The sequence below is a fragment of the Plectrocnemia conspersa genome, unplaced genomic scaffold, assembly GCF_051122295.1.
Source record: "Plectrocnemia conspersa isolate PC_06_02 unplaced genomic scaffold, ASM5112229v1 ptg000006l, whole genome shotgun sequence".
Taxonomy (NCBI): domain Eukaryota; kingdom Metazoa; phylum Arthropoda; class Insecta; order Trichoptera; family Polycentropodidae; genus Plectrocnemia; species Plectrocnemia conspersa.
Genome location: NW_028277170.1, coordinates 7,302,933 through 7,360,200, shown reverse-complemented (window position 1 = coordinate 7,360,200; position 57,268 = coordinate 7,302,933). Strand labels below are relative to the sequence as shown.

Here is a 57,268-nt window from a genome sequence, read left to right as displayed (position 1 = left end):
TATATCTATATATATATATATATATATAGTACATTAAGAGTATTACGTTAGAATTCATCACGGTACTAATTTATTTATGTAAGATCATCATGCGACATCTTCATCTTTTCTTATTTAACGTACATTTGCGACAGCCCTCTTTATATATGAATAATTTAGCCCTCTTATTTGCCATGTACCGTGATGAATATATATATATATATATTTGATTTTAAATTTTTTCGAGATTTATATTTATGATATATTGGCTCTGAGGATGAAGAGTGACAGACTCTTCGAAACGTCAGACGCTCACATTCAAGTAAGATAGCGGTGGCATCTGTAGCCAATATTGATATATTTATATATATGTATATATATATATATATATATATATATATATATATATATATATATATATATATATATATATATATATATATATTTATATATATATATATATATTTATGAGTTTATTGTCCTTCATATTTAGGCCTATTTCAAACAACCACATCTGAACCACCTACGTGAAACGTGTCATGTACATGTTATATAATCTCACGTCCTTTATAATGCCCAGATATATGATACGACGTCTTGAGACAAAGACGAAAATTCCAAGTGTTGAAAAGTTCATACGTAAACATCCCCGCGGTAGTTTAATCATTTTTCGATACCATATTCAATCTCTTTTGCTCAATGATATACTGGGACTAAAGACTTTATTATATTTACATATATATCTAGCTAAGTACTTATTTTTTTCTTTTTTTTACTGTTTTACACCAATAAATAAAACCTAATTTTTAGAACGTTCGTCACACTCAAAATTAGGAACATTTTTATTATATTTATTTATCAGTAATAGACATATTTCATCACAAGTATATGCATAATATGTTCTTTAATTTAAATTAAATCGCATAATACTTATAAAATATGTAATAAAGGTATGCATGGTTTTTCAAAAATACACACCATAAACTATATACTGCAACTGGTTGGCGATAAAACATATTTTCAAATTTTATTAATTTGCATATTGTCATTACTAGCTTAACGAATTAATTCTAATGAATTTCTAATTAAACTGCTCAATTTGGTATTTGTATTATATTTTAATTTTTCAATAAAGACATTACCTAGAAAATTTCTTATGTATGTATATGGCTTGTCTGACTGACGTTTCAGAACTAGTTATAATATATAAAATTTTGAAAATCATACAAAGTAGATTTTTTGGAATATTTTTTTTAGAACCCATTTACATTTGCAAATATGTATTATTTATTTATTTTGAAATAAAAGAACATGTTATAGTTTTTAGAGTAAACATATTAGATAGCAGAATCTTAAATATTAAATTAATGTTCGTAAAAAATAAATGTTGTGTTAACTAGATATATCTTAGATTTTTCTGTGCAGAATCCAAGAAATTGCATAGCCATCTGCAAATGCCATAACTAAGCAAGATCGACAGGCAATCCATGGTAAGAATTTTAAAAAATTATTGTGTTTTATTTTCAAATAAAACATTATTTTATTGAACAAGTGTTGTATTTTCACAGTTTTCAGATTCTCTATAAGAAGAAAATTAGCGCTTTCAACTCCTATTCAATAATATTTAATTTATGTGCAGCTTAGACATAGCGATTATTACTTCATAATTATTATATTAATAACTGTTGTAAAAGCACAGTAAAAAGCTCTTTAATTGTTTATTTTCAAAGTGTGCGTTACAAATTCTAAAACAAATTAGATAGATCATATAAAAAAACCTAGATTTCCAATATATTGTATATTTTGCTATGTAATTATTACGTTTATTTTAAATATATATATTCATGTTTATTTTTAAGATTACATTTTGTTATTATTATACATTATACGAGGGTGATCAAAAAGTACGGTGAATAATTTTAATACGAACAAATTAATAAGCTTAAATCCAATTTTAATTAATCTCATTCAAACTATTCTCCTTGGCTAGCGATACACTTCTAGTTAATATTTTATTCTAGTTTATTTTTAACCATGAAGTCCGGATCTACATCGAGACGATACTTCAATTCCGTGCAAAATAACACACGATTTTCGTCCGCCAAAAATCTAGGAACAGATTTCTAACTCACTCGTCTCATTTTCAAATTATCAGTTAAACTGATTAGCATGTTACTATAGCATAGTTCGTCTGTTTTTGAGGTCGAAAGACGTCCTGATTGTTGCTCGTCTTCAACCGATTTATTTCTGCTTTTAAATCGCTCATACCACTTGTAAACAGTATTTAGAGTCACCATACACTGATTTGAACATTTCATGAGCTTCTTTGGCACTATTTTTCAATTTAAAACAAAATTTAATGTTAAAATTTAAAATTTAACGCATTGGTCGAAGACACGGTAAACACGACCTAACTCTTCTGGAAGCCGACTGACAAGTCACAACTTGTTTAAACTTGACACTGACTATCTCAACGGGTCAGGCTATCGGATGTATTTTTTGATCACACCTCGTTTAATAAGTCAATAAAATATAGTTTATCACTAAATTATGAACTTTATTGCATTTATTTATAATTACAGCTTTGCTGGCGAATTAAATATTATCATTGTTATGTATGCTATAAATATGTTAATTTACAGTACATTTAAAAAATTGTTTAATATGCGCTTATTATGTAACCATATACTTAGCGTTTAAACTTTGTCATTGCTATTTATCCATCAATAAATATTGATTTTGTGTGCATTGTGTTATTTTATTTACTACGTAGCTGAGTATTAAAACAAAATACATTTTTTGCGAGCGTATTTTTATTTATAAATGTGTAAAACCAACCGTATACAACACCTAACTAAAAAATATTATAAAATGGGATACGATGGTAACGTTGCTTACCTGTTACTTTATTTTATACGTCTTTCTTTAATATTATTTTAATCATAAAAAAACGATAACATCAAAATTGTGATCAATTTATAAATAAATTTCATAAAAATGAAATTTATTTTTATTGCCGTTTAATCAATGAAAAATATGTATTTGATTGTACGATAAATATAAACGGGTTCCAATTTATATGACACAAAAAAAACGAGTTTTACTTTGTTACGAAATTTACTTCTCCCGTTTTCCTTAACTGATTTTGACGTATTTTATCAACTGTATTTTTATAAAAAATATTTTTATTTCACTCTAAAATCTAAAGAAGTATATTTATTGTTTTATTTATTTAATGAAAGTCTTAAAAGCAAAAATGCAATTGTGGCAAACCAAAACATGTTTGCCATTAAATAAAGATGCAACTGAAAATAAGCTTGCTAACTTATAATTTGATGGCTTTTACGGGCTAATAATAAAATATTTAATTTCATCATTATATTTATTATCTTTAAAATAGCATAAAGTTCACGTTGAAATGATTTCGTAAGATCCATTGCTAAGAACGTATTAAATTACAATGTAAACAACTTTGCGATGACGCGTTAGAAGCGCCTTAAATAAATTTCATTAGTCTTTACAAAACGCCAAAGCATTTATGAGTGTCAGTCATAAATACAGAGAGATTAAATAAAAACATCACAACGTCCAATCAGGACTTTATGCAAAAGCTATTATATTATATACTTTAGAGATCCCGCAACACAAAATAAAACAGTAAGAAAACAGACAGATAAATAACAAAACCTATTACATTCCAAATCTTTTTATTTACTATCGTAGCGAAAAGTGTGCGATCACAAAATCTTTCACAGGCTGACTAAACGTATATAAGTAAATACATAACGCTTATAACTACAATTAAATTCAAAAATTACTTTAGTCAACACACATTAAGAACTTCTGGATGTGCTCCCCAAGTGTAGCAACGACTACCATAAACTTATACATAGAAAACAAACTACACACGACGACCGAAATTTAGAGTTCAGCACTCCAGAGACTACTGCATCCATCAACCACATACAATAATATGACAACATCACGTATACTAACAATAATTATATAAACTTATAGCAACTTTATTATTATGTAAACATAACATGATAAAATTATCTGAATCAGGACAGTTTAAAGGTATGTACTACGTTAATCGCCATCATATGCCAACTTGTTTTTTAAAACGTAAGACATTTACATTCGTTAGAAACGGTAGAAAAAAGTTTCCTACAATATTTTTCTTTAATACGTATACATACATCCAACGTTTTCAAATAAAATATATTTCCCGGTAGCATTTGAAAAAGATTATAAAATTTAAAGTCCGCCTAAAAAATTACAGATTAAACTTATTTTTATTATCCGTTTCCCAGTGCGATGGGGTACGTTTCTCTGTCTTTTTTATATAATTAAACACTTCTAGAAATTGCTCAAAGGCATCATAGATAACCCTTCGGTGCTCGAGCAGCTCTAAATGTAAGCTCCAGAAGATGGTTAAAGTTTTTGGTCGCGTCCACTGTTCTTGCCTTTAAAATATAGAACTGGAGCACTTGCCAACTCTTCTTTGACAAAGCCCAACATGTGCATCGAAATATTGACATTTTCTTATGCACATGTGGGGTTTTGTTTCAATTCGTGTGGAACAATGCACACATGTTGAGGTGATTTGTGTCTGTTATTTTATCTAAAAAAATAATTAACAAATTTTAAATTACAACAAAATAATAATAAAAAAATTGTCGATAAATTTAATAAAAATATATATAAATATTTATGAAGCGTACGGGTCGCACGTCGCCGTTTCGATAGTAGTTCTTCGCTTACGCTGGTAGATCCTTTTTGAAGTCGTTGGTACTTATTCTTGAGTGCGTGTCCTGGAGAAGACGTTCGAACAGGAGGCAACACGAATGTAGAACGGAGTCCATGTTGCTCGGACTATCAGTGCCAATTTGGCCATTCATTGTCATAGTCGATCAGAAATTTGGGAGGCAATGATGAGCGGCTTGTATGTGAATCCAAAAATTCTCTGGGTAGTCGGTAGGGATTCTGAAATCTCGGGTTTTTTCGATTCCCGGGACTCGAAACCCAAATTTTTAAAGTCCCGGGAATTCCCGGGACTCGAGACTTTGATTATTTTTCGTATAATTATGGTAAAAAATTAACTTATTATTATTAACTTTAATTAACTTATTATTATTAACTTAAATTAATTTATTATTATTAACTTATATTATTTGTGTTATTGGTACGATAGGTGAAAATTTATTGAAACAATTTAAAAACACTTTATTCGATATTTATTAATATTTAATTTATTTAAATTTTTTTAATCGAAATATTTATATCAATATTAAGTTAAAACCTTTACTTTTGTAAGGAAAAATATGTTTTTAAAAACACCAAAACGTTTAATGATGAATCACATAGCCTGTTCCTGGTTTTTGTGGCAAATATTCCAGATGTAGAAAAAACTCTCTCGCTTTCTGTAGATGTTGGCTTAATTGTAAGCAATGCTTTGAATAAAAGCTCTAGATTCGGAGTTCGCTTGATAGTTGAGTCTAATATCTGAAACTCCTTTTTAAAGTTGAATTTTTAATTTCTAGTCGTTGAAATATTTTGGTGGTTCGTGTGACAGAGTTGTGTTGATTTAAAATATTTTTTTAAAAGGAAATTAACAATAATTTCGGAAGTTAATAAAGTGGCATCTCGACGACTTAGAGCTTCAACTGCCAGTTTTATAGGAGTGAGTACTTCACAAATATTTTCCAATACGTGAATGTTCGATTCATTCCAAATTTGGCCGATGCCAAGATCAATTAATGATTTTCTAATGCAATTTCGTAACTTTCAAAATCTCGAGATCATGAGTAATAAGGAATTCCACCTTGTCTTCATATCGAGACATAAATTAAGCTCGACATCAAATTCGCTCTTTACATATTTTTGTGAAATTGCACTTCGGAGTCTCGAGTCCCGGGTTATTAATTTTTTAATTCCCGGGACTCGAGACAGCAAAAAATCTTTGAATTCTCGGGAATAAATTCCCGGGTTGTCTCGACACAGAATCCCTAGTAGTCGGAGAGGTTGTCCTAACACTAACTCCACTGAAGTCGCTTCACGTCATCTCGTCGTGGCCATCAAGACTGTGAGTAATGACCGGATCTTGACGCACGTAAAAATGTATTTTTCTGATAAGTTTTCATCTTGTTATGTTTTTTTTCTCTGATAATTTTTTATTGCGTATTTACCAGGGCTGTGGAGTCGATTAAAAAAAACACGACTTCGATTCCGATATTTACCAATAACACGACTCCACTCCGACTCCGACTCCAACTCCGACTCCGACTCAAAAAAGTTTAATTTTATCAGGTATTTTTGATGTTTTTCTACGCGTTTTATATTCATACGCTATATACATTCATCATTACTCAATTAAAATTTCATAAATTTCATAATTTAAAAAAATGCATTTTATATAAAAAATGTTCGGGGTTGCTCATTTTTCACGACTCCGACTCCGACTCCAACTCCGGCCAAAACACCACGACTCCACGACTCCAACTCCGACTCCGACTCCACAGCCCTGGTATTTACAAATATTCTTTTGGATATTTAATATTTTTCTTGTGTTAACTGTCATTATGTCTCTTAACATAATATTTCTAAATAGATTATTAACAGGCAAAAATATCGGGTTTCCTTTATACCAGACAGTATAAAGAAAACCATCCTTCCATACATCAGTATATCAACGATTCACTTAGAGTAATTTTACCATGGTTTCATTGTCAATGTTTGCTTTTATTTGGCAAATCGTCCCTGTGTTTAACGACTATTCATGTCTACGAGGAAAATTATTTACAGTGCACAAAGGAAACACATAAAATTACGGCTAAACGGGTTCGTGCAACATTGTTCGGTGATATTGAGTTTTGCGGCAATGTGCATATGTGGCGATATGATTGACATAATTTGCATGGTATGGAAGGGCTGACTCCTTACCCGTTCCAGTTTGCTATTTATATGGTGTTGGGCAGCTCCCCTTTCATATCGCCACTGACGCGACGTCCAGTTTAGATGACTGGACAATACTTTTTTTATTAAATAAAATAATTTATAAACAACTCGTTATGATTTTGGTAAAATTAAGAAGGACTTGCTTATCGCGCCATTCTTTCTGTTACTTTTCTTGGCAACGATTTTAACCCTCGACGAAAACAAAGGAAAAGACTTTGTTGCACAAAAATAGAGATAAACCAGAAGACAGACAAACTTTTTTAATTTTAAAATCTTGACCAAAATCACTAGAAATTGTCATCTAGGTATAAAATGTATTTTAATAAGATTGAATTGCGTTTCATTTGCTTCTAAACATATCATCCCGTGATATCACCAAAAGTTATAGAAGTTTGCAAACGCGCTAGCTTTGCCAAAATATGTTTCACTTGATGATGAATAATGTATTTCAATAAATCGATATTAATTCAATATCATTACTACAGCTAGTTTTAATATTTCACGGACGAATCAATCTAGTGTTTGTCTAAAGTATAAAAAATAGTTCAAATGCTAATGAATTAGGTGCGTTGATCTATGAATACTTTTCCAGTAACTTACCAATAATTTTTTAAGCAATAGTCCGACATCTTCGAATGATACGCCTTTAAATCACCTGGTTATTGACTTGCTGAATCAATAACTGGCAGGCACCCGACAAAATATGAATGTCGAGAACTGACCATGCATGTGCTCGTATTATAATTTCACAGGTGAACAAATTTTATAAAAATAAATTTATTTTCCGTACAGATTCGTGTAGTATCATATAATTTTAATAAAAATATTTTTTTACCGATTGCTTTTCTATGCATAATATAGATCAGGGCTTGGCAATTTATGACCCGCGGGTCACCAAGTGGCCCGTTTGATGATTTGAAGTGACCCATTTCAGTTCTGCAAATATCATTTATTAACGTGTTACGATGTCACGACTAGACCACATATATGGTTGTTAAGACCAAAAATATCAACTGACCCGAATAGTCTTTTTAATAGTCACGTTTTAATTATTTTGACCCGCAGCCGAAAAAGGTTGCTGAGGCCTGATATAGATTTTATAATAATGCGAGTTTCTTTAAATTTAAAAGTTATCCAAACAAATTTTATAAAAATAAATTCATTATCACATAAAATATTTATAAGTGATTTTCAGCAAAAATGTGATTGATTTTAAATAAATACCGTCTTTGGTAAGTACTCATTTTTTTAAATAATTTTACAGGTGCTGAAATTAACGCTTCTGCCCTGTAATTATCAATGCGTGATTTTTCACCCTTTTTATTAATTGCGCTGGCCTTTGAGCTTTACTACAACTCTGAAAACAAGAGGAACTTAATTAAATTAAATATAAGCCGAAGAGGATTCAAAAGACCAGACTTGCATCATTTCAGATGTGGTTATACATAACATACGGTTCTAAAACTATTTTTAATGAATTTAAAATAATCAATTACATTACTTTTTAAAAACTAAATTGTTGTCAAAATAGTTAATACATAATATGTTTTAATATTTTCAAATTAGGTTTTAATTTAGATAACATATTTTTAAGTCGGAGTATAATGTTTTTGTATTGTAATAATAAATTAACTTTTACCGGAATTTATGTTCCATTGTCAATTACAGGTGGGTGAACATTTTTAATTGCTTTTAGTATTTCATTAAGCGATGTCTCAAAATATTGTAACGCTTATTCAGGTATTATATTAGTTTGATTATTTGACTAGAAAACATTTTATTGATCGATTTTAGCAACAAATAAAATTGCTTGATTTAGTTACGCTCTAACATAAATTAACATGATTAAAAGATATATTTTTTAAATACTGAAATATTTTTAATAGTTTTAATAAGGGAATTAAATTTATTAAATAGTTCAGTAAACCAATCATTTAAATTTTGTTTACAAAGATATATCAATAAAAGCAATTATATGTTGCCATTTCTTTAGACGCACTTAAAAGATTTTTTCAATGCTGTACTTATAGAAATAAATGAAAAGCGATTTAAAACCAAATTTACGTTGCAAATTTGGGGCTCGAGCTCTTACATAACTTTAGATAATTTTTCATAACTTTAATAATTAGAAATTGGTAAAAGATATTTACATGACATAAAAGGATATGTTATAATTTTTTTTTTATTAGAAAATTATAACTTAACATTAATAAAATTAATAAAATGTAACTCGCAAACACAAGCAAGAATTATATATAATATTAAGTTAATAATAGTAAAATATCCGCAAACTTCTCAAAACTTCGCAATTCAAGCGCACAATAAAACAAAGATTTGATAAAATGAATCTAAGAGAATGCAATTATCAAAGAGACGGAAAACAGCGTTTGCATTTGCGAGCTACTCTCAAGCAGTCTTCAACACAACTCTAACGAGATTAAATTCAACCGCAACGGCTCGAAAATATATACACCTGGATGTCTATGTAATCTATAGTTTTACATGTTTAGACCCGTATGGTTTTAGGAGACTAGAGGAGACAAAATCGATAGATCCTGATTTCATTCCAGCTGGTATGCTTGAAAAATCGATTACATGTCAAAAGAAAAGTTTCAAATTTTTTTCGAGAATATTTGATCAATTAAACGAATATTCATATAGTTGAAAATCAGGTGAATAGTTCGTATATTCGATTGAGAACCTTAGTTATAACTCCACCGCCACTCTTCGCATCCATCGCAATATTTATTTTCTTGCGCTCGCGCCACCCTACCTTGTGCTAGAGCAATGTTTCTCAATTGGTGGTCCTAAAAAACATTCTGGTGATCCAAATATTTGGCATCCATTTTAAAATGTTACAATAAAAATTTTAACAAAATCTTGTGCACCTGAAAGTGGCGGAACCCATCGCTTGTTAATACCGTCTTAGTATATATTTCGGAAAACTATTTTTTATCGTCATTCCGTTTAAAATTTATAAGCCCTATAAAACATAAATAAAAACATTTAACATTTTTCAACAACTATAATAATCAAGAAAAGAGTATTGAAAACATTGCTAAGGAATATGTCGAAATGTACCTAAAGTTTAATTTCGCTAAAGTCCCTAGAATTTAACTATCTCCACGGCCTCTATGTGTGGTATGGTAAGAAATGACGCTATGAAACTTTCCAAACATCTTCGTAATTCTAATTTAAATCAGTGACAAGTCACTGCGAATATCTAAAGCGAAATATTGATAGTTTTTGAAGACACCATTCAGAGAAGAGTTATTAAAATGGCCATCGTTATTGAAAAGCAAATTAAAGAGGGGAAAAATAAATTGCGTTTTTTGCCGATTCAACTAGACAAATCAACTGACATCAGAAACCATGCTATTCTAGTTTGATTCGTAAGGTACAGTGAAGCTGAAGAATAGAGAATAACTTATTTGTTGCTTGAGTTACCTGGAGGAAATACTAGTTCAGGTATATTTAGCGCTCGGAAGAAATGCGTCGGAGTGCATAGTTATGGTGCTGCAAGCATGACTAGATATTGCTCAAGGGTGGTTACAAAAATAAAGGCTGTTGCTCATTCTGAAATGTAGTCCACTCACTGTATAATCCACAGAAAGCACCCAGCTGAAAAGAAGCTTTTTTCTGAAGTAAACGCAGTAATGAAGGATGCCGTTAAAATCATAAACCAAATTCGCAGTCGAATCATAAACTCCATGCTGTTGACCAGAATATGATCTCGCAAGAAGGGAAGGGTTTTTTCGTGATTTGATAAACTGAGAGAAGAAAAAAAAGTTTCTGAGAGAGCAAAACTGTTGAATGATGGACGTCATTTGGTAGGGGGGGGGGAGGTCAACACTTGACTCTCATTGAATTTGGTTAGAAAAATGCATGAGTTTTAATAATTAAAAAACGATTAATGACTGGCTTACTTTTGCCCCCCCCTCTTCCTGAAAAAATGATGTCTTGATTTTAAACCAGAAATTTTCGGGTTATCCCGAAAATATTTTTAAAAATGTGTAATTTCAGTGAAATCATATCGGAATACATTTTCACCAGTAGATACATATTTTAACCAGTAAAAATATTATGATTTAAACTTTTTCATAACTAGTAATATATACATTTACATACTTGTATTTATCTGAGAAGTTATATTTTCACGTCCAAATACATTTTCACCAGTAGATATATATTTCTACTAGCAATAATATATTTTAATTAATAGGCACTAGTAAAATTAAATGCTGTTCTAAATTGTCTCTGAAATTTGACAGTTAAAAAACGTAAATTTGTTGTTAAAATCTAAACATAACCTACAAGAATTAACCAAACCCAACTTGACCTATTGAAAGTTCTTAAGCTAATTACAATTTTAGAACTTTTATGACGTCAAGTCTAAAATACAAAATTACCCAAGTCAACTTCAGGGGGAAATAAGCGAAAGAAGAAGTATAGACAGACGTCGCATCTCGCTTATTGCTTCATAGTTTGTCTGCATTTCGATATTATACTATGTTTTTAAAATACGATAGCTCTCCTTACCGTACAAGTAAGAACTTCTGATATGCGAGTATTGGTTAAAGTGTATTTAAGTCAAATTTTGGTCAATTGGAGGGCACAAAAACAAGTATCACTTCTCAGAAGTTAAAAATTCATGTCAAAAGCAATAAAATCGTGTCGGCGTTTTAAACTTTATTTCGACTGTATATTAATTTGTAGGGATTGCAATATTACCTGAAGTTTTAATACCGGTATTGACATTATTAAATTTATTTTAAATAATTATTAATAGAAAAAACGAAGATATAATCTTAGTACCACTTGCATGTATAATGATGTTCAGCTTATTTATGAATTTTAATAAATTATTTAGCTAATTATTTAGCTAATTATTTATTAAACAAATATAATAAAAACATACATATAAAAATTATATTAACATAAACAGAATATTGAAAAAGACTTTCATATTATAATTTATTCTTAATGCACGAAGGTGTTTCTTTATCCCATTGAGAAAACCCGCTACAATTTTATTTTTACAGATTGTCCTTGGAATATTATTATACAAATTCACACCTGCGTACTATATTATCCTGGCAGGTACGTACTTGTTTTCTTATATCTAACTATCCTTAAATTATATCTATTACTAAATTTATTTACATCTTCATTTATTTTTAAATACTTATTAAAACTATTAAATGTATTTTAATTTAAAACTGCTCTTAGCCCTATTTTGCATTTTTTTCAACGTCGTCTTACTTAAGTATTTTTTTTAATCTGTTTATTTAAAGAGCGAGATATTTTTCCTTAAAAACAGATTTATGTGATTTTTTTATATAATGTTATTTTGAATAATTTATATTTATGTAGGAATATCGCATATAGCTAAAAAAAAATTTTTAAGTACCTCTTTTTGAAAAAAAATGTATTTTTTAGAACTTAATCGATATTCAATGCAAAAGCAAAGTTTTTAAAATCTAAACCGAAACTAATTGAAAACGACAAAATCGATAAATATAATAAGCAGCCAGTTTAATAATTATAAAATGGTATTATTTTTATATTATAATATTTATTCCACGGTTTTACCACTTTATTTAATTTAATAAATATGACGGTATATGTATCAACAAATAATGAATAAAATTAAGTAACCAACGATATACATTTTTTTAAAAGAAAGTGAATGTGACAAGGCTGATAATGTTTCTAATTATCCTAATTGTTGGAGTTAATTTAATAAAGAAAAAAATAGGAAAAGACGATGGTTCTGAATAAAACACAATCAAATACATAAAAAATACTTTATTTTATAATAATCGTGTAATCATAGCCTTACATCATCAAACAAAAAATAATATATTTTGCCTTATTTTGACAATAGAAAAAATCATAAAATAAAATAATAAAAAAATATCTAAAAAGATGATATTAGTATAGCATGACACAATGATTAAAAAAGATTTTTGGGTTTAAATATTCATAAAACTAAATCAAGGTAAACCGAAAATGTGCCAGTTTACACAAATATATTTAAAGCACTATATCGTGCACTCTCTTAAGATGTTGACGAAGGATATGTTTATATCCATAACTCATTTTGCATTCAGTGCATTTAAAAGGCTTTTCTCTTGTGTGTACCTTCGCATGCACCGTCAGGTTTGAGTTACGACGGAACACTAAAAATTAGTTAACTGAGTTAGGTTATGTTCAAATTTATGAATTTATAAAAGAAACTTATACTTTTTTCACACACGGTGCATTTGAACGACTTCTCTCCGATGTGTAATATCTCATGAGCGGTCACATCGCAGCGCCTTGTGAAAGTCTTCGAGCAAAAGCTACAATGGAGCTGAGATTCGACATTGTGCTTTCTCGAATGATTAACAAGATAATCATTTCGGACGAACCTGATTTAAAATAAATTTGTAGATTATACAATATAAATTATTAGGTATTAAGAGTAATAGACATAAATCCAGGGTTCTTAAAAAATTGGTTCTAATTTTACTTTATTGTGCTATTCCAATTAAAAATTAAAATATTATTTTTCCTTCCCCGAGTGGCACATACCCAGTGGCGTAGCTATGGGGGGCGGAGGGGGCGGGCCGCCCCGGGCGGCACTTGCTTCGAGGCGGCATATTCGCGATGGAATCGTCTAGTGTGGTTCTTAACACTGAATAAACTAAAATTTATGTAGATCTACGAATACCAAGAGCTTAACAATAATCAATTTATTATTTTAAGAAATGCTGATTTTATTACCCTGCAAAAATATGTATGGGGGAGGCGGCAATTTTAAGGATTGCCTCAGGTGGCACATACCCTAGCTACGCCACTGCACATACCCTAGCTAAAAAAATTCACTACTTGGCTAATTGCAACCAGAAACATTAATAAAATTATTAAGACTAAAAAACCTAAATAAAAAAACTGTGAAATTCCGCTTATTACTCGTAATGAAATATTATCATAATTTTATATAATAAGGGAAGGGGCAAATAGCGTTTTTGTTCCTGGGTGCAAGCACTCTACGGCAATGATATTTGTTTTTCATCATGCTTGAAATTCTCGTTTGAATGACCTTAAAATTACCGAGGCAGCTGGTTTCTCTACGATTTATATTTTTGTAATCAAAAATTAGCATTGCGATTAGTTATTAGCTAATCGCAAACTTTGAAATGTAATGGCCGCTAAATCGGATGTTAAGACCAAAAAAGCTAGCATCTGTCATTACAGGTTGTCAGATGGTTCTCGGACACAACATATTTGTAAACACATTAAAACCTTTATTACTTTGATAGACCATTTGCGATAAGTTAAACTACACACCGATAACTTAGAGCTATTTCTTTTTTACCATATATAGTGTTCTGTGTAGATATTACAATATAACTAGTCCAGTCAAACAAGGCGAAATAAAGGCTAAATCTCGGAATGAAAGATAACAAACTGAAATTTTGCACAGACCTTCGTTTTGATGTTCTAAGGACAGGGTGAAAAGTCTCATAAAATATCGTGTCTGCTAATCAAAATGTCAAAGGTCACAAAATTTGTTTTTTTGCAAATATCTCGCGTTTTAGCGTCGCACGTCATTAGATGCTTTACAAAACTTGTAAAACATAAAATTTTCTACAAGTTTGGTTATGATATTTGTTTTGTATCATTAACCGTTTTTGAGATATAGCGCGAAGAGTGGGAGGCGTACATCCGTTTATAGAATCCAGTGAGTATTTCTACCTGCTTAACTTGGTATAAGCTTTGAAAAAGGAAACAATCGTGAACAAAGTGGTCTCGGCAAGTCGTTTGAACCATAATTTTATTACTTTCTTCATTGTATTATTAGGAATTAAGAATGAAATATTGCTCGACAAGAAATTTGTGCGAAAAAATTGAAAGAGTTGAGAGATGTCCTTACGAAGTATGTACCAGATGATAAGAAGATCATTTCCAAATTAAGAGAAAAATATTTAGCTGATATTATAATTACAACGAAGATTGGATCATTCCCTATTTTTTCTTTTCGCGATGCTCAAGCTTAAATTTTATCCATAGCTTGGTATGAAAATAAAAAAGGCACTTCGGAAGAAAAACACTTGCGCGTAGTGGAAGCTGCTGCGGCGATTATTAGAGAAGATATTCGATCTTCTGTTGTTGAGACCAAGTCCTATCCGCCCCCGAGTAAAATATTAATGAAGAAATTCCGAAAACTTTATTACATTTTCTGCAAGAAGTTATTATAAAGAACAGAAAAGGAAAGACGGGGCATTTTAAAACGAAATACACAGCTATAAGTCATGCTATAATGACTTCCATACGAAAACGGTCCAAAAAGACTTTTGGATGTTTTGTCAAGTTTAGGTTTTTTCGCTTCATATAGGGATACTGTAAAATGTTAAATTTCAGCTGTTTATCACACACAGCTTCGTAATCAACCATCAGAGTCAAGTGCCTTCGTACAGTATGCAGCGGATAATGCAGAAAAATATTTATACTCTTGATGGCTATAATACTGTTCATATAATGGGAATGATAAAAATAATAACTCCAAAATCTGAAGTTATATCTGATGATCGCATAGAGAAATTTACAACAAAACCAAGTGCAAAGGAGTTTGCAGCACTATCACATATACCCCTTCTAGTGTATGAAAATCATGTCGTACCCGGATTGAGCAAGAGATTCAAGTTCAAAATTTTAATGATGTAGAAGAACTAACTGAACAAATATTTAATGTAGTTGATTTGTTGTGGATGTACGGAAAGTGAAAAAATATCTCACCGTTGCCAGGGTGGAATGGATTTATTGAACAACTTACAAAAAACAATGAGAACTTTGTAACTTCTCGGATTCTGTTTCTTACTTTTATTCATCTTCCTGCGAGTAATATGAACACAATTTACACCACATTACAGTGTGCTATAAACACTGCCAAGAAACATGAACAAAGAACATGCTTAATAACTTTTCATCAGCCGTTGTACATAAAAGCACGTGAAATCGTAGCAGCTTCAGATGCTAACTCATACTTGTCCAGAGTAGTTGTGAAACTAGGAAGCTTTCATATGCTTATGTCTTTTATTGGATGCATAGGGTATATAATGAATGGAAGCGGAATCAAGGAAGCTCTCAGTACAATTTATGTTTCGAATTCTGTCGACAAAATGTTGGATGGTCACGCTTTTGCAAGAAGTATCAGAGGCCATACACTATTACTTTTTGCATTATCGATGATGATTTTAGAAGATATGGAGATTGAAAGTTATAATGCTTTAGATGGGTTCATTCAGCAGATAACAATTTGCGATGCTTCCTATGAAACTGTGGAAGAATGTGCAGGTAGCTCTGGCTCCGTAGTTTACATAGCGTTATCCTATAAATGGATGCGCGCTTCCCACTCCCCGCGCTATATCTCGAAAACCATTAACCATACGAAGAAATAAATTATGACAAACTTGTAGAAAATTTTATTTTCTATAAGTTTTGTAAAACATCTAATGACATGCGACGCAAAGGAGGCGAGATATTTGTAAAAAAACGATTTTTATGATCTTGATTAGCAGACACGATATTTTATGAGACTTTTCACCCTATCTTTAGAACGCCAAAACAAAGGTCTGTGCAAAATTTCAGCTTGTTATCTTTCATTCCGAGGTTAAACCCTTATTTGACTGGACTAAACCCCAACACTCGACCACCGAGCATAATCAGAATTGCATTAATTTTGAAAGAATGAAACAAAAGTACGTGTATGATTACCTGTAAACATATTGTTATATGAAAATATACAAAGTTAACCATAACAAAACTATTATTATTGCTTTTGGTTCAAATATTAGAGGACAAAAATCATACTGCAACAAAAATATAAATACCTTATATGCTATTACATCAAGGATTAAAATGATGAACATATTAACTGATGTTATATTTATGTATATATTAACACTTAATTTTAAATGAATCGTCGGTTGCTACTCTATGTTTACCCCTTTGGTTGTCAATGTTTAATTTTGTTTTAAATATATACTCAATATTTACTAACTATACACTATTTCTCACATTATCTGCAAGTATTTTGTTTTATAAAGAATATACAAAGTTTACTACTACTCCAAAATCTGAATTTGACCGTTCTATAAGAAAAATGAACAAAAATCATAAAAACCCTTACCATTTATATGATAACAATTTTATTATAAACAAAAATTAGGTTAATTCTACTGATTTAGGTTCCTCAATAGACGATTCAAGTATATAACTTGTATTCTTGTTTGTAATCCAAATATTTATCTTGTTCCAATATATGATATCTACTAACGATTTACTTTACTTCTCATATTATCAGTAGGTATTTTGTCTTATAAAGAACATACTAAGTTTGCTCTAAATTAATAATTTTAATTTGGCTATTCTTTAAGAAAAACTATAGCATTGAACAAAAGTTAATAAAAATCTTTAACATAGATAAAATATTTTGACACGACTGAAATGTTTTTTTTTGATACGATATTGAGCTTTACTTCTTCAAGTTATATACGCAGTTATATAATATTTTCTTACGATGTATATTATTTCTTATGACGCTTTATGACTATAAGGCATATACCAAATTGGTATGAGTGAGTCAAACGTGCACGTTTAACATCTTTGGACAATTATACATAAGAATATCATATCTCTTTCTGTCAATAACTATTGTATCAGACTCTTATTCTTTATATTTATTTTTCAGAGCTAGTGAAATTTTTGATGTATTGCAAACTAAAAAATAACTTTTCGGTCTCCGAGCCCATTGATGAAACTTAAAACTTGAAGATTTAATTAAGAAGATTAGGTTTTATAATTGTTCATATAGCTTAAATAATTCATAATTCTAATCCTTACACACATATACTACATTTTCAGAATTGAAACGTACCTAGATAGTTTTTAATCTGAATATTTATATTCAGTCAAATAGAACAATCACACCTGTAAAATTAATGAAAATAATTTTTAGAAACATATGTCACGTTGCTTCTGTTCGTCTTGTTTTTTTTCTATTGAAATGCTGATTTTTTTATTAGACGACCGTCAGGGTGGTTTCACACGTGCCGGATGGATTTGCCCGGCACCGGGCCTGCGCCGTGGAGTAGGGGTAGTGTTGTATGGGCAGCGTCGGGCCGGCGCCGGATGAATTCGTCCGGCACGTCTGAAATGGTAGGTACTAACAAAAAACAAAAGAATTCAATACTTCAGGCTAAGAAATCAATCAAGCAAACTTAATTTTCATTTTTAATAATTAAGACTTAATATTTTTGTTTACGTGTATAATTTTGAACTGTCCATACAAGGCAATACAATTTACATGTTTTTTTTAATAACAACAATATTATGTTAAACATTAATACTTTTTAAATGTTAATTTAATCAAATATGCAATGATACTTACTTTTCTCCACACACATCACACATAAACGGCTTTTGATTTTCAAAATGAGACATTACATGCTCCTTCCGGCTCCAAGGGCTAATAAATGGTTTGTCACAAATGGGACACAAGAGTAGCGGTGCACCAGTGTGCTTACGCATATGCATCCGCATAAATGTCTCCGTTGTAAATCCTACAACATAAAAGCAAATATAGCAGTACAAAACATCTCATAATAAAATACTCATGATTAATATAATCACCTTTTTCGCAATAAGTACAGAAACATGTCTTCTGTCTGATTGTTTTGTCCGTATGCAAAGCAGCCTTGTGACTTTCAACATCCTTCTCTTTTACGAAGCCTTTCTGACACACATCACAGGAAAATGGCCTGTAGTCCGTGTGCCGCCACATATGATGCAACATCCGATCATACCTAAAACATGTTGGATAGATACACCATTATAATTTTTCATATAACAATATAAAATATATTAAGGAATATGGAAGCCAATTGTGTGGTTGTAAATTAAATATAAATAGATTTTTTTAAGAATCACAAATTAAAACAATCAGAAGGCATTTGAAGTTAAGCCTCGCTTAACCATTCCAAACAGTCGAAGAAAAACAGATTATAAGACAATCTATTGGCATATAAAGTATTCGCTTGTAACGTCTTTTTCACACAAGTCATAAGGAAGCTTCTTGTGATCGGTGTGATATTGTATGTACCTCGCCAGCCGATCGTGCTTAAAACACAAGATAGAAAAAAACACCTTTGTATCGATATTGACTATTTGTGTATTAGAAAACCAATGGTTCTCTTTTTTGAAGCGGCTGTGAATAAAGTTATGATCTTTTTGCTAATCTAACAAACACCAACATTTGAAGATTTTTTCATGAATCTCAAATAAAGAAAGAGTAGCCAAAGTTAAGTCAATCCGTTTGAACCAGTTTAAATTCAGGTTATTAAAAACAAATTACAAGACAATGTGACATGAGATGTTCGCCTTTGAAATACTTTTCATATATGTAACAAGGACTCGGCTTGTAAACGTTGTGGCATAGCGTATGCGCTTCACCAACCGATGTACCTAAGATGCAAAATAGAAAATTCGTAAACTTTAAAGTAAGATAATGTATCGGTGGTTTGAAAAACTGAAGGGGCTACGACTTTGAGTGGATATGAACTAAGGCTCTGGCTCATGAGTGCTTCTTCTTGAATCAATGAGCTTTCTTGTCTTACCGTGTATAGACTGTGATACTTGTAAGAATCCCAAGAAAAATTAAACAAAGAGGTGAGAAAGTTAAGTTTAACTTTAAACAAGTTATAAGCTTAATGCTTATAGATATAAAATAGCTTTTTTCTACCAATGAGAGTACGGAGACTAAGACGACAAGCATCAAAAGGCAGTGACAGACATAAGTAGAGCATCATGTATGTGGTGATATGCAGCCTTTGGTATCACAACCCAATATAGAGTGTAGGACACTGTTAAATCATCAATAATGCTACGTTCTCTGTTTTATCAATAAACACATGCGCAAACGAAATTTTAATGATTATCATCACATTCTGAAAATAAAATAAATCAGTGGTGTAGTGTCAAATAGTGCTGGAGTGCTAATTTTTACCTAACCCCTACCCCCGTCACCTTCCCGTTATACATACATGATTTACAAAATAACGAAAATTTGAAATCAACTAATATTTAAAGATAAATAAAATTTTATATATAAAACGAAATAATAAATTTAATTTTTAAGTGAACGGCTTGCATTATTCGTATCTTATAAGAATTATAATTATTCCACTTTTCGTCCAGATTTGCGAAATCGAGATAAATTTTAGTCTTTTGTTAGTTTGATGTTATGAAAACTTTAAAAATAGTATGGGAGCGCACTCCAGCTTCGGAAAAAAGTGCCGCCCTACACCCCTGTTTCACATATGTACATGGTTAAATGTAAATTAACTTATTTTTGAACAATAAATACCTTAAAAATTTCTTCTTACACTCAACGCACTTATGCATCTTCCAGAAAGTCCCTTTTGGGACCACCACCGATGCAAGGAAGAACACTATATTAAATATAAAAAAATTCAAAAATGAGTAACACTTTATAACACACTGCAATACGAATCAGCGAAGATGTTATACCGTCCGATACTTCGGCGATACTGATTTGTTCTTGGTGGTCTGTGCTTTTGTTAGTACTAATTCAATATGTTATTTTCCTCTCTTCATTCTGAGTGAAATATGAAGCTCTTTTCTCTATATCGGCAGCAAGATAACGACTACTCATATGCATAATCGATAAAAAATCAATATTGATTTTGCAAATATGAATCGCTTTATTGATATATGCAGGGGTGTGCTGCCATTTTTTTAACAAACGGTTCTTTGTTGCTAAACCTTTTATTAGCATCCTCCCCCCCACGCCTCATGAATTTTTTTTAACACTAAAATGTTTTGCTCTCGATAAATTAAAAATTAAAAGAAAAAAAATGTATTTTTTCTAAAAAAAAATATTAATAATACATTATTATTATATTAATGAGCCTGAAGCCTGCCGCAAATGAAAACTATTTTTAAATTGAGAAACTTTCAGAACATATTTTATTTTAGAGTAGGGCTTGTTAGGGCTAGAGTAGGGGCCGCGCTGAGTTTAAAAAATCATCCTCGGGCCGCATTGAAAATTTTTAATGCAATAAGTATTATACCTAGATTAAGTTTATTTAAAAATATTACCGTTAGTAGGATCTGCAAATCCTTTTAAAATTTATTGTAAATACATAAATAAAAAACTTTTTAATTGAAATTAAATAAAATGTGGTTGCCAATCTTAATCAATTTAATAAGTTTTTATGTGTTAATGAGCATCCGTACCTAGATTTTAAGAGATTTATTTTTGAAAATATGTTTTCGCGAAAATTCATGTGCACATTTTTAATTCAAAGTTGATTAATCTTCGATATTTCTCTGCAAATAATAACCTTAAAAAATCTTCCCCTTTTGGAGTAAAATGGATCAGCTTGCAAATCGCACAATTTCAGCTGAACATTCATAATACTGACAGTCAAGGGTTCGGCAAACAGAGTAATATCTGTTTTTGAAATAATAAAACCGGCGGTCAAAATACGCACTTAATTCATCAATGAACTTTATATATGATGAAAGTGATCTTCCCTTAATAAGTATCATTTCCTCGAAATGTTTCTTGTAACTAGGAAAAATCTAAAAACATATTAAGCCAACGTTGACTTAAAGAGCTTTAATATGTTTTTAAATCTATTTAAACGACTGAAATAAATGGAAATATTATTTGGCTTACCTTGTAATTTTAAAATCAACTCGTTCGAATGGTTTGTAATATCAGTAATAAATTCAAGATCTGATAAAAAAAATGGGATCACGCATTTGATTTTCAAGTTTTCTTGTGTTAGACTTGACATTGTCTTTAAGAAATATGGGTAATTCTTTATGAATGCGAACTCCTTCTCTCTATATAATGATTTAGATTCTCTATTGAGATGGGCTCCGTTAACCGTCTGCCCTTTAGTGTCATACTAGATCATTTTCTCGACCCCGTCTCGATCTCGATGGGAACATTTTTGCTTAAGAAATTTCCACTAAAGGTCTCGGAATCACTATTGAGAGCAAGTGGAGGTTTTCTCTACACGTACACGACGTCTGTGATATCATCCAAGATGCTCGGCTTTATTGATTATTAATGATTGTAAAATAAAAGTTGTGGTTTGACTGGATTTGAGGTGTGATTGCTTAGGGGGGTGATGTTTGGGTCTATCTCCGCTAAGTATTGTTAGTGAGGTCACTCACAAGAACACCTTCGCTGAACGATCTTCTTCGACTTCGGACTTACGTCTCGCTTTCTTTACAAGCAATCGCCTCCAGGATACGCGCTCAAAGACGAGCACTGACGCCTTCCAGAACGAAATATTCATAAGGGCCACTTTGTACGGTTCGCTGTACAAACGTCCTCTACAAATCATCAACTATCGCAACCGAAAACATCAACCAGAACCCACGACCAGAACGCTTCAATTGTTTTTTTATTTATTTATTTTGTAGATTTTCATAAATATATGACTTAAAAAATTAGTATTTTTACTTCCAACTTAACCGTGATTTTATTTTTTAAATGTAATTAATTGTATTTTAAAATATGTATATTTTCTATGTAAATTTTCTGTAAATATATTTTTATGTATTTAAATTTATATCTATTACATGCAATTTGTATGACTATTTAAAAAAATATTTTAAAACTCGCTTTTAGACACGCTGCAGTTTACTGATAATAATCGTTATTGCAGCGCAAGTAGAAACAAAAACAACACATAATCGTATTTTCGTGCGACGTACACGACTTTCTTCTTGTGACTCGGCTCTAGCATGCGCGAATGTATGTGTGTAAAAATTTAAAACCGTGGCGTACACTGTTTTAACACAAGCACTTTTTAGGCACAATACGAACACTAGATTACAGCTTAAGTTCCGGTTCCATACCAGTGCTGGCACGAGCACTCGCGCCAGCCCATTAGTATTGGAGCTCTACGAGTCCATCCCATTGAGTGAACATCCAGATTTTTACATCCAAAGAGCGCTCCACACCACCCGTAGTACTATTTATTTTAAGAGTTTACTTAGTTATTATACGAGTGTCTATGATCGGGCTTTCGTTAGCTTGCATTATCATCATCGTCATACCTCCATCCCTCAGGAACGCCCGTACATCTCGAAGGACTTCGAGAAGAATGCCAACACTTCCTCTGATGCCTATCCCCAAGAGTATTTTTACATATTATTCGTTTTTTGTGATTTTTTTTATATCATTTCAGAAGCTAAATATTTTTTATAAAATATTTTTTGTAATGTTTACTTATTTTGTACTCTTCAATTTATCGATATTATTTTTTATAGAAAATATTTACATTAAATCAAATTTAAAAAATAGTATATATAACGCTTTTTATTTAATATTTCTTCAGTTAAATATGTAAATATATAATTATCTGAGGTACTTCAAAACAGTGAAAGATCGACCGCCGTACATGTACGGCGATACCGCTCAAAGGTTTAATACGCTGACATTGTACATCGATCTGTTTAATTATTATTGTCTACGAGAAAATGGTCTGGTTCGTGTCATTCAATTTTATTTGTTTGCCTCTTTCTATGTATTATTTTTTGGGTATTATTTAATTATATATTTACTATGTAATGCAATATAGTGTCGTTTTAAGTTGTACTGCTATAATGTGCATGCAAACAAGGCACTGAATTTTATTTTAATTGTTTGTAATCATATAGTCTGATTCCCATTGGCTTTGGTACATTCGTATTTCTTTTTCAACTTTTCTTTTCTTGCCAAACATGGTAGCAGTGAACGCTCCAATCCCTGGAAATGAAGTACGCATTAAGACAACGACGTCCTTACGTCTTGGCGGTTATATATCTTATGCAGGTGTGCATAGAAGTTATTTTTCTAAGGGTGGTAAGGTGATATAATAAAACAAGTTGGTTAAACAATGGGACTTGAACCCTGTTACCCGGACCCTGCAATAAAACAATTTTAACCCATTTGTTGGTGCATATTCTGAAAACAAAGATGAAAACTTACACATGTTATTATTATTTGTTTAATATTTATTTTCATTATTGCAAAGTTCAAGTTATGATTAAAATTTTTAGCTTATAAAATACAAGTTCGCCAGTCACATGCGGCAAGCGGACCGTGTGTTGCACAGCCCTGTTTTAGAGACGATTTTTCGGTAAATCTTAAAATGAGCATACAATTAAATGCATTCTGAATTTCCTTTTTTTTCTTCATTTTGATAAAAGTATCTACAATTTAATTATTATTTATTTATTATTAAAAAAATTATATTTAAAATTAGAAACGCTTGAGTTTTAACTTTTGTTATCCGACTACAACAACAAAAATCGATATAAAATGATTGTGGGAACTTGTGTTTGACTTAAAGAGTTTTAACTATTTAGTTTTTTTGATGTTCAAGTCATGTCTTGATAATCAAATGCCATTTTAATTTTGAATGATGCGAGATTTATAATTTTTTTTTTAGTGTAGAAATCAAATAGATTTTTAATTTCTACGACACAATCATTTTTTTCTAATAAATTAGTCCTAAATTTATTTAGTTAGTATCTAACTTGAACATTTCGGTAACTGTTTTAAACAAACGAAAACTTTTAACCTATAAAAGCATTCATTTATGTAAATAATTTCAGGTTGTAAAACACATTTTGAATCTCGATAATTCATCATGAATATGAAGTAATTATTTGCCTGCGTATAGATATAATATATTATTTCGCTGCTTGCCGAGAGGAAATAGCCCGTGTTTTAATATTTGTTGCTAAACTGCCATTAGTATAATAAATACGAGTTGAACTGTTAACAAATCTAAAAATCGGTTATGCAAACTCCCAATTTTTTAACAACCAATTCGCGAGAACCTGGAGAACCGGCGTATAGCACACCGCTGGATATATGCATATATTGACATTAAGGATTTTCAAGCTATGTATTTTGCATGAATTTATATTTTTAAATGTTGCGTTTTAGTTTCCAGTAGCCATGTGTGAGCTTAAACAAAGTTTGCATCTCTTTCGATAATGGTGTTTATTCTTCTACCGGTGTAGCACCCCGAGAGTAACGTTAAACCCAACTCTACACCACATCGTATGTGCGATCTTATCTTAAGCACATATTGACCATTTCAATTCTGAGAAATATCGATTGATCTTATTACATATTCATTGCTTTGCGTACTGGCTTTTTGCCTTGACTTAATATGGTCATATTATTCATTATTTTATAGGATAAAAATTTGATGGCAAAATTTCGCCGTATTTTATTATAAGAAGTTTCGTTTCAATCAAAAAATCAATATATGCAAATTTTACATTACATCTTTGTAATGTTAAGATGATTATAATACACTTGAAAATTCGAAGGAATCAATCGATGGTTTTCTTATTGTTATTTTTTATTAATTGTACCATCTTGTAATGACATGAAAAAGTATGTCGTGCAGACAAAGTCAAAACATGTCAATATTTTGTGTATCGGCTTTGGGAGCACTTAATTGCAAAAAAATTGCAAATTACATAAAGTTATTCAAATCGACGCATAAGTAAATTTATTATTGAATAGATAATTTTGTCAAAAACTTTTAAATAAAAATATTCTTCAGCAGATTTTTGATTTTTTAATCGACGATTTATTTTAGTGATTTCGTTTGCGGTTATGATTGTTTTACACCCATCAAGAACTGATTTCCACGATTTCTCAGGTTGTTCTATGTCTTTACTTAAGTTCGCAATATTATCTTTTTCACACTCAATGTTGCTTAACAAGATTTAATAATGAAATTTGCTTGATGAAATATCATTATTATATTCAGCTAAACTGTAGACAGAAAACATTCAAATTTAAACATTTTTTAAAAGCGTGAATCTGTGTTTGTATATACAAGTGACTCAAAAGTCGCGAACTGGTTTGACTATCCCATAATTTCTAAAATATTAATTAAAACGCAAAAATTAGGATCAGACTTTTTTTAATTATTTGTTGTTATTTTGTAATAATTAGCTGTTATTTTGTAAAAAATATTTTGACCATATTCGTCGGATGCTTCGTAGAGAAACCTTTCACAATTAATTGCAAAGATTCACTTTAAGTTATTATTTGTAAAAAGCAAAACAAAGTTATCTGATTTATGTTATAAATTGTTTACACTAGTTCGCGACTTCTGGTCCACCCTGTAACTTTGTGCGACTGAGACACAACGTTTCACCGGCCGCCTCTGATTATACATACAAGACACAAAAAATATAACAAAATTAATTTCGTATAAATCCAGAAAAAATATGAAATACAAGTTAAGACAAAAATAATAATAATAAATAAATACGTTATGAGATTTTTCAGTCTGAGAAATGCTATCATTTATAATATATTTAAAGACATTTTATTATTTATAGACTTATTACCTTTTCTTGTCCAATAGTTAAAATTAAATATGTATAAAAAATGTTTTATACCAATGAAACACTGCCCGTGATAAATTCAAACTCATTATTTATTCATTATATTTGATTTTATTCAACCTGTTACTACAAAAATCTTTCATTACTTGGCTATATACATTATTTTTTGTCTCTTGTCTTCACCTATTGCAGTAGCACATAATCCATCGTCAGCACGTTGGTGTTCAGCTTAACTCTCGGCTTAAAAGTTGAAAATAGCACAGTTGACATAGAAATGGCAGCCAATATAACATGTGCAAATGTCACGTCGCTACTGTTCACTGTTTGGGAGTTCTTTTAACAGACGAACAGGCACGTGTATTTTCAGTTTTATAGTATATACTCTACTTTTCTTTGTTTCATATTAACAAATGTTGGATTTCTTGTTATTAATCCTTATGATTAGATAGTACAGCTAGAGCATTCAACCGATCTAGACCAGTCGAATTTTTTAAAAGTGTTTTTATACATTTTAGACTGCTACAACCTTTGGCATCAGCTATATAGGTGTCACTAAAATAATTTCAATTAATTTTGACGCTTCGGAAAAGGTATCGACCAATTTATTGTCAATACGTTGATCACTAAAAATTTAATTTTCATACATAACATGTAATTCGAATATCAGCTTGTCTTCAGTTAGCTTTGGATGATTTTTTAAAAAAAAATAATGTGTTCTCTAAGAAAACATTGTCTATTGAAAATTATTTTTTTAGGGTTTACAGTACAAAATTATTTAAATATAATAAAACTGTTGAATCTGTCACAAAATTCACTAACTACTTTATCATTTTTAGAATCTTCTGTATGTTTTTTTTTTTTTATTATTATTTTTAAGGTATTTCCTCGCTATCATTTGGAATTGCCTCAGGAATAGTCGGCGATGTAATTATTTTATATATTCCTCATATTGACCTCTTTCGTAATCCGCTGATTACTTCTGCGCGATCATTCGATGTGTCATAAATCGTCTTTTTCGTCTGCATGGATCGCCAACTGGCGATCCATGGACCATTTAATTTTTTTATACATTAATTTCTTCAAATATTGTAACTATTTCATAGAAAATAGTAACTACTTACTGCAATTTAAAAAAAATATGTTTATGTTATGACAAAAAAGAATCAAGGAAATTTAGGAAAGGATAAGATTTTTTAGAAAAAAACGTTTTATTTCATACAATTTTTTTAATTCATAGTTACACAGGTACTTACATAATTAAAAATATTTTTCTATAAGAATATTTGTGTTACAAGTGTATAAGAAAAATATAGTATTGTGTCTGTATAAATTCATGATTATAATTATTACTTTTTCAGTCGGATTATTTTTATGTTAAAATTCGTTTATTGCAATGAAATTTTAATAACAACATTATTTTAAGATGACAAACTGCATTTAAAACATGTCTTAATTTTAGGGCAAATTCAAAAAGTTCAATAGTAAAAATGGAATCAAGTATAATAATGTATCACTTATATTTAAAGTATAAATTCATCAAACTCCCTGTTATTAGGGTCACACTTAAAATAAAAATAATAATTTGCAGTTCAATATTTTGTATAAGGCTAACGAAAAACATAAGTTTTACTTCTGTATAAATTCATGATTATAATTATTTTTTCAGCCAATTTATTTATATGTTCAAATTCCATTATTGCAATGAAATTTTAATAACAATATTATTTTAAGATGGAAACCTGCATATTAAACATATCTTAATTTTAGGGCAAATTCAAAAAGTTCAATAGTAAAAATGGAATAAAGTATAATAATGTACAACTTATAAATAAAGTATAAATTCATCAAACTCCATGTAATTAGGGTCACACTTAAAATAAAAAAACAAAATTTGCGGTTCAATACTTTGTATAAGGCTAAGGAAAAATATAGTTTTACGTCTGTATAAATTCATGATTATAATTATTACTTTTTTAGCCGGATTATTTTTATGTTAAAATTCCGTTATTGCAATGAAATTTTAATAACAATATTATTTTAAGATGGCAACTTGCATAATAAACATATCTAAAATTTAGGGCAAATTCAAAAAGTTTAATAGTAAAAAAGGAATAAAGTATAATAATGTATCACTTATAATTAAAGTATAAATTCATCAAACCCCCCTTTTATTAGGGTCACACTTAAAATAAAAAAAATAATTTGCAGTTCAATATTTTGTATAAGGCTACAGAAAAACATAGTTTTACGTCTGTATAAATTCATGATTATAATTATTATTTTTCAGACGGATTATTTATGTTCAAATTCCGTTATTGCAATGAAATTTTAATAACAATATTATTTGAAGATGGCAACCTGCATATTAAACATATCTTAATTTTAGGACAAATTCAAAAAGTTCAATAGTAAAAATGGAATAAAGTATAATAATGTACAACTTATAAATAAAGTATAAATTCATCAAACTCCATGTAATTAGGGTCACACTTAAAATAAAAAAACAAAATTTGCGGTTCAATACTTTGTATAAGGCTAAAGAAAAATATAGATTTACGTTTGTATAAATTCATGATTATAATTACTTTTTTAGCCGGATTATTTTTATGTTAAAATTCCGTTATTGCAATGAAATTTTAATAACAATATTATTTTAAGATGGCAACTTGCATATTAAACATATCTAAAATTTAGGGCAAATTCAAAAAGTTTAATAGTAAAAAAGGAATAAAGTATAATAATGTATCACTTATAATTAAAGTATAAATTCATCAAACTCCCTGTTATTAGGGGTTAACTTAAAATAATAAAAAATTACCGTTCAATTTTTTCGAGCAAGGTTAAAGAAAAATATAGTTTTGCATCTGTATAAATTCATGATTATAATTACTTTTTCAGTCGGATTATTTTTATGTTAAAATTTCGTTATTGCCATGAAATATTAATAACAATATTATTTTAGAATGACATATCTTAATTTTAGGGTAAATCTAAAAAATTCATTAATCATTGTGTATAGTAAAAATTAAATAAAGTATAAAAATGTATCACTTATAAATAAAGTATTAATTCATATGACTCCTTGTTATAAGGGTCTAAAAAGTATTTAATCTCCAGCCCAATTTTTCTACATCATAAAAATATTGCTTCTACTTCAAAAATTTGGTAAAACATATTGGATTTAAACAAGCAAACACGTTTAAGAGGATACAAGAAAAATAGATTTGCTAGACGCTGATGGACAATAATTTTCACTCATTTCAAGTTCTAGTATGCATTGAAGGGAACAAGGCGAGAGGCACGATTGGCATGAGAGCTGGAACCGTTTGAGCTCTCTGTGATAAATCCATCTCGGCACACTACAATTGAATATAAAATTAAAGTACTTCATACACAACTACATCTAAAACGAAAAAAAGTCCTAAAAAGGCTAATCATATTATTTTATCCATCAATTGATATAATTATCGTAATTGATAAAAACTGCAGAATTAAAATGAATATCTGAGCTGAAACCCATAGATAAAAATTATGTCACTAAATACACAAGTTTTGGCATTATCAAAAATTTGGATTAATAACCTGCAATGATACGTTGCCATTGACATGTTGAACTATTGGTTTTTTCTCTTCAGATTCAGATGTAATCTTCGTATTGACGACATTCTATAATAAATAATCAGTATTGAAACAGTGATAAGAAAGCAAACAAGATAAGCTTTTGCACACAACTTACCATTATGTCAGTTGAAGTTGATCCAGATGTGGAATTATCTTTTTTTAAACTTGACTATAAAAGATAAAATGTAAATAAATAAAATGTTAATACGTATTATATATTATATTGAAAGGAATGGCAAAACTCTTGAGGATTACCGTTTTAAACAATATTTAAAAATTATTAAAAAAAATAAAAATAAAAAAAAAATATAATTTTTTATTTAGTTAGCAATCGTCTTAGCCACCATTAATATATGTTATATAATAATCACTGAAGTAATTAATGAACCAGTCATTACCTGTGGATGTTTCTGGACTCTCCTGATATGTGAATTACACTGTATTCCATGTATACTACGTTTATGCTGCGTCAGATGGTATCCTTGAATGAAACCTTCACCACACACTTCACAATTAAATCTGAAATACATACAGATTAAATAATATTGTATATGAAAAAATATAACAGTATGTTCGTAAATTTTTTTTGTACCTTTCTCCCGTATGTCTTCGTACGTGAGACTTGAGATCATTCCCTTGCGCAAATTTCTTACCACAGAACGAGCATCCATACGGCTTTTCGCCAGTGTGTACTCGCAAATGAACCGTCAAGTTGTATTGACGTTGGAAGCCTTTAATATTATTACTGGTTAGTCTACATTTAAATTCATATTTTTGAATTACGTTTAAATTCATATTTTTTAAGGGAACGCATACCCTTTCCACATATAGTGCATAAGTGTGTCTTTTCTCCGGTGTGATAGCGCTCGTGAACAGTCAAATCGGTAGCTCTTGGAAAACCCTTTTTGCAATACCGACATTTATACGGTTTTTCTCCCCTGTGCCTTCTCATATGTGTGACAAGGTAATCATTGCGAATGAACCTAATTTGAAATATAACATAAATCATGATTCACAACATTGGGAACTATATTTTTTCGTTTAGTAAATAAATTAATGCAATCTCTCGGTGAGAATGCGCTGCTCATATTACAGTCTACTTTGTATAGCTAAATTCATGCTAAAAATATCTGATTTGAAAATATGACACCTTGTATGTTTACTTTTTGAAATATGAGATACAAAATTACATGACTATGCTGCTGACTAATCTTTCTAGAAACAATATTGCAAGCCGTGTTTGGTTTATAGTCATCTATGAAAAAGTATTAAAAATTATGTTAATTTGAACAACAAGTTTTAAAACCACGAAAACATTTGTTTTCTTAAGCTGTGCTGTCACTACGTCTATACATATATGTCGTTCACAAATAAAATATAAAATAAATATCAAGTGCTTATCTATATGATTTTCATCATTGAAGCATTTAGGGATGTGAAGAGGGTCAACACGTGTTTTCCAAATGTTTATGACCTTTATTTTTAAATCTAAAAATACGCAGCACTGAGCTCGTAGATACATAATACAGATTGAGGCACAAAAACGGTTATAAACATCGGTAAGCACAATTCATTCATGTTTGTTATTTTTAATTATCTCTAAGGATAGAACTCAACTCTTCCTAATTAAATCAAAAATACATATAAAAAGGTTGAAGTCATAATTAAATCTAAAAAGGTTGAAAAGTCATCATCATCAACATCATGACGCTACAATCCGGGTTTGGTTTTGGCTTAAACCATGATTATTTTCCACTTCACTCTATCCTGAGTCAAGATCAGAGATCTTTTATTATACCATCTATCCCAGTGCTCTTCAAACTTTTTATATCCGGGACCCGGCGGAAATGGGAAAAATATTTCGCGTCAACCCAAAATAAGAACCAACGTTAGACACAATCAATCTAATGCTATAAAATTACAATTTTTTGTTAGTGCGACATCTGCTGCTGTTTTTTTGCAAGCAAATTTGATATATGTGGTTGCAACGTTGCTTCTGAGAAACGAAGCGCTGAACTAACATCGAATCGATTCCTCTGTTTTGTTTTTATTACTGACATAGATGAAAAAGTCTTTTCACACAAATATGAAGTTGAAAACACTACCAATGATTTGATAGCTTTATAACTCAGAGCTGGATATTCTTTATCGAGAGATATCAAGAATTGTGATAATGAGTGTATTTTATGTCTGGACCCAGTGACATCAGAAGATAATTCTATCAACTTTTCTTTTTCACGACAAGGGATTATTTATCCATTGGTTTCCATCGCGTGAATCTTTACTTTCAGGAAAAGAATTATTAAGAATTTTTAACTAACTTAAATGTTAAGTTATCGTGTTGAATATGACTTCCTAGTTAAAAGTGGAAACATTTCAATATTTTTCTCTTACAGACAACTATCCCAAGGAGCGAACTTGTTTTTAAACGCATCCATTTTATTTCTTAATGTAAACATACTCGTAGAAGACCCCTGAAGAGAAATATTAAGTTCATTCAAAAGGTTAAATATATCCGCCATGTACGCGAGCATAGCCATCCATTCATCATTCAACAAAGGCTCCATTAGGTCAGATTTCCGCTCTCGTGTAGAAACTGTTTTACTTCTTCCCTCAGTTTGAACAGGCGTGTAAGAACTTTTCATCTTGATAACCATCTAGCTACCGCATGGAGTAGAAGATGTTGGTGATTTGAATCCATACTCTCACATAGTGTCGTGAATAGCCTCAAGTTCATAGCTCGAATACGAATTTAGTTAATGATCTTCACCCCATCATTTAGTTCAGGAGAAAGCTTATTTGCAGCTAGATGCTCCCGGTGGATCATACAGTGGTGAATAAAAGTTCTGACTTCCTTTATTTTCGCAAATACTCCCGAATGACGACCAGTCATGCTCGCAGCACCGTCTGTATACACACCAACGAATTTCTTCCAGAGTAAGCCCTGTGCTTGAAAATACTCATCTAGAGAATTAAATATCTCAGAACGAGTGGTTCGTCTAGGTAAATTAAGGCAACAAAGAAGCTCTTCCCTTAAGTTGTTATCTTCACTATACCTCACACAGCAAAGTATAATAGCATGGTAACTCGCGTCAGTTGATTCATCAAGTTGAATCATGGAACAACTTGATTTTCAATATCGACGGCCATGTCAACAATTCACCTCTGAATAGTGGTGTCCGAAAGTGGTACAGTATCTAGTTTTTTTAGAGGCTTGTGGACCCAAAATTTCTTGTAAGACATCTAATATGCAAGGACGCACTAACTCTTCACCAATAGTAAACGGTTTTAGCTATTCGAAGAACAACTAAATAAGACGCTCGAAGCAGCGATTTGTCACTGGTCGTCATTGTTTTCATTTGATTTTTCTGAAGTTTCAACTGGTCATGTAATCTTTAAAAAAAGTCTAATGGCTTATCAGAGAGATCACTATGCTTCGAATGTAAATGACGAGCCATATATTTATATTACTTATTTATATTATTGACGCATATTTCATAGCGTCATTTGAAAGAATTCCAGAGCATATTACGCACAAAGGCCGTGGCGATAGTCCACTGCCAGGGTCTATACTAAAACCAAACTATAAATATTCATTATCGTAACGCCTAACAAAGTTTCCTTCTCTTTTTGTTTTGTATTGAGCATTCCGAAGTATCACGAGTTCTCTTTTTCTTAGCTTCTTATAAACAGACACTTATAAAAGGTTAGTCCATATGGGACAGATGTCTGATTCAGTACAGAAGCCACAAATGATAGTATATTAATACCATTCAATATGATTTTTGTATAAAATAGAGTTATGAATTACAAGACTCACGTTTGTCCGCATTCAGAACACAAAAACGGTTTTTCAGCCGAATGCCATTTGCTGTGCTCGTTCAAATGCCACTTGGTATTGAAAGTTTTGAGACAGATCTTACACATGTAAGTTTTATCGCCAGTGTGCATACGCATATGTGTTTCCAAATATTTCTCCGTTGTAAATCCTGCAACATTGTAACATAATAATATGTAAAAAAAATTGTGTTTTAGTATCACAGTGATTACAATGAAACCAAGTCGCTGCGCTATCAATTGATTTAAAAAAACGCTTTGCCGACACGTCCGTCGGGTATAATAATTACCTCTGCTGCAAATGGTACAAAAGGCCTTTTTCGGATTCTTCTGTTTGTTTGAATGCAGCGCAATCTTGTGTCGTATAAGGTGTTCACTTCGTATGAAACCCTTTTCACACATATCACAAGGAAACGGTTTGTTATCAGTGTGACACCACATATGCCTCACCAGTCGATCGTGCCTAAAACACAAGACAGAAAGATAAATTGTAAGTATAGCGACACAGATACAACGTCCGTCCGGAACCGCAGAATACGCAAAAATTAAATCCCGCTGAGCCTTGCACGCGGACTAAGCGGCTCTGTACAATGACGCCGCAACCAACGCATGGAGTGGGGATACGTTTTACGCACCCGACTGGGAATATAAAGTGGAGCCAAAATTTCACTCAACATTCGACTTGACTACACCTCGACGCTCGGATCACATCTTTGCTAAACAGTCTCCTTCGAACTCGGATTTACACCTCGCCTCCTGTCTGAGCAATCATCTCCAGGACACGCGCTCAAGGATAAATATCAACTACTAGTCGAAGGGTTTAGCTACAACAAGGTTCATCGTCAAACACGTCATGAATACTACTGGAAGGTTTCATAAAGGCTACTTTGTACAGTTCGCTGTACAAACGTCCTATTACAAATCGTCAACCGGCGCTGCCGAAGACTACATATTGAAGAGAGAATCCACAACCTGACTTTTATTGGTGACCTCAACGTGATCTTACTACGTGAAAATGGAATAATCGACCAGCAACCAATGATGACCATCACACATGCCTGCGTAGAGCTTCCTGTGGACGTGGCTAGGACTTCCTAGCCGACCGGAACCTCCGAGTGCCACATACACAGCTCCGCTCACTGCTTGGAAGCACATCTCCAACAGCAGCATCGCCCGTCTAAGTTTCGACTGTAAACTTGATCAGACAGGATATGGATGAACAGTGAAATTCCCGAAACGTTTGGGATACTGTTTATTTTTTCAGTAACAGCTTCAACCAGCGACAGACGGGTCTACACATATACATATATACATACAACAGACGCAGCCAGTATCTTAAAATATACCTTTTAATTGCAGTAATAACATTATCCTTTATATTTTAGGGTAGAAGTATGCACATTAGGGCACAATCGGAGGAAAATGTCATACACAAGTGACAAACGGACCTCGAACCACTACTTTTCCGTTAGCTGAGAGTCGCAAGGGCCACTTTGTACAGTTCGCTGTACATACGTCCACACAATCATCAGCCAACCGGTTCTGATTCCATTTGCGCCGACCCACACTGTGCACGAAGACCACATAAATTTGAATGAGCTTTAGTTTCTCCTCCTGGTGGAATTTCGCAACTGTAAATTGCTAAGAGGGGGAGTAATATAGCGACCCAGATACAACGTCTGTCCGGAGATGCAGCAGACGCACAAATGAAGTCTCGCTGAGCCTTGCACGCGGACTAAGCAGCTCTGTGGAATGACGCCGCATCCCTGCTACCGTATCCAACGCGCGAAGTGCGTTTGACATGTGTGAATATAATACGCCAACTGTGAATATAACACTCAATACTGACTCAACTCTGCTGCACCTCGACGCTCGGACACAAGAATCCAATGAAGAACACGTTACATCTACAAAGCAATGAATAAAAACAACATTAGCTTGCTACGAAGAAATACTACAAAAAAAAAGACAATGTAACTAGTTATTTTTTTAAATATTTTTTTATTAATGTGTATAAAGAACTTCAACTTTTAATCAATATTTTTATTCTAAAATGGTGTTTTTGTTAGTCCTTGGTCCCAATTAAACAAAATGTGTATGTATTTATATGTAAAGTTGTACCCCGACCTATGCGAATTCAATACACACGATTTTCGTCTGTTCCACCTAGAGCGTAACTTTGTGGTATTAATTAATATTTATAATTATTAATTAATATTTATAAATCACCTGTTAAACGTCTTGTTGCATGTGTTGCATTTATGTATCTTTTCCGGAAAGTGTTCTTTCAATACATCGTCCATTGACACCAAATCCAAATCAGGCGAAGACTGAAACATTTATACGCGATTAATTAATAACAATAACTTGCTAAATAATGCAATCTTATAATAAACTGCAAAAAATTATACACAACATTATAATAATAAAAAATATATTTATCTAAAAACAAATATCTCATTTACAACATTGACCAATTAGGCACGTATTATTAACAGCAATATATGTATATGGTTAACAACCTTAGCTCAGTCATGAGCTCTCATCGTCCAGTCTTTACGATCACGGGTATTAAAATTCTAAAATTCTTGCTCTTTTCATGTTTTTTCTGTGTTAATTAAAACCAAATTTGGTGTCCACATCATCAACGGACACCCACTCCTGCCACACATCCGAGGAGTCACAGAAAAGATCGGAAGGGTCGTGGCAAAGCACAATATCTGACTAATTTTTCAGTAAAAAAAAAACAAAATTGGTTCGATGCTTCCCAATGGAAGGAATCAGATAAAAAAATGAATCGCAAGGAGTGTATCATATCTCGTTGATAATTAAATTGAAACCATTGAATTGATTTATTTTTGATACAATATTGGGTTTTATTTTTTTTAAATTATGTACACAATTTTTTGCGACTTTTACGTAATTGAACAAACGCACATGTAAAAAAGCAATAGCAATAACAATAACATTCTAACCTTCAATCCATTCCTGTGTTCTCTCTTTCCAAGCTTGTGCTTCCGACTGGATCTAAACGATCGCTTCAATTTTTGCTTTGTTTTTCTTCTACCATCAATATAATCCGATCCATCACTGTTGTCCTTCTATTGATGAGATAAAATTTATTACAATGTGAAACTGAGGTCATATAAAAAAGCAATTCACCTCATAGTCGGAGAGATTAAAATCTGCATCATTATAGTCATCATCTATACCGTTACTATTAGCCATGCTATTTTGTCTAAAACATAAACACGAATTAATAATTATTTTTAACAATAAATAAATATAAATGGTAGCTTGTTTTGACTGATTTATTGAAAGTATTAGGTCATCCAAAAGACTCCACTGTTCGTTAAATACGGTCGAAATACAAACACATTTGTGAATGTTTGGACATTTTCTGCCAAATACTTTTGTTATATTCAAAAACGAAGTATCTTCCATATATTTAATATGATTAGATCAGAAGAGAATTTTTAAAACATTACCTACTTGAAAGTGAATAATGATACAATTTATATTCATGTACTCCTTCAAAAACTGAATCTGATATGAAAGGGAGAGATTCGTCAGTCAGTACATATAGAAAAAGGATAGGTAAAGAATAAATTTACAAATTACGTAGTGGAAATTTCAATGAATCTGACAAGAGGTGATGTTGTTGAATTTTTTTCGTAGAGACACAAATGGCAGGGACTATTGATACGACCATAGAAAACATTAACAGTTCAACTACTCATAAAAACAAATAAAATTCACCGTTCCGCTTCTTCCAGTAGTTCATCCAATGGTTCTTCTTTTATTGTCATCTCTGTTTCCAAAAATTCCATATCTAAAATAGAGACGGTTGATTAGACACAATTGAATATTAAAATTGCATGGAATAAAGATTACAAATAAAAATCATAACCTTTTAATTTGGATATCATAATTAAGTAATTCAACTAATGTTTTATTTAGTTCAGTTAATAATTAGACAATAAATAATAATATATAGCAAAGACTTACTGAATGATATTCTTATCGTAAAATATATCAAACTAAAAAATGTAAATTTCATTCACTGTTATGGTGATGATTGTGGAGGTTCGTCTCAGGGTTAATCTCCGGTTCCACATTCTTAGACACCGGTGGATGACAGTGGCTCTTGTGCTTCTCATAATTTTGATATCTAAAATTGAGTACAACAAAAAAATATTAAGTATGTTGATACACATTCAAATTAGTTTTGTACTTACTTATTAAATCCATGGTCGCAATTTGTGCAGTTGTAAATCTTTTTCTTGCCATGTAATAACATGTGATTTTTTAGCTTGCTTATGTGCTCAAAGATAGATTTGCAGATTAGACACTCCAGTTCGTTCTGATTATAATGTCATGTCGTTAATAATGGTATAAATGAACTTATACTGAATATGTGCACGCCTTACTATCCGTGATTCAGTGGCATCCTGGCCATGTATTTCCAAACAGTGCTTCTTGTATTGGCTAAATTTTGTGAATATCTTATCGCATTCCTTACAACACACCATGTCCTTGGACGAGTGTCGCCATTTCAAATGATTTGTTAAACTGAAATATAAAACACAAATATTCCATTCCATATTTCAATACCTAAAAAATAAAAATGTTTCAAAACACAAAATTATTGCAAATGAGAAAATTGCGCACACAAAAATTCCACGCATCAAAAATGCTGAATATAAGTGATTGTTTAATTGGCAAATATATTTTACTTTTAATACCAACTTATTTATATTTTTCTCTATTTTTAAGTCAAGAATTGTGTAATTATAGGAAACGTAAGTGTCATATTATTTTTAATATATATTGATGTATTCTTAAATATACATGTATGTATAATATGTATATTTAATGTGAAACCAATTCTTGATTACTTTTTAGGCAAATTCAATAATGTGAGGGAGTGGTACCGTGGTTAGATAGATTTATTTTTCAGGTATTCAGTCCTATGAAAATAACCAAATATGGAATATTGAGTAGAATGGTTTGCAAATTAGATACCGGTTATATATGTGATGAATGAACTAAACCCATATCTGGACAAGTGTCACCGTGTTTATGCCGACAACTTTTATAATAGCGTTTTACTCGCAAAATATTTATTTTTACGGTAAACAGGAAAATACAAAATTAAGTCCCCTACAGATGAAACATGCCAGAAAAGGTGATACACTTATCCAAATTTGGAATACAAATAAGAAAAGAAATGTCAGAATGATACCTACTTTACATCACAGCCAGATGATAGACACGAGAAAAAAACAGAACTACTGGCCTTATAATATAATATATGAAAGGACTATAATAAATATATGAAAGTAGTTGATCATGCCGATCAATAACTAGCATGTTGGCCAATATTTTGAAAAACAATGGAATGAACAAAAAAAATTGTTTTTTATTTATTTTAATCCGCATTGTTTAATTCGTTCCGTGTCTATCGAAATCTGAATCCTGACAGCAAAATTAAATTCAAAGATTTCGTTTTGAGTAAGGCTAAAGGGTGGATGCAGAATTCAGTGGAATCTGTATATTCTAAAGACATTTCACCAGTTTTTACTACATATTGCCAAGCCCGTGCTGTCGATCCACCAGAAAAATCATCAGCCATTAAAAAAAAAGTGGAGAGAAATATGTGAGAAGAAAATGTTGTGATTGTGCTGCACATGAAATAAGGAAAGATACAGCATACATGTGTAGTAGTTGTGAAATTCCTCTTCATATTGACGTATGTTTTTATACAAATCACTCAAAATATTTTATTGAAATATCTAGACAAAAAAGTGTAAATAATAAAAATAAATATAAATAAGTGTAATTATTAAAATAAATGTGCAGTATAAGTGTATATAAATTAAATGTGTTTGTGACAGTTGTACGCAGAAAACAGCTGATAAAATTGGTGAGTGCAAATCATATAATATTATAAATGTATATTTTTATAAATCGTTTAAACAAAAATTTATAGAAGCATTTAAACATACATATTATTAAATTATAAGAAACTGTTTAGTAACCATTGCAACCATTTTCAATTTGCACAAAATATTAGGAATGAAAAAAACATATTTATTTGTTCATTATTTTATTCCTCAGAGATTCTTGAGAGCAATAATATTTTTTTAAATTTAACTTTATGACGGCAATAAGCTAATACGGCGATAATTTATCCAAATTGTAGCTTTTCCTTCTAGTTTCTTAATCTGTAAATCATTGTGGTTTTGCAAATAGTGAGGAAATATCATTATAACAAACACCCATAAAAATTTTCGTAAGTTAATGGATGATTTTGGAAGTTCTTTAATTACTGTGTTACCTAATTTATTTACTGAAATCTATTTCTGTTGAAGGAGTGTAACACAAAGTAATATTTTTAGATGAAATAAATAATTATGGTTCATACATTACATGAAAAAAATTATCTCATTGCATCGCAACACAATGGGATAAGACGACTCTTTTTACAACATTTTTAAGTAAAATACAAATTATTTTTTATTTGATATTATGTATAAATAGTATACTACCATATCTTATTATCATGTAGAGGCAAACTTGATGGTATCCCAGTATTTTTTTAATAAAAAAAAAAGGCATGACGCAGCTCATGCTTGAGTTCATGGCCACTAAACAATGTTCTTTTAAGACTCGTACACAAGTCCTCGGGCGTTAAGCTGTTAAAATAATTCAGTTTATATGTAAAACTACACATTGTTTAAAATATCTTTTTAATTATTTCTTAAATTTTGGCAAAATTCATTGATTCACTTTTGTTTTGACAAAACACATCAATCGCCAACAAATTAAAATGGTAAATAAACGATTCAGTGTTTCCAAGTTTTCTTTGATAGGATATCTATTTTATATTTTAATTTAAATTTTACAATACTACTTTTTTTTTAATGATATCTTTAAAACAAGTACTTAAGTATGATTTGCATACTTAAGTACTAGTTTTAAAGGCATAATACCATTTACAGTCAAATAGCTCCATTATTTCTATTATATATTTTTACGACCATTTATTTGAGTTTCCACTGTCAATAACAACTTGTTTTTTTTTCCTTCAGTTTTGTCTTCTTACGTTTGTAAAGTGATTCCATGCTCACTTTTTAAATGTTTAATCATCGATGTATTTCCATACTTGGTTAGTATTGATGAATCCGTGCAACAATTTTCTGAATCCGTGCGTTGCGTGAAATAATCCCACACTATTAACTATTTTGCCATTTGGTTTCATTTTAATAAAAAAATATATTTAAGTTATTAAATATAATTTTTAACCTTTAGAATACCAACGGCTGGTTTTAGTTGTGCGCGTGTAGGGTTGAGAATTATGGCTGTGAAATTAAATAAAGTGGACACTTTTCTGCACGAAACCGTTTCTATGTTTAAGAATATCTTTAAAATAGACCCTACACGCAGGAACGCGCTTGTTACGTAACATCAATAATAATAATAAATATATTTACCCAATCAGAGTAGAGAAGATCTTTCCACACTCTATGCAATTATACGCTTTAGGGTTGGGATCACCAAATCTAGTCTGTGTGCTTTTCTCGTTAAGGTCATTTATATTATCGTTGGATTCCGTTTCACCATTAAAACTACAATTCAAAAAATAATATAATTTAAATGCTCATCTGTATTTATACAAATCAGATATTATATCAGAAACAAACATGTATGCGTATACATAGAAAATTAATGGTATTCATTATGGATAAATCTAGAAGAATTCTGTTTCATTTACTTTTTATTATCTATAATCTCTGAAAAAGCAGTACGAATCTGAGTCTTCATATATCCCTTTTAAGTGAAAAAGAGGAGTCAGACAAGAATGTATTGTGTCTGTCACTGTTAACACTTAAAGCGCCGCAATCCGGTTAGCACGTTTTTTTGGGATTTGATCGTATAGCCCAGAGGTCGGCAAAGTGCGGCTCTTTGGCCCCTTAAGTGCGGCTCTGGCACAAATATCCACGGGCATTCGCACCAGATTTAAAAAACAAGGAAATATGGAGTTCTAAATTCGAACGTCTTTATGTTGATTTGGAAAATTATAATAAAGGTTTGCTAAATTAATAAATAGATTTGGCTCTCAATTTTTTTTTAATCGTTGTAATGTACATATTTGGCTCTTTGGCTAATAAGTTTGCCGACCACTGGTATAGCCGAACGCGTGTTAACACGCTTTTATGAAACTCAATCTTTAACAAACTCTTACTGACATCTTTGAATATTGTAGGGCACCAAAAGAGATTATTTATATTTTAGATAGTATATTATTTTAACATATGTCGTTATTATAATTTTTCCATACAAAATATAATAATTAAAAAATAATTAGTGGTTCGAAATTTTGCGAAAAAAAAAACTTTTAGAATATCCTTATATATTACCCTAAATCGGTTTACATAAATGTCACACCATAACGAATTCTCATTCAGAATCGATGGTGAGAAATTCTAGGATAGTCACTCATGTGGTGTTCATATTCTGAAGTCTCATTTTATGCCTTATGGCATTTTGCAAGAGCCGACCAAGATTTTGCGTAAATTGAATATTTATGACCGAAAAGTTCTCATTGATATTGTATTTGGTACAATTTGAAAATTGCGATTCTTTAGCACTTTTTTCGATCACGTGCAAATATGCCGGTTGTATTTGTGTTTTTTCGCGCAAAAGTGTGGCGCATTAGGTGTTAAGAAGTAATTGACATGAAAATATATTTATTTTGTGTTATATTTAAATACAGACGAAAAGGCAATCTTTGTTCCAGTTTAAGAGCAAATTGCAGACTTTTTGATTATGATTATGGAAAAAAACATTAGAAAATCACCAAAGGTTTGATATTTGATTTTCTCTATTGAGTTGAAACATAAACCATTATATGAGGGAGAGACAATAATTAATGAAGTGATGGAAAATAATGCTTTGACCATCTTGAACGGTAAATAGGAACAATCTGACAATCATTGAGCTTAGATTGACTAGTTGTGGTCAGTAAGGAATTTGATCAGTCCAAATCAAGTCGGCAACAGACTTAATTGTAGTGTAGGCAGTCCGTTCGCATGGCAAATGTTTCTAATACGATGGATTATGAGAAGATCAAAAAAAATAAAAATGTGTATACCTAACGGTCATCTTAACGTCAAAGTCTATCACTGAAAGATTTTCAAAACTTTCATGTTCCTCTTTGATTTGTGTAACTTCTTGAATAGGTTTGAAGATGCTGTTGCTATCATCGACAGTGGGTTGAATGTTGCGTTCTTCTTTTACTGAAGCTGTAAAACGAAACATATGATTTAGTTCTGAACTTATATACAATCTACGAATGTAAAAAAAACCTGTTAGATCTTGACTTGAATTACTAGACGAAGATTTAAGACCAGTCATATATTTTCTTAACCTAGCATCGGAACGTTCACACATTTGTTTAAAAGTAAATGCTGTTGAAAGTTGATGTGTACAGTGTAAACATATTTGATACGGTAACCCATCATCTTTAGATATCTGAAAACAAATAATTAATAGTCATTTCTTATTACAAATTAACATATCTATGCAGGAGGTTTTTAGTATTGTTATTATGCTGGATACTTGATCCAAAGTTTTTGTTAAAATCTTGAGCGACCATATGTACATCAATAATATAAAATAGCGCCTATTTCACTTTTGGCTTTCAACTTTGATGAAGCATGCGAGTTGAATAATGTAAACATAAAAATGAGTCATTCATTTTGGTTGTTAATCAACAATTAATGATTCTAGCTGTGCAAATCTTTTCAATTTTGTTGTTTATCCACTGCGGATAAATGAGAAGTGAACTAGTAGTAAACAGTAAAAATTATCGTAGTCAGTAAAAATGGTTGTCAAGTAGAAGGAAAAGCCACGTAGAAATATCAAGTTAAAAGATATGCCACTTTTTTTAGAACGTTTTGCAAACTATAAATGTTTATGGAACTATAAAAGAGAAACTTGTAAAAACCGTCGTGCAAGAGCAATTAAATTGCTTATTCACAACGGTGTAACTAAAGAAGATATAAAAGTAGAAATTCAAAATCACTATTTACTCGTGCTTCTTCATCCAAATTGATTCACTTTGTATGAACCTTATAATTATACAGACTAACTTGAACATAGCAGGGATATTTAACCCTTTCGCTGCGGATGGCATTTATGCATGCCATTTTGAACATCGCTCATATTCAGTGGGCACCTATAATGCAATCAATTCTTTAAATCTCATAATTCAATAAGCTCGAGCTATTTTCGTCTATGTTATCTGTAGTGAAAGAAGTAACCTTGCGTTATTATATTATAATATTACCATTTTTTTTTCACACAAGTTATCGTTATTACGATAATTTTTAATACATGTTTTTTTATTAATAATGAAACTTGAAAACTAATGAAAACTTAGTGTAAAGATAAGATAAGGAAATTGATAACGGAAATGTATTAATTGTTTACGGTGAAAAACACAATAATCGATTCTAGACTTAATTTTAATTTTATTCGTATGTTTCATTACTACGTAATAAAACCTACGAATTTATTTAAACTTTTTATGCGTGATATCCACTACTCTTATTATTGAGATTAAATTTAATAATTAATAATAGTAATAAATGCTGTTTTTACAAAGAATACTTTTTATTTATTTGGCTAAAACACATTTATATATACAATTGCTATATAGTGATGAATGTAAATTTAATAGAATAGGCACTAATAAAAGCGATATGTAAGAAGATTTGCGAACAATTAAACAATTGATGAATTGACCCTATTAATAAAAAGGCTGTACATCACTAGTTTCAAGTATTAGGATAAAAATATAAAACAAGAATATGTAAACCCAGCTTTAGTCCACTTGACCTTGTAGTTCGCACTTGTTTATTTCAAAATTCAAAACATTCACAGTATACTTGTTTGGGTATCTGGATGCTCTATATATAAGTGCTGTAGCCATTCGTAACATTCGTTTTATGCAAAAAGGGATTATTCATTAGCTGCTATTACGTCAAAATATCAATATAAACAACCGCCCGAGTATTCTTTCAGCAATAACACAACAATTTGATAAGTTTTATGCTGATCAACAGTTCATGATCGCATCAAAAATAAATTCATTCATAAACATACATATATAATAAGTAATTGTTATTATTCTCTATTATTTTTTCATTTTTATTATTTAAAAAGGAAAACATAATTTTACTATTAAAAAATGTGTCTGAACTATTGTATTAAATTAGAGTAGGCTGGCCCAGATTTTTTGCCCTTAAATATGATGGGGTATAGTAACATCAAGTTTGGAAACTACTGTGTTAGGGTATCATATAAAATACCATCGTTTTACTATATATTCATGTTCTGTAGGTAAAAATAAAAATATGTGTAGAAAACAAGTTTTTTGGCTTAAAAAATGTAGATTTTCAGAGGCGTCAAAATTTTTTTGAAAAAGGGACAGTGGGCAAAATATGTTCACAAATCAATGTTTTACGTTAATACGTATTATTTATAATGTTTTAGATTTAAAATTACGATTTAGCTCCACATCGTTTCTTAGTTTTTGCGTATTTAAAAGCAAGAAATTTTAAAAACAACTGAAGTTGATATTATCAACGGGCTTTTACCGGTAGTTGGGTGCTCGATACAAGCATCTGATCTAGTCTGGGCTGCTCGGTGGCGAACAAGAGCCTCATCTCGGGCTCTTCGCGCATACACCCGCGGCATACCTTGTCCATGCGGATGGAGTCCATATTCGTGTTCCTTTGAGATTCCGCATATAAAATGGGTACCACCGGCAGCCCTGACTAGAGCGCCGCTTCACCCAAGCACCTGAACGTATTTGACGTTTGGCCTAAACACGCGACGCCGTCGCCCATGAGGTAACTGTCACATTTTATGACGCTTGATTTTACAATGATAATATTTTTACGCGGATCGGTACATAAATAGTGCACGTAGACATAAAATGATATAATGAAAAATATGATATAACCATTTAAAATAAAAGATATCCACAAGTTGTAAAAGCGAACAATATACGCTACACCAAATAATAGTTGTATCGTAAGTTGCATTTCATAACTATACATATTTATAAAAGTAAGACATCGTTATATATTTGATATTGACGACAAATTAAAAATGTATTATCTCTTCAACTGAATAGCCGCCTTTATCAATTTATCGCTAAAAGTGTTATAGAATATAACTCCTCGCCAATTATCGTGGCCCTCGTATCATATACAGAATTTTATCTTACTAATTAAAAGTTCTTCATTCTTATTAAAATTTATTGCAATTAATATACTTTTAACCCCTTAACATGTAGATTTTTCTGCTGCGATAAAAAATGTGTTAGGAAACATCGAGAAAAAATGATAAATAAAATATTCTCCTATTAATTAAAATTTTATTGCCAAAAATATATTAGGCTATATATGGCACTGCATGCATAAGTAACAATAATATTTATCGCGCTAAATGTGGCCCTTTATGCATTAAGAACAAAAAAATATATATTAAATAAAATAAATTAAAAAATAAAAACATAAAAACAAGAATGCATGTAAAAACAAATAATTAGCATTATAAAAAAATAAAGTTTACTTATTAATGTGGAAATTAATAAAAAAAAACTAGCTTTGCTTATGTATAGATGCTCTATACATTTAATATATATTATAAACAATTTTTCACTTCAATTAAGTCTTACATATTTTCGTCTAAGTTTTTTCTCACTCTGGCAAATAGTCTACCTTAAATTTTATACACATGTTGAAGCTCTACAATTTCTTTCAAAGGAATATGTAGCTTCTTTCGTTTCTCGACGGAAGAAGCTACAGCTGTTGTTTCTTCGACGTTTACGAGTCGACGGAGCTAAAATTAATGTTCCCTTTCTTGTCAACGATTATGCAATCAATTGTTTAAAATCCAAGTGTAACATATAATATGTGGGCGTTTTTCTCCATCTATTTACACATGCTAAATCGATTATATGAAAAAATATAATATTTAATATATAAATATAAATAGATCGGTTGAGGGATTATGGGAGAGTCGAGACGTTAGTCTCTGATAGTATATTATATAAGCTAGAGCACTACTAAAGAAAATCAATTGACTCAATACTTGCTCTTGGACTACCACTTCGCTTTCCACTTGGAATATACGAGAGTTCAGCTTAAACTCGAATCAAGTTGAGTCTAATAAAAGCAGCCGCTCCAATTTCAATCGTTTGATTTAGTTCAACCAAGTAGTCAACACGAATTTTCGATAGTTAAGCTCTATTTTCCAGACGACCTAAATACTCTTTACGAATCTTCATATATCTGATTATGTTATATCATATTCAATTAAAAATATATTCGTATTACGGTAATATATTTCAAAAATACAGATATTGAAAATATGTTATAATTTATGCTCGAAATTATACCATTTACGCTCAAAACCAAATATTGAATTATCAAAGTCGCTTAACCTTTTACTAAATAGGGGCCAAGTATTCAATCATATACGGAAGTATTAACGCTAGAGTCTGGCATGTAGGTACGATAAATACCCACAGAACAATATAAATTCGATAATGGCGCCATAAAGTCGCACGAATGAAACTTTCTTCCAAATTACGATCGGAAACAAGTCGACAACAATCTCGCCGGATCGTTTCGCAATCTGACGTCTGATAAAATTTCGGCTTTAAACTTTTCAATTATGGCAAATTGTCCGTGATGATGCGAGACCATAGCCGGATTGGGCCTAGCGTCCGGTGTTACAAAATGTGCCCGAGAGAACAATACTCCAATGGCACGGTGATCATGCTACCATCAATGTATGAAATATGTAATGTGCCCTTTTGGGCAAGTTTCATGAAAACGACATGAATCAAAATTCAAAAAAAATATTTCGCTCATTCGTTAATTGAAACAAACACCAAAAGCAATTATATTTCCCTATTCCTTCTAATTGCTTTCACGTGCCCTACATTAACCAACCATGGAAACAAATATCTATCCATATTTATTTCTCACAAAACTTACTACATAAGGTGTGCATCGTACAGGAATATTATATAACCCCCCAATATACACAGCTATCTGACTTTTTTTACCATCTGTCGGAAAGAACGATTTGTTCTCATCCAGGTACTCGCAATTGGTGGACGCATTGTGGTTTAGTTACTGATATTAAAATATAAATATTTGTATATCAAACTCTTTTGAAAATATGTTAACATTTTCTTCTGTGCATTGACGTAAAGTTGTTATGGCACACATACTAATAAATAAATAAAATAGTCTACATAGAGCAAATATGTTCTGATTTATTTAGGACATGCCCAGCAAAACTTTTGTTATAACTAAGATGCTTGGATCAACTCGAGTGAATATTTCACGCTCGTTTTTATATCGCTGGTCTCTGTAATGTACGGGTGCGGAATTTACAATGCGCATGTATGTTAATAAATTAATAAATAAATCTGTTTCCGTACCTTAAAATATTCTTTGCTATAAAGAGATTTAAGGAAAATAAAATGTTTATAGTATACATATATTTTTAAGAGCTTGACGAATTGAACTTTACCACTAGAAGAGTGCTACTCAAAAATATTTGCGTGAGATGTATAAAATTTTAGGTAGATCGTTTTTAAAACAAATATAAATAATTCTACCCTAACCTTTCTTATATTATTAAGTTGTAGGAACTTTTGATGTTTGACTATGTTCTTTTTTCGGTAAAAAATCTGTATTCGGTTTTTATAAAAAGCAACAAAATCGACGGAGTTTGTTGTTTGTTGGTTGTTGGTTGCAAACAGAAGAGGCAAACAACATTTGTTCGCCTATTCTGTTTTAAACTCAGTAGGTTAATGGATTAGCGAGAAAATCTGGTATTTTGAAGATTTTTATTTCATCCACTTTGGCTTTCTTCAAAGAAACTTTTCCGGGAGAAAATTGTTCTTTTGGGGTCAAAAGTTCTGTGTGTGTTTTGTCATGCTTTAAATCTGACTCTGTACTTTTACTACCCCTAAGAAATGCTAAACTGTTATAATGGAAATTATAATAATGTTAATAGTCAATTGTATTTTATTTTGCTCTTTTGACGTTTTTTCTATAGAGATAAGATGTATTTTTAGTATGCCCAGTTTAAAATTCAATTTTAATATGCTATGTAAAGATACTGAAATAACGTAGCTTTAATATAATTAAAAATCTTTTTATTTACACAAAATAAAACAATCTTATTTTTTTTTATTATTTATTTATGGAAAAAAGAGAAAATTCTGTTGTTCCGCAACTGATAGACTGTCATCACTAATTTCAGTAAAAATATTCCTGCGGGAACTAAAATTTATACCCCTGATTATTTAAAAACGACTATTAAAAGAAATAATTGACTTCGTTAAAAAAAAGTAAATATGTAAAAACATTTGTAATAGAAATTAAAATAAAAATGTTAAATATTTTTTTTTTATTTAAATTTAGTTATATAGCTATTTGAGTGCTGTTTTAAAGGACACGATTACTTCCGTAGTTCTTATCAACACGAAATTTGTAAGAATATACCATGTAAATATCTCGGCTATGTTCGTTAAACGGTCTGACCTGTCTTCTTATACTTGTAATAACCGTTTTTGAGAACACGATAACTGTCGTAGTTTTAATCAAAACATAAAAGGTTTTTTTAAAAATAAAAATTCGTTTATATTGTACACATTGACGGTAGCGCTTACAATAAGCGCTATGTACACAATAGTAAAATCTTTGGGACTTTTTTAAATTATAGCAGAAGCGTTTCGTTGCATTGTTTAAAACACTTCAGTGTTTTTTTGGAATGCGTTGAACTTGGAACCTCCAATTGGCTATTAAGATAACAATTCAAGGATGCAAACAGCTATGAATAAAATACCAAGAAAATTATGGTTGGATGGAAGATGAAAAAACATAATTTATGGCATAGGAGTGACTAAAATATATTATTAATAATTGCATGAAACATTTTATTTTGTCTTTATTTCGAATTTATCGCAATTTTGAGGAGTTTAGATTTCGTGAATGTTTTTATATACAAACATTAATATATGCATATACTAAGCAGTTATAGAAGCTCTTTTATTATTTTTTGCTATTACCAATATTTTAAGAATGCACAGATTTGCAATATTTGAGATGTCTAAGATTTCACACCTAACTTATAACGAATCTCATCTTATAGTACGTACTATAAAAGCATATTATATATTAAAAAAAATCGCATACAGTTTTGTAATACTCAAGCACAATATATAATAGCTTATTGTAATTTTATTTTTCTTAACATATTTTGGTAGTCTTCTAAATAGTAATGTTTCTTGAGAAAATGAGAAAGACTATTAATATATATTTGTTACAAAGATGAGATATCTTTTTTGATAGTTATAATCATAATGTACAGTCTCATATTAGTTTTTACTTATTTGTAAAAAATAACACTTAACAATTAATTTTACATAATTAAAAATATGTCAAATATTATGTACTATTTAATATATAAATTGTATTGCTTTAAAGCTATTTTGGTGCCTTCGGCTATAATAACGAATACTTAAAATAGGAAATGGAATTTTTGTATAAAAATACCAAGAATTGAAATGTGTATATAAAATACCTATAATTTTATTCTGCTGTATTTAAATTATATTACTTAATGTCGATCTTTTTATTTGGAATCTAACTAGTATTTTTTTTGTAATAAATAATTTAAAAAAATAGTATTATATTTAAAATACATTATTTTATATTTAAATCAGATACAGTTGCAGTAAGTAAGTTTATTCTTAATAATTAAAGTACTACATTAAATTGTAAATAGAATCAAAGAGAATATATAATCATCATGACGTATTTTTTATTGATTATAAATATTGCTTTTATATCCAAATAACAAATTTGTTGATAGGCATTAACTTTCGTCACTTTTAAGCCTAAATTTAGCTTTAAAGAGAATGGAGTGGTCATAGCTGAAAAAATACATGTTTTAATAATTTACTGTTGAAATATGAGTCTTTATTATAATGCATCAATTTATTGCTGCATTATAATAATGCATCAACTATTAGCGTTACAATTTAATTAAAATAAATGTTCATCATACACTATGTTTAGATTAAGAGAAACTCATGAATAACAATATTTAGTAACAATTCTTCTTTGAACATTTAGATTTCGTCTCATTAATTAATATCATACATTATACAAATATTATTTTATTGTATGTATGAGTATTCTGACACTTTTGGATGATAATATCAATAACGAATACTCAATTACTTAGCTTCTTGCATAATGACCTATATTGGCATAGTAAAAATAAACACTTCTATTTCACTAAAGAGATATATCAATTTGTCGAAACTGTTCTTCTTCATATCTTTTAATTGTAGATAAATATACGCTAATGATCCATCTAGTTAGCCGTGACTTAAATTATTTGTTAACTATTATTTACATTTTAAAAAAAAAGAAAGGGCTATTGCCCATTAAAGTCTATGAAATGAAGGTCAATATATGTTATTTTATCTTATATTATACATATTTCTTGGCTTTTTTAAGATTAATTTACTATACATTTAAAAAACACTGTTAATTTAATATTATTTATAAATAATAACGATTAATTTTTAAAAATATAGAAAAATACATATAGCAATTTCTGGCGCATTATGTAGTATCTAAAAAAATAATATTAAGTAATTTCTTACCCAATGTATATCTACTTATATATCAATATACAAAGTATATATTATGTATCTTGTCAAAAATGAGTAGTAGTTATTGCGCAACTCACAATTTTACAATAATTACTCATCATTATCAGTGATTTGCAATAAATAATTTGATAACCAGCATACATTGAATCCGATCTCACGACACTATTAGAAAAACTCATTCATGTACTCATTCGATGGCAATGTCAAGATTTTTATCTTTCTTTTCATTTTTTCGTTGCAATAATTGCTTGGAGAATACTTTCACTCACCTTGCTCATTGTTCAACTATAAGTAAAATTAATGGAAGCTTTTTAATGATTAAAAATGTATTATAAAATCCAAATTGTCTTTTCGTCACTAAATTTTGAAAATAGTTAAAGATAATTACGAATCCAATTAGTGTTTATGAACTTGCAGTTTTTAAATTTAGAGATTTTCAGTAAACATTATAAGAAAACGGCTTCAAAATATTCTGCAATGTTGTTCAATAGACATTAATGTGAAGTGTTACAGCTAGAAGAAAAGTTGCTTAACCATTAACTTATTGAGTATTTTTACAAATTTATTTACGAGAAACAACTTTGAAGTGCAATCTAAGATTTAGTAAGTTTAAAAATGTAACACCTCTTTATATACTTTATTTATATATGTATATATTTCTTTAAATGAATATCAACATTGTTTGATTTGTAAATTTATTAAGATTTTATATCCCGTAAGAGTTTTTTTATGCTTAAATGTTATTTCCAATAATTGTTTAATTTCAAGTTTTTTATTGTCTCAGTTATTAGTTATTATATATAAATTACAAACTAAAAGGAGAATTAGAATTGTAGATATAAATTCGTTATTATCAATTAAATTTTATTCAATTCCTTCTAAATCTTATAACAATATTTTTAGATTCATTGAATAGCTTTGTGGTTAGATACTATACGATCAGATTAGTTCGGCACGAATTGTATAGTACGATTATATAACATTATTTTGATGTATTGCGCAATTTTTTATTTGCGCATGTATAAAAAAATGTATTTTTATTATTACGCGTGAGACAATGAAATTTTTTTCTTTAAAAACTTAATAATGGCTTAGAATGAACTATGTGTTACGCATGTCATGTCAATATCAATTTGATTTTAATTATTGTGCAGTAACAAGCAGAATAATGTTATAATTTAAAAAAATTAACTGTCCCGTTATGTGAGAATTTAACTGTCAAAATGATTAATCCGTTGTTTATTTGATTTATAATGTTTATTTACGAAATAATATAAAACAAATAGTATTTACAAAGTTAAATGAATATGTGAATATCACAAAATAAATGCGATACATAGAGGAATCCAAATAAATATGACCGAAATTAATATGCATCGAGTCAAAGTATTGAAAATATATTTGGACACCTCTGTATATCATGTACGTATATGTACATATATAAAAGATATACACATACATACATATATACATATACATATAATAATGATATGATAATTAAATTCTGCATGCAAAGATCATATAAAACAAAGTAACTTAACAGAGCGCAAATTTTAGATCGTTTAAACTAAGAGCACGCATATATTATATTAACTACAATTTATAATACCTTTTTCGCAGTTTATGTATGGTAACTGAATCGCTTCTATGTATATGTGTATGTATGTAAAAAATAATGTATTCGCATGCGTGTATAGTATATAAATATATATTATATATAGTCGCAATGTATATATTAAAATAGATTAACACAAGTACTGGCAAATGTTACGTAAATCGTTATATTATGTGACTTTTTTTAGAAAGGACATCTAGATGGTGGTGCATTGTCACTATCTAAAGTGACAACTTTCCTGCCTGACCCCATAAGTACAGCTGAAGAACAATGGTAACGCTAGTGTTTCACTATATTTTTTCACGGCGTTGCGTAAAACTGTTCGCACTCTTAAGTTTAAACATTCAAAGTAGTCGCTTAATTCCATCCGTGATCGTGGTGGTCGTGGTCTACTTGAACCCAGACCTTTTCCCATACTGGCTTCCAGACCTTCTCCCAAGACGCAACTTGAACCTCTTTCCAGTCTGGCACTGATTGCTGCTTCCATTCTTCCTTCCATCCCAGCTTCTTCTCATTCTTCCACGCCTGCTTTTTCTCTGTGTTCCATACTTGCACCTTTTCCTCTACCCAGTCGGCCTTCTTTTCTGTCGTCCACACTTGCTTGTGTTCCGTTTTCCACACCTGCTTCCATTCCTCTTTCCATTCTAGCTTCTTCTCTACAGACCATTGTTGGACTTTCTCTGTCTTCCACACCTTTTTCCAATGAGACTTCCATACCATTTTCTTCCTCCACAGATCGTGACTCGTATACTCCCATCCGTGAGGATCTTTTCCCAAGTATTTCTCTCCAGGTACTCCCTCTTTCACCCATTCCGGCACCCAGATCTGTTTATAGCTAGGTACCTGAACTTCTTTCCAAACAGGCACTTTTACCTCCTTCCAGATGGGTTTAGAAACTTTCTTCCAATCGGGAACTTGCACTTCTTTGGTGTGTGGCACTTGGACTTCCTTCCAAACTTGCTTTTTCACCGTTTTCCACGCTGGGACTTGAACCTCTTTCCAAATAGGTACTTGTACGTTTTCCCATATGGGCACTTTTTCTTTTTTCCACACGGTTTTCCAGACTAGTTTCTTGTCTGTTTTCCAAACTTGTTTCCAGTCTTCTTTCCAGACCAGTTTCTTCTTCCATACTCCTTCTGGCTCATGCCAGGACGAGGGAGGCGATCTTTTTCCTCTCAGGGGATCATCTAGCAAACCTTCTGTTTTGACTGCAGTATTTATCGATATCTCAGCAGGCTTTTCTTCTTTTTCTAATGGCACCGCCAAAACAGACGATAGCACGCATAAGACTCCCAACTATAAGAAAAAAGTTGCATTTTACTGTATTATATTAAAATAACTTATTTAAATACTAATACTTTTTTAAAGAGTATAAGTTTATTTGCAATTATTTTTTTTATATAAATGGAAATAATAAAATTATGATTCCAATTTGCAGTTCTTACTATCTACCATACTATTTTATTCTAACAAGGCTAAATTCTCACAGGAATTTAAAAAATAAAATTGCGTGAGAAATTGATTGAAAAAATTATTATCATAACACAACAGATTATATTAATTTTGCAATGAGATTTAAATAATATTGTATTATTTGTATTTAAGAAATATATTTACCTAGATCCATTTAATATAAATAAATCATTTAAGTTTACGCTGAATTACTTTTACTTTCATTGAATATTTATTTTAAAATTAATCGACTTAAAATCATATTTTTATTCTAGTGAAACTGATTAAATTTCATACGTTATTAATCATTATGCATATGTTATTGTAAGCGACTTAATCAGAAACTATACCACACATAAAATAGTAATTTTATAAATTAAAAAATAAATCAAAGTTCTGATTTAAATGTAAACCATGTATTTTTTTAAAAACACGTTAATTTTTTTAAATTAATAAATATATACTTTTAAAAAAATCGATAATCATATGTTAAAAAATATAAACATGAAATACAATATAATTGATTAATTTTTTGATTTATAAAGATTGCTAATTAATTCACTTTAGAAAATTTTAGATTTGTAGGTTTTTTGCTACTGCAAAAAAATTTGATTTATTTGAAACATCAATATTGTTATGCAAATTTCAGCTTTCGATTTTTTTTTAATAAAATTTAAGTTATTATTATAGATTGCCGATTATTCTTATGAATAAACTATTGTAAAGTTTTAATGTACTTATAAAATTAACACTTAAGGTTTATTTGAAAAACATCAATATTGACGAAAGAATAAAAGCAACGTGCATTACAATTTTTTTTTTTTAATAAAATTTTAGTTCAGAAAATTTAATCAGTGTTATTTAAAAAAACATTGTTTATTACTTACTTTAAATATCAACTAATATTTTTATATTTCATACATTTAGTTTTATCAAAAAGTATTACTATAATTCACAAAAAAACTCACTTAGAAACATAATATTACTATTAGTAAATTATAGAAAATACAATACATTAAAAATATTACTATTAAAAATTTTTGTGTTGTGTTGTTTTCTTCAATTTTTTTAAAAAACAAACGTTTTACTGACACTTCACTTTTAACAAATTAGTTTTAACACTGTAAAATATTAAAAGATATATAAAATTACCTAAAAATATTACGTATTTGACAGGTAGTAAAACAATAGCAAATTCACAAGTAATGTGTTTTAAATTTCATAATATTTGCTTGATATTATTTAAAATTACACATTTAAAAAAAGTATATGTTGAACTTGAATTGCTTTTCCAACCCCTCGAAGACGTATCGTAAATCGTGAACACAAATTACGTACCAGTGCTTTAAAGTTCTTCATTTTTTATGTTTACGCTCAATCCTATATTATTATATGTATGTCGCTAGCGAGTGTTCGAGTCTCACTAATTTTCAAAAGAAGGTTCTCACGTTATATAGGAGCGCCTCCGCCAAGCAGATGTCCCCACCTACATGTTATTTTTACACCTGAAGATAGTACAGAATTCCGCTGCGCTCTTCTTCTACCAGAGCGTTTACCAGATCAAGGAAAATACTGCTACCTAAACATCAATTAATCAGTTTTATCGTCTCGGTGTGCCGTTTTTACATAATAATTAATTGCAGTCATCATCAATTCACATATGGCGAAAAAAGACATATTAAATTATATATAATATATCATGGTATACCATATATAAAAACACACACGCAAACGTAATGCGTCGATTGAGGCACGTGTGTGAAAAATTAATTTGTTTTTCGATATTAATCGTTCAACTTCAAAGATGAGCTATTTAAATGTCTATTACATACCATGCTTATGAAACGCTTTCTATGTAGGTAAATGAGGCTGTACTTTATCTATATAATATACATATAGATGGCTAAATTTTATTTTTTAAATATTCTGAGAAAATTTATAATTAATTTAATTAAAATTAAAAAATTATATTATAATGATTATATTATAATGTTATTATTGCCGCAAGATATTGAATAATTTATTACAACTATAAAACTATTTATTTAAAAAATATTTTTTTATATAAAAAATATCAATGCTTCTAATATGTCTTATTTCACTCAGTAATTTAATATACAGAATGATATATGCATATTTTATATTATATTTATTTTTCACCTTTCCCGTTAATTCCACTTAATTTTTAGTATTGCATAAAGGCAATTAAAGCTTTAAATATCGTTAATTCAGTATTTAAAAAAAAATAATAAATATGGACCGGACAGTTCCTGATACAATATTTAAAACAGACGTGGCTAACCCGCGGCCCGCCTTGAACATTTATACGGCCCGCGAGATTCTTTATTATTATATTTTCTATGTTTACATGTAAGAATAATAGTAAACACAATAATAAAAACTCATTATGTTTCAATTTTTCACTCCAAAAAATTGTCTATAAAAATGGCCGCCTCTGATTTAAAATATTAAAAATGATTTTCATAAAACCTTATTCATTATATAACTTCACCCAACTATCTTTGTCTTTTTTTCCTTTTTTTTTTATTTTTTTTGCCTTAAAAAAT

The 57,268-nt window shown here is 30.3% G+C and overlaps 3 protein-coding genes and 1 long non-coding RNA gene across 5 annotated transcripts; 1 reads left to right on the top strand and 3 right to left on the bottom strand.

Annotated features, from left to right (window-relative positions):
* The first annotated feature begins 1,122 nt into the window (after positions 1 to 1,122).
* On the top strand, positions 1,123 to 2,727 carry LOC148234139 (uncharacterized). The gene is made up of 2 exons (XR_015810018.1): positions 1,123 to 1,469; positions 1,548 to 2,727. It is a non-coding gene; the product is annotated as an uncharacterized LOC148234139 (long non-coding RNA).
* A 10,206-nt stretch (positions 2,728 to 12,933) lies between these two features.
* On the bottom strand, positions 12,934 to 20,623 carry LOC148234138 (uncharacterized). Its single transcript, XM_088187290.1, has 6 exons — positions 20,512 to 20,623; positions 20,348 to 20,432; positions 18,616 to 18,788; positions 18,374 to 18,545; positions 13,183 to 13,349; positions 12,934 to 13,118 (listed from the first exon to the last, which is right to left on the bottom strand). Exons 2-6 carry the CDS (start codon positions 20,383 to 20,385, stop codon positions 12,973 to 12,975), a joined length of 696 nt encoding a protein of 231 aa, XP_088043416.1. The 5' UTR covers positions 20,386 to 20,432; positions 20,512 to 20,623; the 3' UTR covers positions 12,934 to 12,972.
* Positions 20,624 to 27,594: 6,971 nt separating this feature from the next.
* LOC148234137 (uncharacterized) lies at positions 27,595 to 45,745 on the bottom strand. Of its 2 annotated transcripts, none has more exons than XM_088187284.1 (19): positions 45,513 to 45,745; positions 43,218 to 43,383; positions 43,004 to 43,154; positions 41,343 to 41,477; positions 38,277 to 38,418; positions 38,085 to 38,209; positions 37,855 to 38,017; positions 37,606 to 37,678; positions 37,009 to 37,084; positions 36,822 to 36,947; positions 36,076 to 36,176; positions 34,137 to 34,309; positions 33,830 to 33,998; positions 30,826 to 30,992; positions 30,602 to 30,740; positions 30,408 to 30,528; positions 30,125 to 30,178; positions 29,971 to 30,054; positions 27,595 to 29,747 (listed from the first exon to the last, which is right to left on the bottom strand). In XM_088187284.1, the coding sequence occupies exons 7-19, from the start codon at positions 37,904 to 37,906 to the stop codon at positions 29,649 to 29,651; spliced, it is 1,434 nt and encodes a 477-aa protein (XP_088043410.1). In that variant the 5' UTR covers positions 37,907 to 38,017; positions 38,085 to 38,209; positions 38,277 to 38,418; positions 41,343 to 41,477; positions 43,004 to 43,154; positions 43,218 to 43,383; positions 45,513 to 45,745; the 3' UTR covers positions 27,595 to 29,648. The 2 variants fall into 2 exon arrangements, with proteins under 2 accessions (XP_088043410.1, XP_088043409.1); XM_088187283.1 differs by having other exon boundaries at positions 37,911 to 38,017.
* A 7,127-nt stretch (positions 45,746 to 52,872) lies between these two features.
* LOC148234136 (uncharacterized) lies at positions 52,873 to 56,171 on the bottom strand. The gene is made up of 2 exons (XM_088187500.1): positions 56,040 to 56,171; positions 52,873 to 54,545 (listed from the first exon to the last, which is right to left on the bottom strand). The coding sequence occupies exons 1-2, from the start codon at positions 56,058 to 56,060 to the stop codon at positions 53,607 to 53,609; spliced, it is 960 nt and encodes a 319-aa protein (XP_088043626.1). The 5' UTR covers positions 56,061 to 56,171; the 3' UTR covers positions 52,873 to 53,606.
* Between the last annotated feature and the right edge of the window lie 1,097 nt (positions 56,172 to 57,268).

Excerpts from the sequence above, each read along its gene's own strand:
- LOC148234136 (XM_088187500.1), bottom strand. The coding sequence starts at position 56,060 with ATGAAGAACTTTAAAGCACTG. Across the intron at positions 54,546-56,039 it reads TGAAGAACTTTAAAGCACTG|TTGGGAGTCTTATGCGTGCT; the intron begins GTACGTAATTTG and ends TTTTTCTTATAG.
- LOC148234138 (XM_088187290.1), bottom strand. The coding sequence starts at position 20,385 with ATGCATAAGTGCGTTGAGTGTAAGAAGAAATTTTTAAG. Across the intron at positions 13,350-18,373 it reads TGTGATGTGTGTGGAGAAAA|GTTCGTCCGAAATGATTATC; the intron begins GTAAGTATCATT and ends ATTTTAAATCAG. Across the intron at positions 13,119-13,182 it reads ATGCACCGTGTGTGAAAAAA|TGTTCCGTCGTAACTCAAAC; the intron begins GTATAAGTTTCT and ends ACTAATTTTTAG.
- LOC148234137 (XM_088187283.1), bottom strand. The coding sequence starts at position 45,638 with ATGGACTCCATCCGCATGGACAAGGTATGCCGCGGGTGTATGCGCGAA. Across the intron at positions 37,085-37,605 it reads CTACTGGAAGAAGCGGAACG|ACAAAATAGCATGGCTAATA; the intron begins GTGAATTTTATT and ends TTTATGTTTTAG. Across the intron at positions 29,748-29,970 it reads ATGGCAACGTATCATTGCAG|TGTGCCGAGATGGATTTATC; the intron begins GTTATTAATCCA and ends ATTCAATTGTAG.